Source organism: Lissotriton helveticus, chromosome 3_2 (assembly GCF_964261635.1).
Source record: "Lissotriton helveticus chromosome 3_2, aLisHel1.1, whole genome shotgun sequence".
NCBI lineage: Eukaryota > Metazoa > Chordata > Amphibia > Caudata > Salamandridae > Lissotriton > Lissotriton helveticus.
In genome coordinates this window covers 137,478,024-137,550,112 of record NC_136062.1, presented here as the reverse complement: position 1 = coordinate 137,550,112, position 72,089 = coordinate 137,478,024, and positions in this window count along the sequence as shown.

Sequence of the window (72,089 nt, the reverse complement as noted above, 5' to 3'; positions counted from 1 at the left end):
TTCGCTGGAGGGCGCTCTAGGATAGGGGATAGTTTAATTTACGATCAAACACCTTCCCTACTATCCACGGGGACTGGAGTTGGAATAGTAAATTAAACTATTCACTATCCAGCGCCCCCCAATGCAAGTTGTTGTAACGACTTGCGTTGTTAAACCTGCGTCGTGAAGGTACGCGTTGTAACGGTACGCGTTGTACCGTCATACATTCTCTGAAACTCTCTACCACACCAGCTCCGTCAGTGTCCTAGTGAAACAGGGTTTCTGAAACAGCTTAAGACCTGCCTGTTTTAAAGTTCAGTTTGGGCCTATATTATGAACGTCATCTGTGCCCGGAAGCCCTGATTGGGTAGCCATGCGCAGTACAAATTCTTAATTTAACACAACATAAATTCTTAACATAAGATGCTTCAGAGCGTTACTTTTTCCAAAATACACCCACCTTAGCTGTCTAACGTCCATTCGACCAACCCATGCCCAACAAAGCAACAGATTCACAACCCTCTTCATTGTTTGGACCCAACAAGCTTGTTGTTTGAGAGCCCTGTGCAGACATACAGTACTCACCTCCTTCACCTGTAGCTCCACAGTGTTTCGGATGATGTGTGCACAAGAAGGCTTATCTAGGCAATGAGCAGCAGCGCAGACCCTGTACCTGTTGTGTACTGCAGGTTTGAGCATGATCTGCGACATATAAATGGAGAAAGAGAGGAGACTTGCTCTTTCAGGCATGATTGCACAATAGCTGCCACACTTGAGTCTCCTCCAATGAACCAGATAGCCCTTTCACTGGAGGACTCAAGCACACACGGTGGACACGCAGTTTTCTTCAAACAGGGCCATCATTGGAATCAATTTTGAGCGCTGAATTGGATTGATCGCCCTGCAACCAATCACCAGGGAGGGGTGTTGTCATTAGTAACACCAGTAGTTACATTAATGCACACGAAGTATCATCATGCTTAATTATATGTGAGCCCATGATAGACTGCTGCTGGTGGTGAGGATGGGCCTGGGTTTGGGGGTTGGGCTGAAGAGCAATGAGACAAAGGAGCAAAGGAGACAGCTGCGGTCAGGAGACGGTGCACCTTGAGTGTAACTAGAGACATTAATTGATAGGGGCACTTTCCCATTTATAAAACACACATAGGGCCTAACCCAGCCCCCAAAAAAATTGAAACCCACCAGGTGTGGTTTTTCCCATACAAATGGTAAAAATGTTGTCTGTCTGTGCGGAAATAGCCCAATCTGGCAACACTGGCAGCAGAAGAGGGTCTCGCTAGCACTCTGGCTATTTGCATTTTCACAATCAAAATGCAAAAAGTACTGTTCATTCCCTACTCTGACACACCGTGGAAAAGCTTCTTCTAGAATGATGTGATAGTGTCCTTAGATATACCAAGCCATACAAAAGGGGGTGGTGATGGACGGGACATCACACCCAGTCAACAGATCTGGGTTTAATCCATCACCGTTCTTTGGCCCACTCTGCCACCCCAGTTCAGACATGGCTATATGCAAATCAGTCTGACCCAGTGCCTCATGGGAACAGTCCAGCCCGAACTGCCAAGCCATGCCTTCCCTGGACCGGAAACAAGCTTCCTAGGACCGGTTTCTGGCATTTCAGCTGTCTTCAGCCAGGCTTGCTTGAATCCAGTGGCAAAGTGAGCAAGGGACTCACGTCTGAGCATACCCTGCCAACTTATGGCGAACAAAGCGGTACAAAAGGGGGTGGTGATGGACGTGATAGTATAGTATAGAAGAACGTGTGTGCCAGCCACGTTCTTCTATACTCCTAAATACTGCGTGACAAAAAAACACTTATTTACTGACCATGTAACTGTGTCCCATGTGCTAAAAACATGCAAGCTAAAAGTAGTGTAAATTATAGGCATGCTGCCTATCTACTAATTCCATGACTGTCTCACCTATTACAGAAGCTGGTGTTGTGCGTATGGCTCGTCTGTATAAAAACGCTACTGCTTGAAAAAAAGATGAAACGCCACATTTCATCACAGTGTCTATTAACTCTACAAAACTATGTGTGCAGCTTCGTTCATCACTGTACTCACCTACCGGTGTGTCAGGTAAATCCCTTGTAAACCTTCCTTTTTTTCAATTGCTGAATTATTCAGTGTTCGATTCCGCCAAGTAACCGCAGCTGCGGAAAACAGTTGCAAAAATACTATAAGCCCCATCCTGAAACTAACTAGTAAACATACTAGTAGAATATTAACCCACAAGACTACCTGATGGCTGCCTGGCCGTTAGCTAAACTGCCGATTCCATCAATATACCGCCGTATTCCTCTAGATACCAACACTGCCTCTCGATATGCAAATAATTCTCCCGGTACGCGAAGCGTGTGCCGCGATTGCTCACGCCCCTCCTTAATGCATGCAGCGCGTCACTGCCGTAAAAATAAACAACAAACTCAACTTGCTTGATGTAGAGTCTCCAAAAACTCAAGATGGCGACCTTGCCAATGACCTGAACCCTAATGTCAAAAAACATCAACTTTACGAGCCTGTTCATTAAACAACCCTGCTGGTGTACAAGATTACTTGAGAAAAATGTGATAAAATGTACTAATGAATATAAAAAACAAATGTTAAAAAGAACGAATGTGAAAAACTATCTCCTGTGTCACTACTAATCGGATGTGCTACTTGTGTAAAATAATGTAGTTTATTAAAAAAACAAAAACCCTCAAGCTCCATAGTATGCTGATACCTAATCCCTATGTTGATTCATCTGTGTGAGGTGTATGTAATTGTGCATCTCACATGAGCTTGATGAACACATGAAAACATCTGAACATATATGAAAAACATCAACATTATAACCACAATAAAAAACAAGACATTTCAATTTTATCATTGAGTCGATGGGGTACCATAGATCTCAAAAAACGTATACAATAAGTCTCTCGCTGCGCTAGAAAACAGATGGTATAACCTGTCCGCGTTGTAACTCAGGAGAGGCGGATATAATACATATGTTCGCATTATGCCCACAATTACACACACTGCTACGAAATCTTGAACACTTCATGGAGGCTTCACTTAAGATCAAGTTGGAACTTAAGCCAGTCCACATACTTTTAGGAATAGTACCAGAAGAAGGTGAACATCATGAGTTTGTTTTTGTGGCTATGGCAGTATATAGATTGTGTATTGCTAGGGCCTGGCTAGACCCTAACCCCCCGACTCTACAAGTTTGGTTGGCTAATTTACTGTCCTCATACAATCTGGAAAAGCCAATTTATGCAAGGAAAGGTAGGAGGGGGAGGGAAAGAGGGATGCGGATTTGGAAACCAATAGCAGATTGGCGGTCGGGGATAGGTTAGGATATATCTCAAGAAAATCATACATCATGTTGGACAGTGTTTGAAAAGATGATTAAGACGGAAATGTTTTTTGTTAAACCGAATGTTTTAAGTCACTGAGTGTACATTTATACATGGTGTGTTGTAACCTAATTTTTTTTCTTTCTGAATAAAAAAAAAAAAAAAAAAAAAAAAAAGAAAACAGATGGCATGAACATGTTGGGACTCAACTACCCTCTCCAACACTGTGAACCGTAACTGTGGTATAGTGTGATTCATTTGCTTCCAATGCACAGCTATACATAATTTGACATTAGCTGTGCGTATCATGCTCTTATGCTCTGTCATCCGTACTTTCACTTTTCTAGAAGTACGCCCTACATATACAAGCCCACATGGGCATTTGATGGCATATATTACCATGCTTGAATGGCAATCTGACGTATGCTTCAACTGAACTTGTTTGCCTGTGTGTGGATGAGCCAACTTATTTCCAACGAGTACGTTCCCATAGTGACCACAATTGTGACATTTCATCATTCCTTTCTGACCACCATCACTAACAGTGCGTTTCTCCTGCTTAAGAATCTCTTTTACATTCTTAGATCGTGAAAATGCAAAGATGGGTTTGTCTAGAAACACCTGTTTGAAATCTGCTTCCTGATCTATGATTTCCCATCTCTTCAAGATACATTTCTTAATCCTGATCGAGACTGTGGAATATTTCAATACACACACTTCTCTCTAAGAAGGCAATTTGAAAACTTTCTCTAGCAGCTTAGATCTCTTGGGGGGAATTTGAAAACTTTCTCTAGCAGCTTAGACCGTTGCATGGAACATGCTTTCTGTCTGGCTTGCTCTAGTACAACGCTAGGATACCCTCGTTGCTCATAATCCTGACTCATAATAGTGATTTCCGATATACTCTGCTGGTGATAGACTTTAATATCATGCCCCGCCATGACAGTGACCACAATGCTCTCATATTAGTGGTAACCTCACCTTGTGATAAGAACGCATCTGTAGTACTATTATCATCTGATTATAGGTTAACACTGAGCAACTGTAGGAGGAGAGTACACTGGGGGCGATTTTTGCCAATTCAAAGAAAAGCTGTCTCTATTATACCAAACTACCATTCCCTTTCTTATAACAGTGGAACAACTAACTTTGAATGATGGGGGTCCAAATTCCCTCTCACCAAAACTTAGTAAGCAGTCTGGCTAATATACTTGACCCTAATAAAAGAACAAAGGGGGCTGGAAGTTCATGACAACCATGGGATAATATGAGCTGCCGTAAGGCTAAGACAGATCTCATTGAAAATAAAGATAGTACATTAATCAGAGAGAAAAGGATGCTCCATAGTAAAGCCATTAGGGAAGCAAAGAAAAGTTGGGAAAATAAGAAATGGGACACCCTGAACAAGGCGCATGATATGCAAACTTTTTGGAATATAGTTAACACGGGAACACAGGAAGCTAAAAGGGCTATAGAACATAATATAGCGGAGAACGAATGGAGGGCACATTTTGAATCACTGTATGTGTGGGAGGTGGACAAAGACGAGTCGAGTCAATGGGCACTACATTCACGCCATATGAGATAACTGCCCCACCCATCACCCTAAAAGAGATATCAGAAGCAGTAAATAAGATCCTACCCTCCAAGGATCCAGGGCTTGAAAAGATCCCTGGTGATCTTTTTCGCTCTGAACCCGCTATTTGGACCCCCTACCTATGCTCCTTGTTCAACGCCATTCCCTGCGGAATGGTGATTCCCACCACCTGGGCTGAGGCCGAAATCATACCCATTTTCAAAAAGGGATCGCCACTTCTCCCTCCCGTCCAATTAGTCTCATTGATGTAAGTCAAAAACTATTTGCCTGCGTCCTTTTGGACGGCTACAGAGCTGGATGGATGAGCACAATGCACTTAGCCCCCTCCAAGCTGGCTTTAGAGCCAAGATCTCAACAACCAATCAAATCTTTAGGCTCCAAATGTTATACTGGAAGTCTGTACTCCTAGAGGGTGGCAGCCTCTCCTTGATTTTTGTGGACCCTAAGTCCGCATTTGATCTGGTTCTGAGAGGGAAATTGTGGGCACTCCTGTTGGACATGGGCGTTCCACCATATCTTTGTTACCAGTTGGAACGTCTCCATCGAGGCAATTATGCCCAAATTCGGTACGGAAAAAATGGCGAATTAACCGCTCTATTGCCAGTAGAAAGAGGTTTACGCCAGAGTTGCGTCTTGGCCCAACACTTTTCAGTTGTTTTATTAATGGCCTAGTTGAGTCACTAACAACAGAGATTGGCATTGATGCCCCTAGACTAGCGACTTGCAAAATTCCTGCGATGATGTTTGCGGATGATACCCTCCTTCTATGTAAATCGCCCATGGGAATTCAAAAGGCCCTTACCAACTTTAGTTCTTTTTGTAGGAATCAGGGCTTGGTGATCAACCTACAAAAAACTAAAGACATGGTTTATTAATGCAAGACCTAGTACCCGGCCCAATCCCCGCTTAGGCTAGAGAGGGTGTTCATCTTTAAGTACCTCAGGATTGCGCTAACAGAAAAACTGGATTGGGGTGCGCAAATACAGAATGCAAGCTTAAAGCTGGCACAGTCGAAGGGGGCCTAACAAAGGTATATAGTAGCGGTACCTATAAATCTATAAGCCCGGCAGTTGAAATCTACAAAGCACAAGCCATGGGCGCTGCACTGTATGGTGCTGTAATCTGGGGCCATCGCCCCCTGGGCTCCTTAGCAAACATTGAGAACTCTTTTGCCAGGCAACTCCTTGGTCTCCCCCCTAGCTCCCATCTTACACCTCCTAGAATGGACCTGCGGATTAGGCCAATTTATGATGAAGCCACCCTCAGATGGCGCCGACTGTGGAGCACCCCTGAACTGTCGGCTTATAGGGAAGAGCTGAGTGAAGTGTTGAGGCTTCATGGTGCAGGTAAACTCGCTTGGCTGGTACACATTAGGAACACCTGCGTCGCAATAGGGAGAGGTGATCTCTGGACTAATGCAGACGAAACTTGCCTTGCTACCCCTACGAAAACCCTAGTGGAGAGTTATAGGGAAAAAAACGAACCCAGGCCACAGAGAATCCCTCAGCTGGTTTTGTAACACTCGAGTTTTTACAAATTAAAGACCAATACAGACTAGAATCAGCTCTGGATGATATCCAGCCACTCTTGGCCAAGAAACGATACCTTCAGTTCAGATACAAAGTGCTCCCATTGCGCGCATTCACCAGTAAGTGGGCGGACCAATCTGATCGGGGTTACCCAGCTTGAAGCAATATAGAGGAGACAGATATCCATGTAATTTTCATCTGCCAAGGAAATGCAGAAATCTGAGATTTACACATTGCAGAGAGGCATACAGGCTATTGAAATATGACACACACCCACCCATTGTGTTTTCTGTCTCACGTTTTTTATTCTCAATGTGGTGTGTTCGTAGTGCCATTTTAAAGATAACTCTCTAGCGCAGGACAGCACACAGTATTATATCTTCTACAATGGGCCCTTTTCTTTGTCTCATTTCATTTTTAGGTATTGTTCTTTTTTTTAATTGTAAGTGGTCATCTTAAAATCATTTTAAGAATAACTTTTTAATTATAATGCTTAAATAAGCTATTGTCCATTCTTCCTTGTACGATTGTCTACTGTTGCATGTCTACACTCCGCCTACAAAGTGGCCTTTTTATGTAACCAATTTCCCAGATAATGTAAAAATCATTAAGATTGCCAGTATGATGCAATAGGACTTTATTATTTCATGGATTGCCTGTATGATGCACAAGCACTTTATGACTGCTTTATTTAAACAACAACGCGGGGCTGCAGGGTGAGGTAAAGGGACAATGGAGTCATGATCTACTAGATTGGCTATATGATGCACAAGCACTTTATCATTGTCTCACTTAAACAATAATGTGGGGCTTTGGGGTGAGCCAGAAGGACAATTGATATGATAATGGATTATGATCGTAAAACATGTCTCTATCGTGCTAGTTGGTGTCTCTCCCAGGGCAATGGATACGACAATGTTGTGAATACAATGTTGCTCATTTTAGTTCTGTTTTTAACTACTCTGTGCTTTTATGGCCATTTTTGGCCGAAATAAAGTTTTCTGAAATGATTATGATGATGATGATATTCTGTGTGGATTATAGAATGCTAAACTCAGTGACCAAGAGAGATACTGACCCCGTCCCCCAGGCTGATGAGCTAATTGATAGGTTAGGGGCTTCCCAGCACTTAAGTACCTTTGATATTACATCAGGACACTGGCAGATCGCCCTAACAGAAGGTGCCAAGGAGAGGTCGACCTTTTCCACTCCAGAGGGCCACTACCAATTTTGTATGATCTCCTTTGGACTAAAAAATGCCCCTGCCTCTTTCAGAGGTTGGATATCCAGGTCATTGCTGGGATGGAGGCCTTCTTAGCTGCCTAGGCGGATGACAAACTGTCTTCAGTAGCAGTTGGAAGAACCACCTTTTTCACCTCCAGGAAGTGCCTCAGTTTCTGCAACAGGCAGTCCTGAATATCAAGGCCTGTAAGTGCCAGATTGGGCAAGGATCTGTGGTATACTTGTGACACCTGGTGGGCAAGGGAAGGTGCAGCCCCTCCAGGCCAATATAGAGAGAGTATCATCGCCTTGGAGGCCCAGACTGAGATCATAGAATTTTGGGTTTTACTGGATACTGCAAGACACTTGTGAAGGGTTATGGAACCATTGTTGCCCCTTCAAAGAGATGCAGCCCAGAAATGTGATTTGGACAGCGGCATGCCAACCTGCTTATGACGCCTTGAAGCAGGCCATGTGCAAAGCACCTAAAGGCCCCTGACTTCTCCAAGGAGTTTATAGTCCAGACAGATAGCTCAGAGCATGGCATAGGGACAGTGTTATCACAGCTAAATGAAGAAGGCCATGATCAAACTGTAGCCTTCCTCTCCAGCAGGTTACTCCCCAGGAAACTGACGTGGAGTGCCATAGACAGAGAAGCCTTTTGCCGGGTCAGGGCACTGAAGAAGTTGAGGCCATACTGGTTTGGGGCTCACTTTCTGATTCAGACTGACCACAGGCCCCTCAGGTGGCTCATGCACAGGAGGGGTGAGAATGCAAAATTGTTGAGGTGGTCCGTTTCCCTACAGGGTATGGACTTCAGGGTAGAATACATTCCTGGAGTAGAACATGCCAATGCTGATGGTCTTTCTAGGTTCCTCCGTCTTAATGATGAGAACTCCTTAGAGGTTGGGTTGGTCTCCCCACTTTCAACTGTGGGAACCACGTGTTAGACTAGTCATCCTTAGGGTGGTCTTCCTACAAATGTTTTGCCTGCTTACCTCCACTTTTTGCTGTTATCCTTTTGTTAACCTTAGGATTCTGAGCACTTTGCCACTGCTGACCAGTACTAAAGTGCATATTCTTCTCCCCTTATCATGGTGACATTGGTGTATACATGATTGGCATAATTAATTTACATGTAAGTCCCTTGTAAAGTGGTACCCCAAATACCTTAGGCCTTTAATCTAAATGCTCCTAGTGGGTCTGCAGCACTGTTTGTGCCATCCAATCAAGTAACCTTTCAAACCTGTCTCAGGCCAACAATTCAATGTCTGTTTGTGCAGTTTACTGCCACTATGACTTGGTATTTAAAACCACTTGCCCAGCTTTAAACCCCCCTTTTATTACACATAGGTCACCACCCCTAAGGTAGGACTTAGATAGCCCTAAGGGCAGGGTGCTGTGTTACTAAAAGGTAGGACATGTACTTTTAAGTTTTACATGTCCTGGTAGTGACAAACAGCTACATTCATTTTTCACTACTGCAAGGCCTACTCCTCTCATAGGCTAGCACTAGGAATTCCTTAAAACACTTTTAAGCTGCAATTGCTGATTAGAAACGAGTAGCTTCATCATTTTTCATATCTTTGGAATAGTAATGGCAAATCCTCTTTACTGGGAAAGTTACATGTAACATTACTGTTTTAGAAATGCCACTTTTAGAAAGTGGACATGTCTCTGCTCCTACTGCTGTGTGTGCCTTGAAGCCTGTCTCCACTACACTTCCAGGGTGGGTGACAGCTATACTTTGTGCTTTCCCTCAAGACAGCCACAAACACAGGAAGGGTGTGCGTGGCAGAGAACTCATCTGCATTCATCTACATTCTGATACCAATTTCTGGACAGGAAGATGGAGGGGAGATGACACACCTGAATAGACAGTGTCCTGTGCCCACACAAAGGGCTGATTACCCCCCCCACACACACACACACACACATATAGCCTGGCAGAGAGGGCTGGGATGAAAGGGGACCTGTGCACTTTGAGGACCGGCTTTGAAGTCACTCCCACTTCAAAGGCACATGTGGCTATAAGTACTGGGGCTCTGACCCTACCAAGACAGTTCACTACTGGACCTGTGAAAAACTCTGCCAGAAGTAGACTGCAGAGCAACAAAAATTGAAACCCTGCTTCACTGACTGTTCTGAAGGAACTGCTTCTCTTTTTCTGAGCTGCTCTGCTTCCTGCTGATCTCTGTCCTGCTGAGGAGAAGGACTGGACCCAACTCACTCGAACTCAGAGTGACTCCAAGGTCTTGCTAGCTTTCCCCCTGTTTCTGAAGTCTCAGGGCCATCAACGTTTTCCTGCAACCCTGCTGCTGCTACTGGGCTCTACCTTCTGTGAGTCCTTCCTTGCCTGAGGTGCTAATCCTATCCTCTGTGTCAGAATTGGGTTCTGCAACTCTTTCTTAAAAATCAGCTCAATAACTCTGCGCCGATTAGAACCGACGCAGTGCTGATCCGAGAGCATCCCTGAATGGCTCAACGACAACGCAGGAACCCGACTACAAGGTTCGACAAAGGCGCGTCCATTGGAACCGACGCAGTGCTGATCCAAGTACATCCCTGCATGGCTCAACAACAACTACAAGGTTCGACAATGGCACGTCGCCCCAATCTCGTGAATCAGAACTAATGCATTGAATCTTCAACGTCGGCACTTGCTTCATCCAGGGTATTATTTTAGCAGACACTGCGTGGGTCTTGTAGCTGGCCTGCCCTCAATTGCAGTCGGCCTGCACTTTGGATTTATCCTGGTCCAGCACAACCTCAAGTAACCCCTAATTGCTCTTTGACTCTAAGCACTACTATTTGATTTATGCTTTATAAATTCCTAACTCTGGTTCGACTTATTGGAGTTTTGTCATTTTGGTCTTGTATTATTTATAGAATTATTCTCTATCCTTCTAAACCTGTGTGCACTATTTTTTAATTGTTTTCATTGTGTTATTGTGGGTGTTTCACAAATACTTTACAAATTGTGTCTTTAGGCAAGCCAAACTGCTCTGTGCCAAGCTACCAGAGGGTGAGCACAGGTTATCTTTTAGTGTGTATCTAGCTTACCCTGAGTATGATTGTGGTCCCTACTTGGACAGGGTGCTAACCTCTGACAACTGGAGACCCAATTTCTACCAGTGGTGAGGTTGAGGAGGGGGAAATACCCTGATTAATGAAACCACCAATAACAATGCAAAACATTTTCATTTAAATATTCCACAAATATTATTATTTAATTGCAAATTGTATTTGTGTGTCTTTCTCAAAACCTTTCCTTATCATGCCCCCTAGACCCCACCCATTTAGAGTAGGTGTTCCCCATTTTCCAGCCACATCCTCTGTGATCCTCTCCCATTTCTCACCAAAACATACCCATATGTGTGGAGAGCTCCACAAGCATGGTGGAGATCCCTGCTTAGAAAAAATAGGAGAGGCAGAGGTATCTGTACCTAAATTAATCAATTGTATTTTGTAGTACTTAAGGAGTACTACTGTAGTACCAGTTTAGGTGCTAGAAAATGCAATCTGTGAATCCGGCCTATAATATGCATGATAGTCCATACTTAAGAATCCTTCCTGTTCTGTCATTGGATAAACTCAAGTTTATAGCAAAAATTGTACAGTTTTTAGAAAGTTTTTTTTTTTTTAAACTCTTTATTCGTGACTGTAGCAATCATTACAGTGTACATGTAATCATTTCTCATATTATCAGTCTTTTCCATTTTCTGTAACTTAACTTTGGCATAATATTCCTTGCATCAGTTTGGTCGCCGTATTTCGTAAATTTCCAGATAACATTTCAGGGTAACATTTATTACACGTCAGTAGAATACTGTATCGCCCATTCATATCCCGTCCCTCCCAACTCCCCCCTCTCTCGTCCCGTCTTCTGGCTATTCCCGTGTACATAATCCGGAAGGTGGATATATCAGTTGTATGTCTGCATGAGTGGATACTGCAATGAAAGGCGTGGTTACCAGTGTATCTAGGCTAGTTAGTCGCACATGTAGACATTCCCCATACCAGGTGTGTGTTCAAATAGTATCGTCCAGTGGCGTTTCTGGGCCAGCATCCTCCAGTTCTATTAGCATACGGTCCCAGTCCTGTACAATAGGGTATTTACGGTGGCCCTTCTCCTCCTCCCTACGCAGCTCCGCTGCCTCTGCCTTTCCCCACTTCAACATGTCGGACCGCCATACTTCTACATCAGGGGGCCTAGGTGACTTCCATCTCATGGTGAGGGTTCGGAGTGCTAACAAGAGAGCCAAGTCTATGAATTTCAATTGTGCCTTACAGGCCTTGGATCTCTTCCTGTTACCTATCAGGCAAGGTAAGGCACCCTCAGGGATCTGTAGAACAGTTATAGTGTATAGTGTGTTTCTGATCGTCACCCAGTAATTACGTATTCTCGGGCATGCCCATAACATGTGAATAATATTAGCCTCATCTTAGGGCAGTTGTGGGGGGTGTTGGGAAACATCCTATGTAATCTTTGGGGAGTGAGATATGCCCTGTGCACCACCATGGCCTGTATAAATTTGAATTTAACATTCCTGGACACTCTCCTAGGGTGACCAAGGATGATCTTCCAGTCTCCGTCTGTAATTGCCTCCCCTGTGTCTGTACTCCAAGCCTCCCTAAGTGCGGTGAGGGGCATAGCTGCGTGTTCTCTAATGCCCACATAGAGCAATTTCACTAAGTCCCCATATAGTGGAGGAGATGAACCAGTTCGTGTTGGTCCGGCTTGGAGCCCAAGTGCGCCTTACATAGTGGGACACCGAGGCGTGTAGAAAGTACATTCGTTGCGGGGCTCCTGTGGATTGTGTGAAGGTAGCATGATCTAACAGGTTATCGTCTCCAAATAAGTCTCCCACCCTGTCTACCCTGGCATCCGTCCAGGGTTTTAATCTGCGTCTTGACAGGTTCCCCTGTGGAGTTGGGAGGCCAATTAGGGGGATGTTGTCTGCATAGGGAGGGGTCCCTGCAGTGTACTTTAGTGCTTTCTGCCAACATTTCAGAGCCACGAGTAGTAGGGGGTGGCAGTCCCTGGGAGTCCTGGCCGCAGGCAGCAGGAGGGAATGGAGATCGCCACGCGCCAGCTTGTTTGTCGTAAAAGCAATCTCATGGAGGTTTCTACCCGCCACCCATCTTGTCAGCCACTGGAGCTGGCTAGCGTAATAGTAGCTTCGTAGGTCCGGTACCCCCAGGCCCCCCTGTCTGGTGGATAGCTGTAACTTCTTGAGGCTTACCCGCCGCCTCCCCGAACCCCAAATCAAATTGATTAGTAACGAGTTTAGCGTGGTAAATATGTGTTGTGGGAGGAGGACTGGTAAATTCACAAAATAGTACAATATTCGGGGAAGCAGGACCATCTTTGAAATCGCCACCCGGCCCATTACAGAAAGGGGCAGGGACGCCCAGAAGGTCACGCTACTCCGAAGGCCATTGATCGCTCTCCGCACATTTCCCTCAATCTGGTCTTCAGGGTTCCGGTATACATTAATACCGAGGTATTTAAATGTAGTTGGAGCTACCTGGATCTCATGTACGCCAAATATATGGGTAGGCTGTCGTCCGTCGCGGAAAAAGAAACCCAGTGATTTTCCGGGGTTTACAGCCAGGCCAGATATTCCCTCAAACCGCGTAAAGATAGTCGCTAGGTGTGTGTGGTCATCCTGCAGATTACGAAGGAACAGCATTATGTCGTCGGCGTATATGGAGATCAGGTTATGAGTTCCTCCAACCAGAATGCCCGCCGCCGCTGCCCTAGTCCGGAGTGCAATCGCCAGGGGTTCTAGTGTGAGCACGAACAGCAGCGGTGACAGCGGGCAACCCTGTCAGGTGCCCCTATGGACGTCATAGCTGCCCGAAGTGTGCCTGCCGGTGCTTGCCCTAGCCGTTGGATTCGTGTATAGTAGACGAATCCATTGTATCAGGGCGTCTGGGAATCCGAAGCGACGTAAGGTTTCAAACATGAAGTCCCATGTCAGGGAGTCAAATGCTTGTCGTAAATCAAGGGTTATGCAGCTGGCATGCGGTAATTCCGGGGGGGTAGTTGACATGAGGGCGTGCAGTCGCCTCGTATTCTGAGAAGTGCTTCTCTCCGGGAGAAAGCCACATTGATCAGTGTGGATCAGGCCAGGGAGGTGGGCTTGTATTCGCAAGGCTATAGCCTTGCTTTGGATTTTATACTCTGAGGGGAGCATAGACAAAGGCCTATAGTTACCCATATCAAGGGCGTCTCTGCCTGGCTTCGGGATGGAGATGACCAAGGCCTGCATAGTCGAGGCCGGTAGATGGCCGACCTCATAAGCAGTTTTGTAGATTTTTTCCAGGATAGGCGCCAACGTATCACAGTAAGTTTGATAAAACTCTCCTGGTAGGCCATCCATACCCGGGGTCTTGCCCCGGTTCAGGGTGTGGATGGCAATTTTAATTTCCTGCTGAGAAATGGGCTTGGCCAGGGCCGTCTGGATCTCCCGGGGTAGGGCTGGGATCGTCAGCTCATCCAGGAAGTCCCTCATGGCATCCCTATTATCAGTAGGGGGGGGAGCATACAATCTCTCCAGGTGGGACCTGAACACCTTATTAATCTCTATCTGCGTGTTTACCTGCCTGCCCGTGTCATCCCGGACGCTCGTAATTACTGGGGTCGCAGGGGTATCTCTGATCAAGCGAGCCAACAGTGCCCCTGACCTGTCCGCCTCTGCCTGCTGTCGTCGCAAGTAGTCCCTGTAGTCCATAACCCTCAAGGTTTCTAGGAGTTCTGCATGCTCAATATTACACAGTTGGAGGTCCCCCCTGCGACCTGGGTCCGTTCCCACCGCGGTCTCGAGCTCTTTCAGCCGGCTCTCTACCGTACAAAGTTTATCATGCACTTCCTGTCTGGCGCCCACCAGCCGGCCAATCGCGGCTCCCCGCACCACAGCCTTCATTGCATCCCACACTACCAGGTTCGAGGACGCAGAGTCCCAGTTTTCTCTGAAGTAGCCGGTTAGCGTGTCCTCAAGGTGAGCACGGAACGGGCCGTCTTCAAGTAATGAGGGGTTGAGCCTCCAGGTGGGTACCGGTGAGGGAATCCTACCCCAATGTAAATCAAGCGTTAGCGGCCTATGGTCCGAGAACGTTTTGGCAAGGTAGGTCGAGGACGTACAGTGCGTCATCAAGGAATTGGTGCAAACGAACCTGTCCAGGCGGGTGTGCAGGTTATGTAGTGGGGAGTAGTATGAGTATTCTTTGTGTGTTGGATATAGTGTGCGCCACACATCTACCAACCCCACCCCTGAAGCCATGTGCCAAATGAGTCAGACAGTTTATGAATCCCTGTCGCCTGGAGGGGAGGGTGCGATCTGTCCAGTCCTACATCTAGTATCATATTCCAATCCCCTCCCAGAATCCATGGGATGTCCACCCAGTCTACCAGGGCCCTACCCACAGTTGAAAGGAATCTGTCCTGGTCGTAGTTCGGGGCATAAATACAACCCAGGACTACCATCACACCGTCCAGAGTGCCCTTTACCAGAAGGTATCGCCCTTGGTCGTCTGTTTTCCTTTCCATCTCTACGAAGGGGACCCCGTATCGTACCCAAATCGTGGCTCCTCTGGAAAAGGCAGAGTATGTTGTGGAAAAGACAGTTCCCCTCCATTTTTTGCGTAAAGTGTGCACTTCGGGCTGTGTCAGGTGGGATTCCTGGAGGAATACGATATGTGCCCTTTGGCGAATCAAGAAGGCGTGTACCCTATGCCGCTTCTGTATCACCCCTTACCCTCTCACATTCCACGTAACCAGCCTATACTTCCCTTTCTCTTCAGCCATATCCAGATACAGATGTCCAAGTGCGCAGCATTATACAGTGCAGTATGTACATTGGCCGTGGTAGCCTGAAGACGGTTCCCTCCCAACCCCAAACCCCAACTCTGGAGGCGCAGCCTCGGAACCCAGCTGTGCCGAACATTAAACTGCAAAACGAAATCAAACAATTAACAGTGCATACGCTCTTGGGGGGTCTGCTAGGCTTGAGCCATATCCAATGGACCATGCCACCCTGTGCCGCCTGCTCAACGGCGCCGCCGGGAGGGTTATCTTTTAACCAGTCATTGTTACTGTCCGTCTCTTGGGGGGGGCCCTTACCCCCGCATATTCAGTGTTGTAGACCTGTGATAGGTTAGAGTGTGGGTCTCACATAGCCCGCACGGCAGGGACAGTGCATAGTGGACAAGACTAGGTCACTTCAGGAGCCATCAGGTAGTACAGAAACACATTTGCGCCCCCCTTCTATATGGCCGTCGACCCCCCCCACACTTCGGTCTTGCATTAAGAGTACAATAAAGAAAAAGGATACCAGTTTGACCTGACGATTCAGAGTACATCTGCAGTAGTCATTATTCCAAGGCAGTGTCCAGAAGTTCATCCGCTGCTCTGGGTGTCACAGTCGGGAACAGCACCATACTGTTTTCTGAGTCTGAATGTACAGTGCTGTCTTCGGTGTCCGTATTTACTTGCTCCCGGTCTTCCCTGAAGGAACCCACCATCGCAATAGCGTCAACTTGCCCCTTTTTCTGTTCGTGGACAGGAGGCCTACGCCTCTTCGGTTACGCGCCACGTGCACCTGATCCATCTTTTGCATGGTCCGCTCCATCCTTGGATCCGCTGGCCGTTGAGCCTTGAGTTGGGTCCATGTCCCTCTCAATGTCCATCACCTCCAGCCATTCCTCTGCGTCTGTGGGGCTGTCGAAGAAGTGGGTTTTGTTGTCGTGGATCACTTTGAGGCGTGCCGGAAACAACAGGGCGTAGCGGAGCTTGGCTTTTTGGAGTCTCTTTTTAATCTCGTAGTAGGAAGACCTCTGCTTCTGTACTAGATTGGTGTAATCCGGGTAGAGTGAGATGCGTTTGTTCTCGTATTCTATAACAGATTTCAGCCGGGCCTGTCGAAGTAAAGTGTCCCTGTCCCGGTAATTGAGGATCCTCACAATCAGAGGCCGAGGTGGCCGGCCCGGGCTCGGCTGGCCCGTAGGGATCCTGTGTGCCCTCTCCACACAGAAGTACGGGGATAGTCCCTCTACAGCAACATTATCTCGGAACCAGTGCTCCATAAAGTCCGTTGCGTGGGGCCCCTCACATCGTTCCGGCAGACCAATGACGCGGATGTTGTTGCGTCTATTGCGTCCTTCCGCATCCTCCACCCTGTCTATAAGAGTTTGTACCTGATGCTGGATTTGTTGGATGGAATCTGTATGTTCCGCCACCGTCGGGGCAAGGTCCGTCAGCGCCAGTCCCTGGTCTTTGACTTTGTCTGACAGTTTGGCATGGTCAGCTTTAAGCAGGGAGAGATTAGTAGTAAGGGTGCCCATTTGCGCCTCCATCGCAGCCCTAGAATCTCTAATTTCCTTAAGGATCAGGTCCAGTTTGTCTCCCTGGTGGCCTTCTGAGGGGGTAGAGGTCACTGTCAAAGATGTGGGACCACCCAGGGTCGCATCTGGAATAGATCCCGTAGGTGTTCCATCCTTGTCCTCTGTCGCCCTCGCGCCCTTCCGCCCCATGGTAACTGCTGCAGGGCAGATCCCAATCCTCACTCGAGTCTCAATTATTCGGGCTTCCGTCACCTTCCGTAGGCTCTAGCAGCTCGCAGCAGACAGGTAGTTTCACAGCTGTCGCCGGTGTGGCACCACTAGACGCGGCGACTCAGGAGGCGGCAGGGGCCGGCGCACGGGCAAGACAGGCAGGGTCGACGCTTCACAGTCACCAGGGAGGGCCCTGCCACAGCCCCCACCCGGAGGGACAACGGTGATCTCCTTCGCGCTGGTAGGCGGCTCCCGGGGTCTGCTCCTACTCCCCCCTATTTTCGGCGCCAGCCGGCCGTCCTCTCGGCCCACCAGCTCGGTGCAGGTTCAGGCCGGCAAAACCCCTCTGTCCAATCCCCTCTCCTTACCCAGGGTAATGGCGGTGGTCCTACACCTAGTCCACTGTCTTGGCCCGATGTATCGACTCCGGCAGTGCGCCTCCGAACCGGTCCACCGGCGACTGTGATTGTCGCAGAAGAAGAGGGGGGGAAGAGACCAGAAAGAGGGCAGATGGGGTCAGTGCGGCTCCGTTCCCAGTGTCTCTGCGCTAGCCTCCCTCGGTAGCAGTCTTCTGAGTGTCCACCCGGGCCGTCGGTGCAGCGCCGGTCCGGGGCTCCGCAGGCAGATCACCGCCTCTCGTGTCAGCTCCGCTACTCTAGGCCTCCGAAATCGCACCACAGGGGTTCGCCGATAGGGGGGGGGGAGTTCTCGGAAGATGTGTGCCCGTCTCCTCGGCCTCGCCAGCCGCGAGGCCGCTCCCTAGGCAGTGGTGTCCAGGCAGTCCCTCGACGGGTCGGCAGGCGGCGTCCCCGCGTCTCGGGCTCAGACCGCACTCGAGTCCCCGGCTCACGGCGTGGGTCCAGGCCTCAGCTCTCTCCGTCGGTTTGTCGGGCGCCCGTGACGCCCAGGGTCTCAGAAACTTCGTCGAGGCGAGCAGGGCTCCGTAGGAGCAGGATCCAATCCTCGGTGTCGAAGGGCGGCCCCCCAAGACGGTATTCAGGATCTATTTACTCCCGGCGGCACCGGAGCTCTAGCAGTCTCCGTCCGCCATGTTGGCTGGCTCCAGTCTTTAGAAAGTTCATATTACATTTCAAGCATTGCAAATGTCTATTTCAGTCATTCAACCCGACTTTCAGAAATACTTCTCTGTATTCCCCATGTCCTTCAAACAGGTCCAAAGGGAGCAAATGTTCTTTGCAAAGGAAATCCTGAATCCACGTAGCAAGGTCCTGGCTGTAGCAACACTTTATCACTATCACTTTATCACAGTAGCAGGGTCGACAGATTGTGCTAACATTAAAAATATTTACATATCTGTATTCTCTAACAAAGCTCAACATTTTTAAAGTAGTGATTACGTAGAACTTCTAAGTAATACTACAGACATATTGTATCACAGTAAAAACTATTTGTGACTATAATATACTGTTCCATTCATCCTGCGAGTTTAAACAATTTTGGGCTGAGTCAATTTTGGGCTGAAATCCATTTGCACTCCAACCGATTAAGTAGGTGTTGGATGTTGACACCTTTTGTTTTTGGGGGCATGACATCAATTACGTGCTATGGAAAATCGTTCTTATTTGGACCCTTTTCCATGAAATATTCAACTAGGGGTTCCGTTGTAACCTTGCAGTGAATCTTGCTTTTGTGTTGGAAGATGTGTGACTAAACCTTTTGGGTGATTTGCCCATTGCCCATTGCATTTACAGTGAAGGTAGTACACAACATTAGTGGTTTTGCAGTTGGAAAAGAAATTCAAGGTTTGGTGGACATTGTGATGGTCAAACGTGTTGGTGTTTGATGTCTGATTGCATCCTAGGCAGGTGCCACATTTACAGTGGCCATATATAGGTGGTAGGTCTAGGATAAGATGGATTGTATTATCTTTCAGTATAGCCTTATGAGCTGTTACCAAATGATCCTTGATATTGCGACCTCTTTTGAAGGTGAACAGCGGCCTCTCACTAAAAAAGCCTGTTGTGCTTGCGCTGTTGTACTTGGACCACCCCCTGGTTGGAATTGTCCAAATCTGCGGAGGAGTCTGACAAGGTGATTAACTGTTGGACCCTGTACCACCCCTATGTTCCAGTGTAGTTTCTGGGTGGAACTGGTGTATTAGAAGTGAAGAATCCATCCATTAATTCGGAATATGTCTTCTCCTTGCTATAGTTTTTTAATGAATTTTGACACCTTATTCGATTTTTTATGGTGTTCAAATTTGTGGAAGTCAAGTATGGTTTTCTCTAGTTTATCTAGCGCTTGTTTTGCATCAGTGAAAGTAGTACACTCAAGGATGGCTTTCTCAAGTTCAAGGATTTCTTCTAGTTCTTTTCTTCTATGCTCCAGAGCAGTGTCAATACCTAAAACCATCCATTGTCTCAAGCATGTAGTGGCTATATGGCTAAACCTGTGTCTGAACTTGGGATCAAGATAAAGATAGCTGGTATATGACTTACTTGAAGTCCCAGTGGGATATCAGCTTTTAAGTAGATGTCGCTTGTAAATCCAGTTTTTGTAAGAAGTGCGGGTCATATGATTGATTTAAACAATCCAGGGCACAGCTGAGTATATACAGCTGATAGCGTTAGGGAATGACTTCCATCCTCAATCAGGGCTGCTACCGTGATGGACGATGGAAGTCGTTCCCTAACGCTATCAGCTGTATATAGTAAGCTGTGCTCTGGATTGTTTAAATCAATCATGTGACCCGCGCTTCTATGCTGTTACGAAAACTGAATTTACAAGCGGCATCTACTTCACACAGAGTTGAAAATTGTCATCAACTCGGATAGTGGTTTGGCATTCACTGGACCGTCCCAAATGCCTACAAGATTCATGTTGAGGGTCTACACACCCCTCCCCTTGTCCTGAGGAAGGTCCTCAAGGCTGAGATTTTAAATTCCCTCGGTTGCTGCTAAGTCGGATCAAAACGTCGACGCTATCCCTTCTCGCACATGGACCATCCTCCTTCCCATTTTCCCATGTTCCCAATTCTTTTAAATCTACATAATTTGAATGACTAATTTTTACATATATGGCCAGGTTGCATTGAACTGTTTAGTCATTATCAGTTGTACATTTGTGTAAATATATGCCCCCTATAATCTGTATTAAAATTTTTGAGCACCCCTTCTATACACGTTCCCTTGAAAAATCTCCCCCGCTATTTCTCTTCCATGACCCTCTTAATTTTGTTTACATTATATTGTGTTTAAACCAATTTTGAATCAAAAATTTCTTGTCTTGCATTAAATAAACCTTTGTAAAATTATTCTTGTCTTGCACATCATGTTCTCTTGATAAAGTTGATGATTTATATACGTCTTGTGTGCTGAGTATTTTGAGCGCTTAATGATGTGAAAACTATTATTGCGTCTAAATAGTATTTTCCAGAATAATTGGTCAAGGACCATTGGTTTTTGTAATATATAAATAATGGTTCACAGGAAAATAAATCTCGTTTAGAGTTTCACCAGCTGGGACACAAAAATGCACACGCAAATCTTTTTAAAGACAATTCCTGTAAACAGAGTCAAAAGCAAATATTTTCATAGCAAACTTCTCGAATGTTATACCGTAATTGTTATACCGTAATTAACAAGAACTAGTGCTCATGCTTCTTAGTGAAGGGAAGGTGCAGTGAGGTACGGTAGAAGAAGTAACAAAAAGTGCATCACAAAAAAACTCCTGTTTTATTTGACATAAAAGGATTCCTCTTGAGTCTGGTTGTCAACAGCCTTTCAACCTCCATTATTTTGAAGTCATCATCAGGACTGAGCAAGAACACTATGAACCTAAGGAAATGAATAGAAACAAGGAATATAGAAATCAGAGAGGACCTTGTGTGACGGATACATAATATATAGACCACTAGGTCTGCGAGATAAAGCACGCCACATGGACGCCAAGGGCGGCCCCTCCATTGGAGCAGAGGAGCGTGGCCCCACTTAAAGGTCCCCAAAATGAAAACAAAAAGGTAATTCAGTACCATTTTATTTTTCATCCCCTGTCTTGGAAAGAGCATCAGGATGGGGGCAGGGCTGATGCTGAGTGACAGCAGCAGAGAGAAGGGGGGGCTGTGTATGCCATGTTTAAAGAGCGTATTTCTTTTGGCCAGCTATCTTGCGATGGCCAGCCACACATGCACACTTTAAACATCTCTAACTCAACTGTATTAAACCAACTGGGTTAGAGCAAGTGCCGGCCTCCAGAACGCTGTGGAGTACTGAGTGAGGCTGCTTCCTCCATTCGGGGTGCTGCTCTTGTGCTGGTGAGACCAGCGCCCTGATTGGTCAAGGGAGTTTCCTGGTGGCTGAGCTGCAGTAGCGACGAGGACGTCCGGAGTGATGAGGTCCTGTTGAGTAATGTAAGTGATTAAAAAAAAGAAATTCTATTTTATATGCACGTGACCACCCGTCCCCCCCAACCCCCCCCCCCCCCCACCCCCCTTGTAGATGCCAGTCGCCACTGATGGAGCGTCACTCTTACAATGACAGGAGCAAAAACAATGGGACAAGAGAGAAAATCATGGGAGGATGGAGCAAAACTACGTAAAAAGAAGCACTAGAGTGTGGTGCAGTGAATAGAAGAATAGTGCCAGTAATAGCACAAGAACAGGAACAGATCATAAGATAATTAGAATCCTAGAAGTAGAGGGAACTGAGCCATCACATGACTAGATGAAAAACAATTACGACAAATTGTGCAGATGTTGAACAGTCTTACATACATTATACCAGGAGAGCACAATAGCAGGGTGGACAGATTGCCCTCACATTAACCATATTTACAATCAGTCTTCTTTAACAAAGCTCACATTTTTTTAAGTAGTGATAACCTAGAGCTTCTCAGTAATCCAACGGACATATTGTATCACAGTAAAAAAAATTGTGACTATAATATACTGTTCCATTCCTCCTGCGAGTTTAAGCCATTTTGAACTGAGTCACATTTGACAATCTATTTGCACTCTAACCAATTAAGTAGGGGTTGGATGTTAACACCTCTTGTTTGTGGGGACATGATGTCAATTACTAGCTATGAAAAGTCGTTCTCATTGTGAGCCTTTCCATGAAATGTTCAACTAGGGGCCAGTTTGGCGGCTGACACACCACTCTCTGCCAACTGATGTTGTAAGGGACAAAAAAGGATTTTTTTCTAAGCAGTTCAAAGTCTTTTAAAACCAGTTTTTCAAAAGTAATAGTCTCAGGTGGCTTGAGGTTCATGAGGGGTTGGAATGTGGACTTAGGACAAAATCCTGTGGTGTCACGTATCATGCAGTCATCTTTGTTCAGAAAGAAACATTTCAACCACATTTTTATGAAAAATTGTAGGAGTTCAGCATACAGAATAAATCAGTCCTGTTTTTCTGTTATGACATAGGATAAGCCTTTGCTGAGAAGGGAAACCTCTGTGGGGGATAGTTGGTGTTTGGACAGGTTGAATATGGATATAAGACTCGGGGCATGGGCATACTCTGGGTTAGTTATAGCTAATACTGGCATCACCATTGGTAAAATTTCCATCTCGTTAGACGTTCTCCTGGTGGGAAGCTGATCTTATTCCTGCCTCTGCCTCTCCCCCCGTATCCCTATTTGCCTCTCGCTAAAAAAGCTTTTCCTGCTTGCGCTGATGTACTTGGACCATCCCCTGGTCGGAATTGTCCGAATCTGCGAAGGTGTCTGAAAAGGTGATTAACTGCTGGTTCCTGAACCTCCCTTACATTCCAGTACAGTTTCTGGGTGGACCTTGTGTATTATAAGTGAAGAATTGATCCAATAGGTAGGGAAATGTCTTTTCGTTGCTATCGTGTTTTGTCTTTTGAAACCTTATTAGATTTTTTGTGGTGGAAGTCAAGTATCATTTTCTTCAGCTTATCAAGCGCTACTTTTGCGTCAGTCAAAGTTGTGTCTTTTTTAATCTAATAATGTGATGTCTCAGTTACCTCCCCTTTAGGATTCTAATTTAATTAGGATCTGTTACTGTACTTGTGCTATTACTAGCACTATTCTTCTATTCACTGCACCACACTCTCATGGTTCTTCTTATGGAGCTTCGCTCTCTCCTACCATGATTCTATCTTGTCCCATTGTAAGAGTGACACTCCAGCACGCACGCGTCCATGCGTCTCGCCTTATCTCACAGAAGGTACACGCACCTCAATTAGGCCTTGACACAAGCCGGCTCCCAAGTATTTGGAGACATTTGTGACCATGACACAACATATTTACTAAGATTAGTACCCAGCAACATACTAACTCTAGCATTGATGTGCTGGGCCTGCCACCCCCTACCTTATTTATGTGGCCTTTTTTCAACTTATGGTTGCAGGAGTTTTGATTTGACTACCTCACTGAATGTGGATGCCTTATTGAATTAGCAGGCATTTCCCACACAGCAATAAGTACGTGATTTGTTACCTATCCCCTAAGCGCACCAGTAATTTTGTGACTATAAGTGCCCTATAACTATGACAAACCTTGGATTGGTTTTACATTACAGCACTTATTGATCTCAACATGGTATACCAGCCACATATAGGATTCCCTGAAATGCTCACTGTATGTGGATGCCTTATTGAATTAGCAGGGGTTTTCCTCACTGCAATAAGTAAGTGATTCCTTACCTAACCCCTAAGCGCACCTGTAATTTTGCGACTGTACGTGCCCTTTAAATGTGCCAAACCTTGGACTGGTTTACATTGCAGCACTTCAATTTATCCCAACAGTGTTCCTGATACAAATAGGATTCCCCGGATTGACCACAATATCCTCATAACATATTGCTGAATATTCTGCAAAAACCACTATCAAATAAATACGTTTAATTCTATGCCTCTACTGTTTCTAAGTATCCTTGTAATTACTGTCTAGACCCCATAAGTATTGTGCTAATAATTTTTTTTTTAAATAACTTGGCCTCTTAATTTTAATTTAGCATCATATTTGAACCCCAGCCACAGCAGTAGCCTGTTTAACAGATGCTCCCACCTCAAGCCGACTGGCCTTGAGGTTACAGGATGCCAGACCTGGTCCAGGTCCGATATCACTGGCCACTCGGATCTCCCACTGATGGGCTTATCCAATACTCTCTAAATGATCAATTGATGTTGCCTTTGATCCCTAATATAGAGGCAAGTGACCTAGTGGTCTATGTATAATATAACCGCCATACAGAGTCTTCTCTATTTTCTTATATTCCTTGTTACTTTCATTCTTTAGATTCAAATCGCTCTTGCTCAGTCCTAATGATGACCTCAGAATAATGGAGACTTAAGAGGACTCATTTTATATTAAATAAAGCAGGAGTCCTATGTTTTTTTAAGTAATGCACCTTTTTTGTTACTTCTTGTACCACACCTCACTGCACCTCCCCTTTACTAAGAAGCATGAGCACTAGTTCTTGTTAATTATAGTACATAATTCAAGAATTTTTAGCAATAAAATTGTTTTTTTGGTATGAAAATATTTGCCTCTGACCCTGTGTACATTAATTGTATTTAAAAAGATTTGTGTATGCATTTGTTTTCCCTGCTTGTGAAACTCTAAAAGAGATTTATTTCCCTGCAAACCATTGTTTATATAAACAAATTACATTACATCAGGTTCTCTACATTTATGGAGTCTCCCTTGTTTTTCCTATTCCTGTTCTTCTTAAAGACTGACATTTGGTTGATGGTAGAGGTGAGTGGTGGAACTATAGTTTCGGAAGTTCTAGGTTAGGAAGTTCTGCTGAAAAGAAAAACACGCCAAAATGGTCCGGAAGACTGAGACTGTTGATGAAATGTGTAATAAAGTGTGTCCCGAACCACAGCATATTTTTTCCAGTTCCAAGATCTTTCATTACCAAGCAAGCAAATGCTCTGCTGAGTACTCTGAATGCTCTGTGACCAGGGCTGGTGTCTGCCTGACAGTGGCATGCACCAGCACTGGCACAGGTAGTGGGAATATCTTCTGAAGTCTCCACAATCAACTGGAGATACTGGTCTGATCAGGGCACATACCTGCTTCTGCATCAGCCAACAGCCCACATGGAGCTGCATCCATCTCACCAACTGCAAGGGGCCGCAGCAATCAGAAGGGTCACTAAGAGCTACTTAAACCACGATGTCAGCAGCATCATTACAGCGTCACACAGGGATGACCCAATTGTCAAGCAACATTTCGCGTACAAATGTCTGCATGAAATAAGGTCACCTGCTCAAATTTTACTCGAGAACGACCCTGATAATAGTTAAAAAAGAATTCGGAACGTTTTTCAAAATATGAGTAGCGAATGGATTTTTCTTGCAGCGTCTGCTAGTCCTCTTCACACTGATTTTGTTTCACAAACCACTTTAGAAGGCACGTTTTAGACATAGCAACATGTGAAGGTTTTATTAGCCGGTAAAATACGTCTTTAATTATGTACAGCAACCTGTGTAATATCTACGGCTGTAATGAGTTTTAAAAAAGTGAAATTGACATTTTGCCTCAAGAACACCTTGGAATGCTACAAAACAAGGTGTTTGAAGTTATTTGGAAATGAAGGAGTCAAAAGGGTTCGCCTACAGGGCAGATTCCTATACTTATTTCTTGATAATTGCACTACATTTATTTCTAAGATATGAATGCTTGTCACTCACGCTGCATTTATTTTTATTGTTATGCCTTCAGTTCCAAGGACGAATTTCTGAAAACAGTAATGTCTGCGTCATTACTCGCTTGTGTTATAGAGTGCCAAGAGAAGTGGTAAACTTTCTTACCAAGTACTAGGATATTGGCTCTGGTTAGAAAAGGTCAGCTCTGCACATCCAATGCATGTAATCTGTTGTATCTTGCTTCAAAACGTCACATGGATGTTATTGTATATGACTAGTTGGAAGCTAGCACTTAGGGTAAAGCCTTAGTAACATTCTAGCGTATCAGCACAGACCCACATCTTGAGTATTTAATGTAGGATTAAATGATCTCTGTGCCTCTAAATGTAAACATGTTGAGGGGTTCTGTAGTGAGACCTGGTTGGAAATCTACATGAATACAATGTCCCACGTGGTGAAAAATTGTACAATTATTTCTTGCAGCTTTGGGTCCCAAATCGCTATGCAGACCTCTGGTTCTGAGGTGCATGGATGGGATGAGGGTGATGGTGACAAAGATGTATTCTCGGTGATTAATGTGCCGATGAGCATCTATTCATCATACCACTAGTGGATCTGTCTAATTGTGCCTACTGTCTACAAGATTGGAGGTCATCAGTGTGATGAGAGGCAGAAGCTAAACACTCAATGCTGTGTGTAGTCGTGTTTAGGCTACACTTGCACATCGCTTGTGCTGTGCTTGCAAAATGTCTTGTAGTTAAAAAAAAGCTTAAAAGGAGCTTAGAGCCCACCCATTACTTACCTTTATTTATCATAGGTTGACTTCCACGTCACTCACATCACCTTGCTTCCTATTGGTCAGCACCTCCTCTTGCTTCCGGCTACCTCGTGGCTACGAGTCTTCGTTCTGCTGTGGGTCTTGGACCAAGTACTCCTTTCTGTGGCCAGTGCCCTTCCAGTGGACGCAAGTACTCTTATTTACATCTCACCCATGCCCTCTTAAGAGAGTGCATACCTCTGCAGTCCCACTCCTTCACAACCGCCCTCCACCCACTGTCCATGGTGTTAAGCGTTCTCCTTGGTAGCCGCCTCCCATCGCTCCCGATGTATCACATTTCAAGTGTTTTTTGTTTTAGTTGTAGTAAGCTTTAACATAAATAGTTTGAAAGCATGTACAATTACGATGGCATTTTTAATGAGAATGTATTTTCCTGTTTCAATAGCAAGATGTGCTATTCTTGCGATTTGTCACTAGTTCAACATGGCGTAAGTTTCCTGCATGCACTTGCGCTACCTGTTCTTTCTTCTATTTCTATCTGTGCAGAAAGTAGGCACCCATAGATTAAGGTTGCACAAGCAAGTTGCACATATGCCTTATAGAAGACATAGCAGAATGTCTTCTTTTTTTTTTCAAGAAGAAACTGGAGTTGGAACGGGGGAGGGAGTGGAAAAAATCAGGGGTGGCTCCTCGGTTATGGTGGAAGATAATAAAACGGTTTTATTATTATTTTATTTTTCCCTGGCTGAGTTGTGAGGCCCGAGTATAGGGTGGGGCAGGGCCATCTTCTGTGACGGCAGCAGGTTGAGCAGGGAGGAGAAGAGTTGTGCACTGTAAGAGTGCATGTGGTGCATGTCATTTGTCTGCCGGCTTAGGACGGCTAAACCGACATGCGCACTTACATTTCTCCAACCCAGCTGTATTGTACAAAGGCTCCCTGTCTCTGAGCAAGTGTCTATCCTGCCCTCTCAGACCAATACCTGCGCTGCTCTCATGCATGAGAGCAGCATGTGGATTGGGTGGGGGAGCCTGTGCACCGCGGGATCATGGAAGAAGCTGGACTCCAGTTGTGGCATGTAAGTCCTTTTTATATATATTATTCCTGATCCCCCGCACCCGAGCTGCCCGCCCACTTGGTTTTGGTTGCAGCTACTACTGGAAAAAAAGCACAAGAAAGTAAGTAGGATAGCAGAGTTCCACGTTTCACTTTGCTGCTCTCTACACACTTCATGTTTTTTAAATATCGTTTTTCTACCAAGTAGGGCACGAGTTGCACTATGTAGCAGGCCATATGTGGCACATTCAGGACCTCATAGCCCTAAGAGTTAATGGGAATATAACTATATGTCGGGGGCGCTAGAGGGTGCATGAGCAGAATGGCTGCCATCTGGTGAGGCTCCTGCTACCTGGAATATCAATCCTTTATTTATCCTTCTTAACTGGATTGAAATTGGCTGTAAAGAAACCTGCATACAGCTAGACTTATTCCCCAGCCTCGGTGAAAATTTGGGAACAATCCGAGGCTGCATGTCTGAGCACTGATGCGCGGAAGTTCTTCCCGAGGTCTGCGCTGGAGCGGCACGGGTTACTGAGAGCGGCATCTGGTGGCAGGACAGCCCGGGGATTGCCACGAGGGAAGTAGGCCTCGGTGGTAGGAGGCGGACTTCGGAGAAACTACACCCGGCAACCCCGAACAGTGAGAGTGCCTTGGAGCTGCAGACATAGCGTGGGGGAGATACGCTCGCATACATATGAGCGGTGCACAGTAGAGCGAAAGGGGACCCGGATAGCAGCCTGAATTTGCAGACCCGGCTGATAAGAAGGCGCCGCAAAGGCCTAGGGTATGGCTTAGCGGACGGAACACTGCAACGCCACATTGGGAGGGAGGGCGAGGGGTGGGAGAAAAGTAGACCAAAAATGTTTTGAGTGTGAAAAAGGCCGCTTTATTAGGAAACAGGTGCACATCACAAATATAAAAACCCTGGCAACGCCTTACAAAACTATACCTCACTAAATAAATAATTAACTACAAACTCCGCCCCCCACCCCCTCCCCTAAAACTCTTTGGCCCCTCCCCCACCCAACAATACAGCAAAACATTACAATAACATTATAAACATAACATCATCAATAAAACATTACGTCATTAATCACATCATTACATCATCATTTAACCCCTTAGTCATCAAACCCCAATCACATATTAAAAGCCAGGCCCTCTATAACCAGAAACCCTGCCTGACCCTTCACTCATGCCAATACCCCCCAAAACCTGAACGGTCAAACAATGACCAACTTCCCCTGTACTTGTCAATGAATGAATCAGCCCAATACTCAACAAAATTCTACCATAAACCGCACCGAGACAACAAAAACCCCGCACAGCACCTGTTCCTAGCGACAATACAAAATACAAGAAAAAACCCCTGCACACCTATTAACCAGGAAAACAGCCTTTGCATAAAAAGATTTTTTTTTAAATTGTAAACCTTTCAAGGGATAAAAATTGTTCTATAACTAACCAAAAGTAGAGGGGGAAAAAACCCAGGAAAGAAAAAATATAATTAAAGGGGGGGGGGCAGGTGGGGACAAAAAACGCTAACTGTCCTCCTAGCCACCAGGTCACCAAACCTAAAATGGTGGCTAGGAGGCGGGGACACAGGAATTTATAATTGGGCTGGCCGGTCCTACTAGACCAGCCCAAATCCAGAACATTCTAGCAGCTACTGTCCATAAAAACCCCTCGCAGCCCTCCCAAACCGCCCGGGGGAGGAGACTTCCCTTCGGTCAGCTCCCTCCCCCAAGCCCCCCTTGGGAGGGAGGGCGAGGGGTGGGAGAAAAGTAGACCAAAAATGTTTTGAGTGTGAAAAAGGCCGCTTTATTAGGAAACAGGTGCACATCACAAATATAAAAACCCTGGCAACGCCTTACAAAACTATACCTCACTAAATAAATAATTAACTACAAACTCCGCCCCCCACCCCCTCCCCTAAAACTCTTTGGCCCCTCCCCCACCCAACAATACAGCAAAACATTACAATGACATTATAAACATAACATCATCAATAAAACATTACGTCATTAATCACATCATTACAACATCATTTAACCCCTTAGTCATCAAACCCCAATCACATATTAAAAGCCAGGCCCTCTATAACCAGAAACCCTGCCTGACCCTTCACTCCTGCCAATACCCCCCAAAACCTGAACGGTCAAACAATGACCAACTTCCCCTGTACTTGTCAATGAATGAATCAGCCCAATACTCAACAAAATTCTACCATAAACCGCACCGAGACAACAAAAACCCCGCCACCCAGAAAGGTAGGGGGGGGGGGAGAGAAAACTACACCACCTTCCTTTCTGCCCCCCCAAATAGAAAAATAGAAGCAGAAGTGAACAAATATCAACGTTGCATAGCTAACGAACGTGCCAAAACTTCACGTAACTCCAACAGATATAGGTCCATCCCCACCCTGGACAGGTGAACACCATCACCTCTGAAAAATTCCACAGTCTCAAATTTAATCTCTCTATGGGAAATCCTGCTGAAACCAAGACCACGGCAACAACGCGAAACCTCAGAGTTTACTTTCTTCCTGGCTCTGTCAACAGCCCTGGGGTTGACCGCACCTCTCCAGATCCTACGCGGAATCAACTCAGTCCAGAAGACATGGCACCCGGCCCAAAACTCCTTTATAAGGCTCAAATCCTTCTTAATAGCTCGCAGCAATACCACACCTTTAGTAGCACAAAGATCGTTCTCCCCCAGATGAATGACTAGAATATCAGGACATAGCCCGCCCACCATATTGTTGTTAAGACATGGGATTAACTCTTTCCATAGCATCCCACCCTTTCCCTTCCAAACCACATTGAACATGCTAGCGTTAAAACCCAGAAGTTCTCCAAAGTAACTCTGCGCCGCCTGGACTCGGGCCCATTTCACGAAGGAATGCCCAACTATCCAGACTGTCACCACAGGAGAACGAGGCCCAGCAACAGATCCTATAAAAGAAAACAGAGTTAGAGCTCATGGGAAGGAAGATGACGCATGCGCCTCCTCCGCTTGACTCCTCACGTAGCGCTGAAAGCAGTTTGAAGACCAACGCCCCAGCCTCATGATATCCCTTTGAGTCCAACCTCTGTTAAAAGCTTCATTTGCAGCCCCAATCCGGAATGAATGTGTCCCATATAGGCTCCCATCCAGACCCAAGTGTTCCAAAGCTTTACGCAAAACCATGCGGAATTGGTATGCTGTAACCAGGGTGCCATCAATATGCTGAAAAACGAGTGCATCATCACCACCCCCACACAAAGAACGCCAGCGCCGCGCTAGCAGTAAAGGGCAAGTAAGCCTTGGGGCACGCGCTTGCAACCACACACCCTTCCCCTTCTTAGTCTGATCAGTTTTGGAGCTGGCTAACCATATATGCACCCCTTCATCAGAACAAAAAACATCCCGCCAAAATAGGCCACACTTGCATTTCGAGCCCAACAACTCCGAAACCCTAAAAGCTCCAAAAAACATGAATGCCATTAACATGGAAAATAAGCATGACTCAAAGTCATCTGAACAAACCTCAGGGAGAACAGTTATCAACCGAGCCAGAATCTGCCAAGATAAAGGAGCCCTGAGTCTACTGGTGTGCCCTTGCTCTCTGGCCCAACCCTCAAGCATCCTCCTGCCAATCTCCCCTGCTGACGGGGGATAACCCCATAATAACTTGCCCATAAATGCTAACCCTGCTAATTTACCTGCGATGGTCACCTTGGTCAGCCCTTTGTCCATGAGCTCTAAAATGAAGTTCACGACATCCTCAGAACGACGCCAAACCTCCTCACGCCTACAAGCGCCAGACTCCAGAAATTCCCTCCAGGCTAGAGAATAAGCAGAACGCGTAGACACAGACAAAGAACCTACCACCAGTTGTAAGACCCGACGCTGCCTACGTGCCACAGATGAATCGGCATCGGGGTCGGTGCTTGGTCTGCTTCCCTCGCCAGTCCACGGAATCTCCCCCACTGTGAACGAGACAGAGCATCCGCAATGTCATTGTCCACCCCAGGAATGTGCAAAGCACGAAAGTGAATGTCGTGTTTCAAACAGCCCAGCACAAAAACTCTCATGAGCTTCAAGACCTGTTCATCCCTGGCAGACTGTCGATTAACAATTTCCACCACAGCCATGTTGTCCACACGAAAAAGCACTTTCTTATGTGCCAAGACCTCCCCCCACAGGGTCAAAGCCACCAGCAAAGGAAAAAGCTCCAAAAAGGTAATGCTGCGACCACCATTCAACCACTCATCTGGCCAACGTTCCGCACACCATCTTCCATTCCAATACAGACCAAAACCATCACTGCCAGCTGCATCCGAAAACATTTGCACATCCCACTGAAAGTCAACGTCCCTAAACAAAGGAACACCATTAAAAGAAGAGAGAAAAAATTTCCACATTCTCAAATCCTCCTTGACGCCAGCAGACAACCGAACACGATGATGAGGCAAATGTTGACCTGCAAGAGCCCTGCCTAATCTGCGACAAAAAGTCCTTCCTGCTCTCACGACCCTACAAGCAAAATTGAGATGGCCTAGTAACACCTGAACATCTTTCACCAACACTTTCCGTTTTGCTAACATGGTGTCCAGCAACTCCAGCATTTTCACTTTCTTATCCTCAGGCAAGCGAGCCCGCATTGCTACAGAATCAAGTTCAATTCCCAAAAAGGACAAGGCTGTGTCAGGACCCATAGTTTTCTCGGGAGCCAAAGGAACTCCCAGATCCTCCATGAGCCCTTGGAAAGTGTCCAGAGCAGACTGGCACTCCGTGGAGCCCGGGGACCCGACAAAGAAAAAGTCATCTAGGTAGTGCGTTACCAGTGAGTGACCAGACTGATGAGTAAAGTACCATTGTAGAAAAGTACTGAAACACTCAAAAAGAGCACATGAAATGGAGCAACCCATCGGCAAAGCCTTGTCCACATACCATTTTCCTAAAAAATGGATACCCAGAAGACACCAGTCATCCGGATGGACAGGCAGCAGCCGGAAAGCAGACTTTATATCACACTTGGCCATCTCAGCAGCTGCGCCCGCGGTCACAACAAGTGACATGGCCACGTCAACTGAGGAATAAGAGACTGAAACAGCATCTGGATCAATAAAATCATTAACAGACGACCCCTCCGGCCATGATAAGTGTTGTATAAGCCTGAATTGTCCCGGATCTTTCTTCGGGACCACTCCAATAGGTGATATTATTAAATTAAGGATCGGCCAATCGTGAAAAGGGCCAGCCATCCTCCCTTCATGTACTTCTTTATTCAACTTGTCTTGTACTACTGTGCCATGCTCAGATGCAGATTTTAAATTAGCAGACCATCTTCTTTGTCTAGGACCTGTGTAACCTAACTTGAAACCAAATTCAAAACCATCCAACAATGTTTGTTTCCCAGCTACATTATCATAGTCATGAAGTGCAAGGCGCAGATTCTCCAACTTAACCGGTGTATGAGCCTTTGGGCCCAACACCCTGAGTACCTCTGGATCCCCTACCCCCTGAAAAATGTTGGGATGTCCCTGAACCACCTGCCCCTGACTGCTTCCCCTGTGGACCTCCTGCTGTCTTGTTATCCCAGCATTTAGAGAATGGGTGCCGCCTACCACAACCAGAGCATTCGTGTTTAAACTTACAGTATTTTCTGCCACAGAACCCTTTGTTAAACTCCCAGCATGCACCAGTTCCGGACTGTGTATTTGAGTGACTCCCCACCCCTCCCCTGGTGGGCTTGTCCTGAAAGGGCCGGTAGATTAAAGGAAGGCCGCTGGCTGTAAAAATAGTCTTCCCGCCCGTTGCAGATCCCATAGTATGCTGCCACAGGTCAGTGTCTAGTTCCCCCCACTTGGCCTCTGGATCCCATGTCATCCTGGCCCTGAACTCCTCATCATATTGTGACCAAGCAAACCCCCCCCCAGTAAGCTGTGCCTTGCGTATAACATCCATGTACTTGAAAAGTGACACGCTGCGCTCTGGAAACTTTTCACAATATACACTTGCATAAATAAGGAATGCAGCTGTCCAGTTTTCAATGGTTAATGGAACTCTAGGACGTTTGGCCAGCTCAAATTCCTCTTCTTTTGACCCTTCTTTTGACCGGGCTTCCCGGTGTAGTAGCTTAAGAATTTCGACATACTCTCCCTTCCAAATACGTTCTTTCGTGGCCAGCATCAAATGGGCACCCAAAGGCTTCGTGACGCCCATATAAGGCAACTTTTTAATCTTCAACTCCTTGCTGGCCAATGGCTCCTTTACCACAGTAAGAGCATCAGTGCTAGTACCACTTTCCACTTTACCTGTGACTTCAACAACGTCGTCAGTGCCCACAGCAGTGTCTTTAACATAACGTCCTTTCAACAACCTCCCTTCGCCTAAGACAATCGGTACTTCCCCCCCTGTGCCCACAGACACCATATTAGGTTTGGCCTGTGTAGCTAATTGCTCACCTGGTAATAAAGAGACCACTCTCGAAGGCTCCGCCCGTGGTGCTGGGACCAAAGTATGCTGTCTGCGAGGCGCCCTGACTGACGGACCGTGCTCTCTTCTCACTTGCACTTGACTTTGCACCGCTGGAGCCTGAAAAACACTACCAGAAGCATGAGAGGGTTCCCCCCCTCCACGCCCCGTAATTCTCCTTCCTCGGGACTATCGTCATCATAATCCAGTATCACTGAATCAAAACCAACCGGCAAAACATCACTACGGGTCTTACCTAACCCGGTATCAACAATAGTACATGTTAATGCTTGTGAAGCACCTCCAGGTGGGGAAGCAGACTGTACCCGCCAGTACCTCCCCTTGCGCTGACTCTGTGGCTCCATAGCCGCCGGTATGGTAGGGCACCTATACCTGCTACTCTTTGGGGCCAGCGGGGTCACGCCGGACCCTCTTGTGCTGACCTCGGCGGGTTCCCTCGGTGGAACAGAGAGGGCCGCGCTAGGCATTCTCCTCGCTTCACCTTGGCGAAAGTGGACTGGACCGCGCCCTGCCAAGTCTGGACCGCCGTACCTACTCCTATCCTGAAAAGAAAAAGTTTGGACTGGTGTGCTAGGGTCCCTGAATACAACGCCCGAAACAGACCTTGTCCTCTGCAAATTAGCATCAACAACCGTCCCTTGACACCTATCCAAAGAACGCCCTCTAATACAGCCCCTCAAAGGCACTCCCCTGGCCGGAGAGTCGCCTATCATCTCTTCATCATCACTCTCATCCAAGTTATCCCCCGCCACCGCTGAAGAAGAAGCCTGAATATGAGCCCTTGCACGCCACTCTTGACCCACACCGTCCTTCTGAAAACTCCGCTGTGCAAGACCTGCCGCACCAAAATGCTCCCATCCAGGGGAACCACACATAAAATAGGGGCCTCTTGTATCCCCAAACAAACGTGGAACCGCATCCCTAGGCCCTTGCACAAACTCCCTACTCACCTGCCCAGAACCCCTTCCATGCCCCCACATCGCGCCCTGGGAGCCCACACCCCCTACCCTCAGTACGCCAGGTGGGCAAGTCCCTCCAGTACTATCTACAGCTGAATTACCAAGAACCGTGGACCCCGCACCCAGAGCAGGTCTTGCTATATTGCTATCAGAAAGAAAGGATCCGTGGTCCACCAGTGACACTCTCCTGCCTTCTCTGTGAAGACTGTCATCCACTCCCAGAAAAACAGCAGATCCAAAACCCCCTGAACGTGGAGCCTCACTCTCCAAAACCACACCAGAAAAGGAACCCCCTCGCCCATTTGCGCCCATTCTCCCTCTCCCCTGGAACCCCCCCCCACAGACAGAACATCACCCACTGAAGAACCAGGCGTGGAAAACAATAAAGGGCTACCCACATTACCCCCAACATCCACCATACCAGTATCAGCATCCTGTCCAGAAACTACTTGACCATAAGCAGGTGCCAAGCCCCCTGAGCCCAACTCAACATGAGATACCACCATACTCGAATCCCTCCTCTCCCCAGCCTGTCTCTCATAAACAAAATGCCTGGAAGGGGTTAACAACATTCGAGGTGCCGCCTCAGGCACAAACTGCGACTCATCGACAACCCACTCAGCATCATGGACACCGGGCACAACCCGCTCCTGGCCAGCTCCTTGCACAACAAATGGAACAGAGCCTCTGCGTGCTCCACGCGCAGAGACTACCTCTTTAGGTTGTACGCGCCACTCGACCAGCGGGTCCGAAGCGGAGCGCTTTTTTCTCCCTCCCCGGCCCCCTCTTCCCCGCCTTCCCGTCGATGTGGAAACTGACCCCAACGGTTCAGTTAAAGCCAGGGCTCCCGCCCGCACAACCGAGGGGGAAAGCAGCCTGCCACCCGACACCTGCGCCTGCCCCACCATAGCGCCGGACATGCCCGGAGCTCCCCCCGCCCCCACCACAACTCTTACCTGGGGCGCCGGAGCCAGAAAAGCCTCCCTCCCGCCCTCACCAGAAGCGCCGCATACCGCCGGAGCTTCCACCTCCCCCGCAGCTACACGCGCCAGCCGCTGAGGGGGCGGCTTCCTCGTACGGGACCGGCCCCTATCGCTTACCTGGCTCGGGCGTCTCTTCTTCGGCGACGAGCACGCCATTACCGCAGCGACCACGCCAGCAGAAGCCTGGCGCTGGGGCCGCGCCTGAACACCTCCTGCCAGCAAATCCATGCGACCTGCCTCAGGCAGCAGACGCATCGCCTCGACAACTCGCGAATCCTCCATTGGAAAGAGGCAAAGACAATAAGCCTAAACAAGAAAGCCTAATAAACTGTCTCACAATAAACACACAGTACCCTCTGACAAAAAACGCTAACTGTCCTCCTAGCCACCAGGTCACCAAACCTAAAATGGTGGCTAGGAGGCGGGGACACAGGAATTTATAATTGGGCGGGCCGGTCCTACTAGACCAGCCCAAATCCAGAACATTCTAGCAGCTACTGTCCATAAAAACCCCTCGCAGCCCTCCCAAACCGCCCGGGGGAGGAGACTTCCCTTCGGTCAGCTCCCTCCCCCAAGCCCCCCTGAGCGCGAAGGCACGATTTTGGACTCCCCCACGGCAGCGCATTGTGACAATTGAATATAGCGCATTGAGGTGCCGGGCTAATCAAGTGCAGCTGAGGAGACTATAAGCGGCGCACCCTGTAGGAAGCGTGACTTGACTCAGTGTGGAGATCACTGGCGCCTTCTGAATGCAAGTTCTCGCACTGGATCAGGACTTTGTAACATAGGGAGCTGCGGTCATTGGAATGGTGTGGCGCAGTGGGCTGCTGGGCGACGAACAGGACAGCAGACACCAGTGGAGTGGGAAGGTTATTTACAAGGCCCCATCTCAGCAATGAAACGGCCCACAACTATGAGGTGGTGCAGATAGAAACCCCACTACAATCTGACAATGATGATACCACCGCTAGTCACGCGACGCAATTAGCGAGAATGGATAAGCTATTACGTGTCATTGCCGCGAAGAATGAAGATTTGGAAGGAGGAGGACTATATAGAAAAACTGCTCCTGACCTCCATTGGGTCAGAGGCTTTTTCCACGCAAATCATCGAAGAGTGAGCACATCGATCTCTCGGGCCCAAACCGACTCCCGGGAATCCACCGAGGCCCATTATTGCGCGCTTATTAAATTATCGTGACCGCGACGTGGCCCTGCGTGCAGCGCGCACCAAACAAAATCTGGTGTATAACGGAGTGTCCTTTTAGATTTTCCCAGATTTCACTCCACTGGTACAGGAAGAAAGGCGAAAATTCATAGATGTAAAAAAGAAACTACGTGCAGATTGACTATGCATTGCTGTATCCCGCACGCCTCCGAGTGACACACCAAGGGAAACAACGCTTCTTTACAAACCCGCAGCACGTGGAGGACTATCTACGGACACAGAAGCGGACACAACAAGGAGTAAATGGTCGAGATGCGGCGCAACGAGGCAATGCACAAGAAACAGATGAGGAAGCTTGAACTGTGGAACTAGCCGAACGACCTAACCCACTAGACAGTGCTGATGGTATATATAGGTCCCGGCGGCGTGCTGTGACTGAGGTCGCTTAATAGATGTGTGGCCAAAGAACTTCGCAGTTATTCCAGTGGTAACGTATTCCAGGACCCGCTACCCTCCCTCAGATGGAGCCCAGAGGTCGCACAGGTCCCGGGGCTTGAGGAGGGGAGAGTGGTTGTGTAGCTCTCTAGAAATGTCCCCCTACGGGTATTCCCCTATGTTGGACTGTGTTATTTGGGGGGTGATTGTGTTGATGTTGGGGGGAGCGGGAGGTGGGTGGGTAGACTATTCTGGCAAGTTGGGGTTGCTTCAGTGAGAGGGGGGTAGGGCGGAGGGGCGAAGAATGATATATTGTTGTATGCATGGATGCTTAATGTAGGGGAAGGGGAGGAGATGGGGAGACAGTTTGGGGAGGGATTGGGGGTTGGATTGTTGTAGAATGGTGCACTTAGGAAACACACACTTGAGCTCTGTCTTCTACTGTAATAGAGTAGACTTATATTCGCTGTGGCGAGATATTGCACGTGGCATGCCAATAACTACTAGCTATACACTACGACATGACACAGGTGTTTTTCGGCGCTGCCAGATAGGTAGGCAACAACGCGGCTGTGCAGTGTATTATCCATGGCAGGAAATGTTTTGAACCTTATCACATGGAACGTAAGGTGGCTGGGAGATCCACGGAAGAGGCGGCAGGTGTTGTCATATTTAGACAGGCATGCCATACACATTGCTTTCTTGCAAGAGACACATTTTAGGTTTAAAGTATTTTATTGTATTTTCAGAAACAAAGAAAAACAGGACAAACAAGGAATACAATCGTTGTGATAAAGTACCGCAAAGGCTTCCTCCTGTACCACCATCTGAAAATCACATATTGCTATCCACTCATTTGCAGAGCCATAGTTGTATGCAAGGGGTTTGAGATGACATATTCCAGAGCCAACAACCCCCCCAACTCCCCCCTCCCATACCCTCCTTCCCAACCCCTCCCTCCCCACCCTCACCCTTCGTGCCTGTGCAAATGTCCTACATCTCATGCACTTCTGTGGAGGAGCTACACCTTCCAATGTACTCTCACTCTACGTCGGTTGGATAATCGGGTGCGTGAGTCGCATCAGCCTAAGATATCGTGGGCAGGTAATCTCCTTAAATTCCGACTGCAGCAAAATTAGAAAAGGCTGCCACAGGTCGTCGAATCTATCCACCTCCCCCGCCACTGTGAGGGACAACTTCTCCATCCCCAGTACGTGCCATAGCCGGTGCAGCCAGCCAACAGAGTTAGTAAGGGTGGTGGTTCGCCAATATATGAGTATGTTCTGGATCGCCGAGCCTAAGGCGATCGCTATCTGTCTGCCCTTTCTGGAGCGTAGAGGATACATCAACCTATTGGGCAACCCTAATAAAACATAAGCAGGGAGGCGAGGTAATTCAATGCTAAAGCACTGGTCTATTTCGTCCAAGACCTCTTTCCAGTACAGATCTAGCAACGGACAGTCCCACAAGACGTGTGTAAGCGTGCCTATCTGCCCACAGTCGCGCCAACAAGTGTCCGGGATGTGATGATTCATTTCGTGCAACCTCTGGGGTGTGTAGTACCAGTACGTAGATATCTTAGTGAAGGTCTCTGTGAGCCCAGTGTGGTATGCGGAGTGACGCGCTCGGTAGGAGATATCATCCCATTCCCTATGACTCAATTCCCTCCCCAGCTCTCGTTCCCAGCGAGCCCTCCCGGGGTTATAGATGTGGTAAGGGGGGGGTTGCAAGAGTCGATATATGTCAGAAATGAGCTTGGCGTCCGAGGAGCGCGTTGCCAGCCACATCTCGTACGGAGTAAGTTTCCGATCGGCCAGCTCCCGCACCTGCGGCTGAAGCGCCCAACGGCGTACTTGCAAATATCGCATACGCTCAGTCTCAGGCAGGTGATATTCCCGGCGAAGGTCTTCGAACGGCACGGCCCCCTCAGGGCCATAGATTTGGAATAGTGCGCAGCATCTAGCCGCCCGCCAAAGCGAGAACGCTCCAGGTTCCATCCCAGGTTGAAAGTCAGGATTCCCCACCAGCGGGGTAAGCGGTGACGGGAAGGAGGTAAGGTCGTGTTTAATATTCACCGCATCCCAGACACGGAGCGGGACCTGGGTGACAAAGGACGCATAGAGATTGGGGGGTCGGTGACTTCTGCGAAGGAAGGGTATCTCTTGTAGAGTCCTGCCCGCCACCGCCTGATCCTGGAACAACCAGTGTCTGTCAGACTCCCATTTGCTCCATTCAACCAGGTACCGCAGCTGCGCCGCCTGAAAATATTTGTGGAGGTCCGGAATGCCCAGACCACCGGACTCGGGTGCCAGGGTAGACAGGGCCCTCCTGAGTCTGGGTTTACGGCCCTGCCAGACAAACCGTGCGATATTGGTCTGAGCCTGACGTATCCACCCCTTCGGCGGCTGGAGTGGTAAGGCCCGGAACAGGTACAGTATCTGCGGCAAGAGGGTCATCTTGACCGCGGCGATCCGTCCCAATAAGGACAGCGTACCTTTGCTCCAACGGAGCAGTTCCTCCTTCATTTTCTTGCCCAAGGCCGCGTAGTTAGCAGTAACCATGGCAGGCAGAGAGGGCGCCAGTAATACCCCAAGGTATGGGATCAGATCTCTAGACCATCGCATGGGGAAGTTACTCTGCAGCTCAAGTCGCGTAGCAGAGGCGAGCGAGATGTCAAGGACCGCTGACTTTCGCATGTTCATTTTAAAACCTGCCACCGCGGCGAAGGCGTCCATCTCGGCAATGCAAGCGGGGAGCGACTCCCTCGGGTTAGCAAGCATTAAAATCACATCATCCGCATACAAACTGATAGTGTGGACGTAGCCCCCCATCCGGACGCCGGTCACCTCCGGATTGCGCCGAATCCTCTGAGCAAAAGGCTCCATGTAAAGAGCGAAGAGCAGTGGGGAAAGTGGGCACCCCTGTCTGGTCCCTCTCTCTATCGCGAATCGGTCAGAGTCGCAGCCATTCACTCTCACTATCGCCGTAGGAGATTTGTAACAATTAAATATGAGGGTGCGGAATTTCTCTCCTATACCCAATTTGCAAAGCACTTGCTCCAGGAATGGCCAATGCACCCGGTCGAACGCCTTCTCCGCGTCAACCGAGAGCAGCATGCGCTCTCCGGGGATACGGGAGGCCTTCTCCAGGACGTGGATGACTCTTTTAGTGTTGTCCACAGTCTGTCGGCCTGGAACAAACCCGGCCTGATCTGGGTCCACAAGTCCCGGCAAATGCGGTGCCAGACGCGCCGCTAGAATCCCAGTGTAGAGCTTGAGGTCCACATTGAGTAGCGAGATCGGCCTGTAAGAGGCACATTCGGTCCGGTCCTTCCCAGGCTTAGGGATAACCGTCACCGTGGCCCGTAGGAGATCCGGAGGGATGGCCCCAGGCTCGGCAAAAGAGTTAAAGAGCCGCGTCAACAGCGGCATCAGCTCTAGACAGAACACTTTATAGAAAAGCGGGGTGTAACCGTCGGGACCCGGGGCCTTCCCATGCTTGAGGCGGGAGATAGCGCTAATCACTTCCTCCGGTCGGATATCCCACTCCAAGTATTCCGCCTGCTCTGATGTGAGAACAGGGAGGTCGACCGACTCAAGGTAATCGGTCCCAGCTGAGACCGAGGGGGCATCACCCGCTTATAGGTCGGCATAATAACGGCGGAAGCCGTCTGCGATCCGTTGGTCCTCCGTGGCCACCAGACCGCCAGGGGTGGACAGCTCCGTAACCCGTTGGCGCAGATGCTGCACCCGAAGTTTATTCGCCAGCAGTCGGCCGCAGCGGTCACCACCGGTGTAGTACGCATGTTTCATGCGCAGCACCGCATACTCCGCCCTATCCATATCGAGCGCGGAGAGGAGCTTCCGGGCCGCTTTGAGTTGCCTCCATACTCTGGGGGCCCCCGTCCTCCGATGCATCTGTTCTAGCTCCCGTACGGTGTCGGTGAGTTCGTCCCTCTTCCGTTGGCGGTCCCTATTCTCCGCCGAGGAGATGGCGATAAATTCACCCCGAAGCACCGTTTTCAGGGCTGCCCACTGCGTCGCCCGGGAGGTATCGTCGTTCTCATTGTGTTCCCGGAACTCCGCAATCGCAGCGCGTACCTGTTTCAGTATCGCTGGTCTGTGTAACAGGGTGTCCCGGATGCGCCAGACCCCGCGAGACCGGGGCTCCGGCGGCAGTCGGAAAGATCCCGTCACCGGAGCATGATCAGACAACGAGAGGACCCCTATCTCAGAAGCGGACGCCAATTCCGCCATCGGCCCCGTAACCAGGAGATAATCCAGCCTCGCATATGACCTATGTGCGTGGGAGTAGTAGGAATAGGCCTGTGTAGTGGGGTGTAGGCGTCTCCAAAGATCGTGCATGTCCAGATCCCCTAGGTGGGAGTTACTCAACTGTGAAAATTCCCCGGTATGTGGGAGGCTCTGTATGGACCTGTCCAGGGATGAGTTAAAGACCATATTCAGGTCGCCCCCAATGATTATGTGCCTATCTGGGGTAGTCGCGATATCTGCTAGGGCAGACTGTAAAAACAGGTCCTGACGGTCATTGGTGCTATATACTGAGCCCACAGTGAATTGGAATCTCCCTATCTTAACCCTATAAGCCAGGAGTCTCCCCTTTTGCTCTGCGACCTTGTGCAAAACCTCCCCTTTAAACTGCTTGGACATCAGGATAGCCACTCCCGCCGTTTTAGTAGCCCCAGAGGAAAAGAGCTGCACCGGAAACCTTGGGGACCGCAATCTGGGACAATCTCGGGCCAGCAAGTGAGTCTCCTGCAATAGGCAGATGTCCGCCTGGGTACTCTCGAGTAGGGACAGTATTGCTCTGCGTTTGACCGGATTATTTAACCCCTTGACATTAAGAGTGACAATTCTAAGAGCCATGAAGAAACATCGTAAGAGTGGCGCTAAGTGGGCCTGAAGTAACAGTGGGTCCAGTACAAGCCGGCAAAGTGGGTCGTAACAAAAGCCACCCACAGCGAGCACGACACCTCGCCCACCGGCCCAGCGGAGGAAGGACAATGCAGCAGCAGCAACAAAGAATTAGGGCAGCACCCCAGCGTGAATTCTGGATCTCCCCTCGAGCAGACCACATCCCGCCCCAGGAAAGTGACATGATGACATAGTAAGCGCGGCAGTAAACAAATGCGGCACAGCCCGAACCCCGAACCCCCCCCACTCCAAATCCCCAAACAGTCCCCGAACTCCCCAACTCCCCATATCCCCATCTCCCGTCCAGAGCCCTACCCACCTCCCCCCCCTCGCCCTGCAGCGCCGGCCCCAACTTTGTGGAAAACTCCATTGTCCCAGTCCAGTCCCTAGCGGACAAGTCTGTGGAAAAGTGTTCGAGTGGACGTCCAGCCACCACCTGTGCCCCCCCGGAGCCTCCCCCCCCCCCCAGAACCCTCAAACCTGCAAAGTCGATGATGCCAAGACGATCTCCCCCCGGATGACGCTCAGGCCGTCAAGGCCGTATCACTAGGCGACGTGGTGCCGGATACCTCCCGTATGGCGCTGTCCATTTCCGCCCTGATCGTGGGGGAGTCCGGTCGAGGAGGCGGGCGCGTGGTTCGGCGCCGTCGAACCGTTTGCCATCCCTCCCTGGAATTGCGGCGGCGAGGCGTCGGCACATCATCATCCGCAGCGGTGATACCCAGCACTCCGCACGTGTCCTGAAGGGATCTCATCTGATGCAGCGTTCCGTTCCATCGGAAAATAAGCCTGAAGGGATGGCCCCAGGAGTACTGCGTGTCGTGCTCTCGCAGAAAGTCCGTGGCAATCTTGAAGGATTTGCGTTTCTGCAACGTGATCGTGGATAAGTCGTGAAACAAAGCTAGTTGGTGACCTCGGAAGCTCACCGGATGTTTTTGACGTGCCTCGCGCAGGATCCGCTCCTTCAGAGGAAAATCCGGTAAGAAGGCCAAGATATCTGGGGGCGGCGCTGAGGCTCGGCGCGGGAGTCCAACTCTATGTGCCCTGTCGATTCTCACCGGAAAGTCTCCCGATTCGCCCAGTATGTCACGAAACAGGTCCCTTAGGTAGGCCGCCGTGTCTTCCCCCTCTTCTTTAGACGGAACGCCCCTGACCCTGATGTTGTTGCGCCTGGACCTATTCTCGAGATCTTCGGCGTGGGCCTGGAGGTCGATCTGTTGGTCCCGAAGCCGCAGTACTTCCTGCTGTAGGTGCACGATCTCCTCGTCTCGGGATTGATTAGCGTCCTCCATGGTGGGGACACGTTCTCCAAGCGAGTCGACTTCTCTCCGCACCTCACGGACCTCGCCAGCCACCTCTTGTTTCAGCGTCTGAAAGTCCTCCCTGAGGGTGCTAAACAGCGACTCCAGAAAAGACCTGGTGACCGGGGGCTCACTCCCCTCCGCTCCTCGAGAGCTAGCTGAAGGGCTCGGTGCTGGCTGGGACCTGTCCTGTCTCGGGGCGTTTCTGCCCAGCATCTCGGGCAGGGTGCGCTCTCCTTTCTTGCCCCCTCTATTGCCCGACATCTCAGAGGCGGGGGCGCGTGGCCGGGGGAGGAAGGCCGGCGGTATGTTGATGGAGCTGCGTTCCTCGGGGTACCTCCGCAGTAGGTCAAATCAATTTAGTCCCAGAGCCCTGGGGCAGCGTCCCACGCACGGGCACAATAGCCAATGCACAACTGCAAGGTAGCCGACAAAGGGTAACGACTAATGTCCAACAGTGACACCCTCCGAGTGCACCCCTGCGCCCCAGGAGCAGAACACCACGCTGGCTCCAGGCTGTTGGCCGCGGCGCCACCCCTCCGCAACTGTCCGGGCGTGCACCGCCGCTCTGGGAGACTCAATACAGGGTAGGCCCCTTCCTGGCCAGATCGTGCCACCGTAGCTAGCTGGGCAAGCGTCAGTAGGGCCCTGGGGCGGGTCTCGGGGCCAATAAGTCCTCCTGTGAGCGTGGGTCCGCAGCGCAGGCCCGGGGGGTCAATGGCTCGATGGTAGGCAGGATCGTCAAACTGCGCTGCAGCCCCTCCGTCTAGGCCCAGTGTGGGAGTCTCCCACTCTCAGCTCTCGGACCCTTCCCACTGGACACGGATCGGCTGGGCAGTCAGAGGTGTCCCCCGGGCTCCACACGGCTCACCTCACAGCTGGGGTCCCCGAAGGAAATCCGCCGGCATCTCCGGCCTGCTAGGCCTCGCCAATCCCCGGGGCCGCGTAGCGACTCTGCGCCGGCTCCTCCCCAGTCCGCTGCGGAAGGCGCGGCTACGCCGCGGTCGTTGCCTTCTCCCTCAAGGGTGTTCTGGCGGTCCGGGAGGGGGACACCCCTGGGCCCCCGCCGGTCGGCGGGTTCGGGAGCTCACCACTGCCCCGGGGTACCGCGGGTCGGGCGCACTGCTCTCACTGGTGGCCGCGTCCGAGCTGGAAATCCCGCCTGCTCCAAGGACCAGTGCAGTGAGACGTCGCGCTATGCCCCCGCGGCACCGGAAGCTCCAAAACAGCTCACACCGGGCTCACAGCCGCGTCCGTCCTCCCCTCCGCTCGATCCGGGGGAGATCAGTGGCTTAGGACGGTTCAAGGGCTCCGGGGTCTCAGGAGCTCATGGCAAGAGCGTCTTGTCAGCCCGCCATCTTGGCCACGCCCCCAAGAGACACATTTTTAACCTCAGCCCAGTAACACCTTTGCCTGTAGGTGGGCGGAACATGCAATCTTCTCCTCCTATTCGACATATGCGAGGGACACTGCGATTCTCATCAAAAAAGGTACACCATTCACCTTGGCAGGAGAAAAACGTGACACACATGGGCGGTACTGTGTGGTGTGGGGGCGATTGGGGCATACGTAGGTCACCTTAGTGTGTAGTTACGGTCCTAATATAGACGACCCTCAATTTTTTACTGGGCTATGGGCCAATGTGGTGAGCACCGGACCCGATCTGATAGTGTGGGGCGGGGATTTTAACATATCATACAATCCGGAAGTAGATAGATCACATCCAGCCCCCCATCATTATACTAAAACGCGTGCTGAATTGCATAAAACACTCACGGAATATAATTTGATTGATACTTGGAGACACCTTCACCCTACTACACTTGAAGGCACCCATTTCACGGCACACGTGGCGTCCTGGGCGCAGTTAGATTACATATTTATATCGCTGAAGCTCTGTCCTGCACTTTCAGACGCGAAGCACTTGGCCAGGACCTACTCGGATCATTCGCCAGTGTGGCTTACTTTATGCGCAGAAGACATGGGGCCACCGAGTTCTTTCTGGCGCTTGCAACCTACAATGCTGCTTGACACTGTCTTTCAAGAAGAATTGAGGCGAGAAGTCTTAGATTCCTTTGCGCGCAACAAGGGTTCTGTCGAGAATGTAGAAACTATTTGGTAAGCTTTCAAAGTCACCCTGAGAGGGATCTGCATAGCAAACGGATCTGGGGTGCTTAAGACCATACTGACCACACTGACCAACCTCGAAACGGAGCTCATATCGCTCAAAGAATCACTGGCCATACGCCCAGATGGGACGATTCAGTAAAAAATTCAGGAGAAACCCACAAAGTATACAGAGGAGGCCTGCAGGGAGTCCAAATTTAGGGGTCGGCACTGGACAGCTCGCCGCTATGGCAAGGGTGAGAGACCGGGCAAGGTGCTCGCTGCAACGATCAAGATGATGCGACATACGAATGTGATACTGGAAATTGAGGGACTAGATGGGCTGTTATATAGAGGCACGACGAGTGTACTGAACGCCTTTGTTACACACTACACTACACTGTACGCTACTACGAGAACTGACAAACTCAATTTACATTACTATTTTGCGGATGTGTCCCTGGGCTGGTTGAGCGACACGCAACGGCAGTTCTTGAGCACCCCGTTTGAATTAGACGAATGTAAATGCAGTCCGGTAAAGCCACCGGATTGGACGGAATACCGGTTGAGTTTTATAAAAACTTTTATCGAATTTATGGCCCCCATACTACGGGACGTATATGAAGACGCACTGGAGGTAGGACATCTTCCCCCCTCCATGAGAGTTGCCCTCATCACGTCACTATTAAAGCCGGGGAAACCACCGAGTAGCTGTGACTCGTACAGGCCTCTGTCGCTGCTCAACTGTGACGTTAAAATCCTTGCTAAAATTATTGCTACGCGCCTCAATCTCCTTATGACTAATCTGACTCTGCCCGATCAATCGGGCTTTGTCCCTGGTAGAGCAACATCTCACAACTTACGGATGTTCTTTACAGTTATGAATAACGTCTCTGAAGACTTACGAATGGCGGCCATATTTCTAGATGCCACCAAAGCATTCGAATCACTAGAGTGGGACTACGTGTTCGAAGTGATGAAACGTATGAGATTTCTTCCTATCTTTCTATCCTGGATTAGGCTGCTATATGAATCGCCAATAGCTAAAGTAGTCATTAATGGGAAAGTGTCTCAGGAAATACCCATCACGCGAGGCACGAGGCAAGGTTGCCCATTGTCGCCTCTACTTTTTGCGATTGCAGTGGAGCCATTAGCGGCGAAGCTACGGCAGCATCATCAGGAAAAAGCGTTGCAGTGTAACATGCGGCAAATTTTGATATCGTTGTACGCGGATGATATCACAATGTATATCCGTGATCCCCACCAAAACTTGAACCCCATCCTTAGAGAGTTTATAAGGTTTGGCAGACTTTCTGGTATCCACATAAACTGGGGCAAATCGTGCTTATTTCCCCTTACGGCGACAACAACTAAGTTCCCTATGGACTACCCTATCACCTGGTGTGAGGATGAGTTTAAATACTTAGGGATTCGTATATCAAAAGACAGGGATGAACTAATGCGGATCAACTATGGGACGACTATGGTCCGTATTTCGGGCACCATCACACGTTGGATCACTCTGCCATTGTCTATGGCAGGTAGAGCATCTTTAATAAAAATGGTGATATTACCACAGTTGCTCTACTTATTCCTGAACATTCCTTTTTACCCTGGGAGGTATTTCTTCCAACAGCTGAGATTGGAATTGACCCGATTGGTGTGGGGAAGTAAGAGCCCCCGACTCAAGTGGGAGATTCTCACTAGGCCTTACATACAGGGAGGATTCGGGATTCCCGATTTTGAATTGTATTATTATAGCGCCCAGGCACATTACGCGGTTTTTTGGGTGCACCAGCCACGGTATATGCCTCAGATAGCGGCAGATCATTGGCTAGCTCTACCGGTCCCCATTGAGGGTGCACTGTATGTCCCTTCCCTTGGTAGAGACAAGACAGCAACGACAGTAATGAGCACTGTCAACGCTTGGACCCAGCTAGGCACAATGTTAGATACACTTATGATGTACTCGCCGCTTTTACCGCTAACATACCATCCAGACATGCCCCTTCTACAGGAAACTATATTCCACAAACTAGCTGAACGCACGCATGTTAAAACGTGGGGAGACCTGTATCATGGAGGGACATTACGCACATTGGACCACTTGTTTCTTGGCATACAACCATCACCTCTTGACACCTTCCTGTACATTCGCCTTCGCCAGGGTCTTCGGTCGGTTACGCCTGACTTTCCTAACGAGCACCAAGTCTTCTCGCCACTACAGCGAATTCTGCAAGATGCAACGGGCAGGAGGCTAGTGTCGACAATTTATAGGACAGTACATGCGCTGAGAGAGCTGCCAGTTCCAGCTGCCAGAGCAAAGTTGGATCAGGAATTGGGTATTGACCTAACGGATAGGCAGTGGGATTTCTGCTTGCAACAGACTGAGCGGATTTCATCAAGCAGCAGATTTAGAATAACTCATTATAAATTCATACATAGGCTGTATTATACAACTGTCCTCATGCATAGGTACCCCCTGCGTGAGTCAGATGCCTGTGACAGATGTAATGCTCCAGGAGCCGACTTCTTACATCTGGCGTGGGCCTGTAAGGGAGTACATGCCTACTGGCAACAAGTATTTACTGCCCTGTCTAAGATGATAAATATTGCGGTAGACCCCTCCCCAATACTGGCGCTCTTAGGATATGTAGAACTGATACAAGCGGTACACCGCAAATTTGTCGCAATGACGCTACTTATGGCTAAAAGGAGAGTGGCATGTCGATGGAGCAGAGGTAGGGCTCCCAAATTTAAGGAGTGGATAAGTGACCTTACATATTGTCAGGAACAAATAACGACGTATGCTGAGCTATTACCGGTAGCCTCCAGGCCAACTGATATATGGGCTCCACTGAAGTGCTATTTACTAGAGCGGGTTCGCTCCGACACCACTGAAGGAGCACAGTCCTCGCATATAGATTGACATTCAGTAGTCTGAGGCTACATTCATATGTAAGGATGGAAGGTGATACGGACTGTGGGGGGGAGATTATGAGAGTAGATAATGGCTGGTTCATTGATAATCCGCAGGCAGGAATCACCCAGAATGTGTGAGATGGGGACTACAGAGGCCGCATTGTTGTAGACGAATCTAGGACTCTAGTTAAACATTCCCGATTCATGCCCTTATGTGGTTATATCAAATCATATCCTTATATAGGCATAAGAATCATTCCCATATTAAGACATAGCCAATGCAGCCCAAATACGGCAAGGCTACTCCCATAGACTCCTAGAAAGCACAGCGCGTTCTTAAACAAACCAAGCCTCCAGCAGCCCGGGAATTCCCCCTACTTCTGTATTGATTTGTCCTAGAACTCCCGGAGTCCTGAAAGAACTGTGAGTTCTTAGTGACGTCTTATGTCCAACCTTACGTCAAACTCGGCACCTTCCAGGTATAAATATACCAGCATCTGCCCTAGCAACACACACGGTGGTTTGGAGCGGATTGACTATCTACTTGCCCGACGCCCTGCTGTAGCAAGTGCCGAAGGAAGCCGACCCTCCCGCTGACGCACTGAGAGAGACGCTGTCTTTTCTCCTGCCGAGAAATCCAGCTCCAGTGTTTCCCTGTCACCCTTGTGGGTTACTGGGAGATCGAGTCCTGAGAGAGAGATACAATACCTCCTTCATTCTATAACCAAGGTACGGAGCTGATTAGACCCGTAGAGAATTCTTGATTTAGATTCTTGGCAGAAACTATCTTAACTCAAACTACATCTCACTTACTCCTTCCCATGTACTATGCTTAGGTTAGGTACACCGGGGCAGGCGTATCTTAGAAGCACCAGTTGAGTATGTTTAGTCATGATTTTATCATTGTATGTATTTTATCTATTTTAAACACCGTATGGCTCAGAAACCGTACCATGCTTTTACAGTATTATTTTATAATACTCCTTTTACTGTACGCACTTTACTTTATGACAAGTATTGCAATTATAGCAATTCACTTCTCTTGCATGAGAAAGAAGGCAGTTCAATAAATAACCTCTTTTATTGAAAATGCCCGTCTCTCTGTTTCTCTGCACTTCTGGTGAAACTAAGCATGCACGATTGACTGAGTAAAATAGCTATCTATTGTTTCCGCGACTCTGGAGATATACTCCTTGTTCTTGATGGAGCAAAGTTGTCATGTTTATGCGGTTGTCAGAAACTAATCCCTTCTTGTGAATTCGAGAAAGTTTCTAGTGACCTCTGAGCTAGCTGGCATTCATAATTAAGTCTAACATATTCAATAGAGACCTAGTCGACCCTAGTCCTACGTCTAAACTATCGTTTATGTTATTCCAATGCGCAGAGCCTATTGGGAATATAGGAACTACACTACAGCATTGTTATTGGTTGCTTGTACTGCTGGACAGGGCTTGTACTAGATGTATACCCAGATAAGAAAATATATTTCTACTTCTATATTGTGGATATGTATAGCTTGAATTCCCAAGATTCTGGCGAGCACAATTGGGACTGGATGATCAGACCGCTCTATCTGACTGTACGCTTATGTGTTTAACAATTTGATGCCACATGCTGTAAATTGTATTGATTGATATTTTATTGCCGCAATGTGTGTGGATACATGTGCACCTTCTAAGTTTGTACCAACAACAAAAACATGAAAAATAAAGTTTAAAAAAAAAAAGGAATATAACTATATGTCCCATCATGCAGAGTGGTACTTGTTAAAAAGTAGTCTCTGACGTATTTTGACATCAGGCTGCTTGTCGATTAATGTTAGCCGGACTAGGAGTAAACATTGAAGGTAGTTGCTAACTGTTTAGAAATTCTCATTGAAAGAAAGTCTGTAAGAGAGTAAGATAAACTTGTATCACCAGGAACATAGAAATGCACGAGAAGAGAGAGACTGAGTTTCATGCAGGGGCAGACAGAGCTTTTTCACTTCTGTGTGCCCCAGAGTCTATCTGCTTCCGAAATCTGTCTGTGCTCTGTCCCAGGCACGGAATGCAAATGACTACACTATATCTCTTCTGGTTTTAGCAGAATAGTGCAGGGTTATGTCACTTCAGTCTATATCATTGATGATCTTGTTGCATCAGTGTGGTGTTCTGCAAAATGTATGAGTAAATTACATTACACAAGGTTTTATTCATTTTCGGTTTTCAGGCACGAGGAGATTAGGTGATTTGTCCAGAATCACATGTTGTTGAGCCTGTGCTGAGACTCGAACCCAATTCCCCAGTCGGTAACTCTGGCCATTAAATCACATCTTCTACCCAGAGGAAAGGGTTGCTTGCCACCCAGCAGTCCACCCATGGTGATTTAAGGCATATTACACAGCGACACGGGCTGCTGTGCAACATGTCTTAAAGTAAATGAAAACAAAGCGCAATGAAACGGTCAACGCTAGCCGCGCAATAATGTTGGTATTGGTAGTGGATTCCAGAAGATTGCAACATCGAGGAATCAAGCAGTGGTCTTGAAAGTGATACAAAGAAGCTGCAAATGTGTCACGGGTGAGGTGTACACAACTGCATGGAGCTCTGTCACCAGCAGCGCAAGAGTCTATGCAGCGTCGGCGGCCATATTAGTAGGGCCAGTGTTACCAAGCACCTACGTACTGTATCTCCATCATTGCTCACTCAACATTCCACATTGCATCCGTAGGCTTTTTTGTGTTGGCCCATTGATTTTTTTTTCCAAAAGAAGCAGTGGAACAGGAAGGAGTTGTGTGTCCATTTTTCAACAAGGTGTAAGATGCTGGTTGGATATCCTTTAGCCTAAGAGATAATCCGTCAGTGCATAATTTCTGGGGCACAGGCACAAAGTGTTGTAGCACAACAAGGACTCTCATATTGTTTAGGTTTTTTCTTCTACTAAGGAACAAGACAAACAATGCTGGGCTCCTTGCTGGGACACAGATATCCGTGCCCCAGCAAGGAGCTGGATGCTGTTTGGATTTTTCTAGCCTCAGAAAAATCCAAATATCGCCTGGCTCCTTGCTGGGATCTAGGCACATATGTGCCTTTGCTTTAGCAAAAAGCTCAGACACTGTATGGATTTTTTCTGTGACTCATAAAATCCAAACAGCACCTTGTGGTGACGGTCTAGTGTTTGCGGTGAACAGGCAGACCGGAACCGGCAGGGCGGCCATGACAGTGTGAGGCCGGAGTTCAGGGCGGCTGAGCGTTTCTCCGGCGCTCCGGAATAAAGTACCTAATTTACCCTCCTACTGTTCCCAGCGTGATTATTAAGCAAGAAAGCAACTGCTATAATGGCGACGAGGCGGGATGCCTGATAAACACAGCTCATCCTAGAAAAAAAACTAAGAGGAAACGAGACGAACCACACGTGCGCAGGGAGCAGTGAAGGTCACACCAGTACCGGAGCGCGGCAGCGAGGACGCATAGACACCGCCGGTGAGCGCATACATACCGCAGCCTGAGTTAGGGGCGTAGCAAGCGGTCCACCGCGGGAAGATCCGAAAAGAATAAAATAATAAATAAATAAATAAAAAGCAAACGGAAACGGCCGGCAGGCGAGGCACAGGGGGCAAGTGAAAAAGCAAGGGCAGAGTATCGCAACGGCGAAGCATAAAGATGAAGGGGAAAACAGCGGGCACACAGAGGCAAAGACCCAGGTGGCCCCAGACAGCGAGGAGACGCACAGCTCCAGACACACGCGGAGAAGAAGCTTACAAAGGGCCAGACAAGGTCCAGGAGCAGCGCTTTACCCCAGACCAAGCACAGGGCGAGTGAGCCATTGCAAGGAACCCACTAAGGGAGAGTGCAAAGAAGCGGAAGTCAAGGCCCCACTGAGACAACAGAGAGCACAAGGGAAAGCAGAGTGAAGAACAGGAGGCAATCCTGGAATCCAGAGGGGCGTCCGGAAGTGAGGGAGACAGCTCGAGCCCTAGCAGAACAGGGGTGGAGAGACTAGCACCAGGGAGCCCGCCAGGCAACAGCGGACAAGCCCACGAGCCCTAGAGGGACAGAGAAAAAATGGCGACAACCTCCACCTTGTTGAGCGCGCTTGTGCCATTCTTGCCAAAAAGAGGTGAACCCACAATGCCGTGGGAGGATTGGAAAAGGTACTTCCAAAATTATCTGTTGGCACTAGAGGAGGAAAGTGAAGCGGCATACTCCAGTGAAAGAAAGAAAAAGATTCTACTGCATAATTTAGGGCCGGAAGGCATTCGAGTGTACAACAACATGGTAAAAGCAACCAGACAGGCGACGGATACCGATGTGTTTCAGCACGCCATCGAAGACATAGATGCTCACTATCGGCCAGTGGTGTGCGTGGCCATCGACCGATGCAATTTCTTCCAGAGAAAGCAAGAGAGTAGCGAGACCATCGATGAATATGTAGCGGCGCTCCTGAAACTAGCATTGACATGCAGGTTCGGAATCCTACACGACGAGCTGGTAAGGGATCAAATCATAATGCATACCACAAACACCACAGTGCAAGAGAAGCTGTGGGTTAATGGAGACGCGCCGCTCAAGGAAGTATGGGCATTGGTGAAGAAGGCAGAATTGTCCAAAAGATGTGCGGAAGCGGCCAGAAAGGACACGAGCAGCAAACAAACAGTATGCAGAGTGATGGTGAGCAACAAAGGAGAAAAAACAAAACATATAGGACCACCCAGAAATCAGTTTACGAAAAAAAAACAGCAGAATACTGGAGTGGCACAGAAAGTGAACTGGGAAAGGAAAACAAGCTGCTATCGGTGCGGCAGTTTCTCGCACGTAGGCAACGACAAAACGTGCCCAGCGTTCAAGGCCAAATGCGCATACTGCGGGATGTTTGGACACTACGAGAGAGTCTGTAGGCGGAAGCCCAAGGGGGCGGCAGTAAAGTACATTGACCAGGGCGATGTGGAGGAAGAGGAAGAGCATGGAGAAGACGAGGAAGGTGAAGAAATACCCTACATAGATGCACAAGTACTGGACATAAACTGCAAAGCATCCAGCAAACCAGTGTTGAAGATGAACATCGGAGGAGTAATGATTGACATAGTGGCGGACTCAGGATCTCCCATCACAATCGTCCAGAGAAAGGTATGGGAAGAAGATTTCCTGGGGGCAATACAGAAGGAGCTGCTGCCCATAGACGTGAGGCCCGTCACCTATACAGGATAAAGGATCCCTATGGTCGGATATTGTCCCTTGCTGTTCGAATTCAGAGGTCGTCAAGCAGAATGTAAGCTATACGTGTCTGAGAAAGGGCCTTCGGTGCTAGGATGGAGGGACCAAGGCGATTAAGGCATTAAACTGAATCCAGGAGGAGTAGAAAAAGTGATGTCAACGGACACGTAAGATGTATACGAAGGGGAGGCGTGGAAAAGGGAATACCCTGAGGTGTTCAGCGGGGTGATAGGACGATTGACCAAGTACACGCACATGATACACCTGAAGAAAGGAGCGATTCCGGTGAGCCACAAGGCCAGAAACATCCCGTTTCGGTGCCGCGAAGCGGTACAAGAAGAACTAGAAAGGTTGGAGAGGAACGGAATCATAAAGGCGATTGAAAGCGCAGAATGGTTATACCCCTTGGTCGTAGCACAGAAACCCAATGGGAAGGTGAGATTGTGTGTCAACCTTCGTGAGCTGAACAAAAACATTCTAGTGGACAAGTTTCCCCTCCCAAGTATCAACGAAATGCTCACGAAAACCAAAGGCATTAAGTGGTTTTCCACGGTGGACCTATCTTCGGCATACCATCAGGTAGCGTTGCACCCATCATGCAGCCACCTCACGTCTTTCATTACACCGTTTGGGTGTTACAAATTTGTGAGTATGCTGTTCGGTCTGGCATCAGCCGCCGCGGTCTTCCAAAGGTTAATGCACAAGATGTTCCAGAAGGTGGAAGGCGTACAGTACTTCCAGGATGATATCCTAGTGATGGGGAAGTCAAAAATGGAGCACAACGAGAAATTGCACAAAGTCCTGGAAATACTGAAGAACAACGGACTCACGGCCGAATGGGGGAAGTGCAAATTTGGAGAGCAATCAGTGACCTACCTAGGACATGAGATTAGTGAGAAAGGGATTGAGCCAAAGAGAGCCAACATGGCAGCAATAAGAGAGGCGCCGGCCCCAGCGAAGAAAGAGGATGTCAAGTCATTCTTGGGGATGGCGAATTTTATAGTAAATTCATCCCCCACTTTGCTACAAAGACCCACCACATCAGACAACTCCTGAAAGAGAAAAACGGGTTCAAGTGGGACAAAGAAGAACACGAGGAATTTGTAGCGTTGAAGAAAGAGATGAGCGAGGCGATATCACTCAAAGGATTTGATCAAACTGCTGAGTCAATACTAACTACGGACGCCAGCGACAAAGGCCTTGGGGCAGTGCTGATGAACACGGGAGAGATATCCACTGTCTGCTTCGCTTCAAGATCCCTGGCGCCAAATGAGGAGAAATTTAGTGTGATAGAAAAAGAAATGTTGGCAGTGGTGTGGGCCATGGAACGTTTTAGACAATTCCTGTGGGGAGCCAAGTTCCTGGTAGGCACTGTCCACAAGCCTCTGATTAAGGTGCTTACCTCTAATGGACACGCACACGCAACGCCTAAATAGCGAAAATGACACTAAGGTTGTTGCACTATGTGTACGAGGTGGAGTACATACCTGGCCCAAAGAACAGAGTTGCAGACTTCTTGAGCAGAGCGGCAGCAAAGGAAGGAGTGGAGGAACAAGAACCCCCCCCCCGGATGGGAGGGATACATGGTGGCCACCATGGAGGACATGGAACAGAGCATCAGCGCGCAGGAGTGGGCTGAGGCGTACGAACAGGATGAGACCCTGGAAGCGGTCAAAGGATATGTAATGCACGGGTGGCCGGACAAAAGACACCTGGACAGCCAGATGAGGAAATATTGGGAAGTCAGGGAAGAACTGTCTTTAGGGGAAAATCCTACGTTCCTCTTAAGAGGAGACAAAGTAATTCCTCCCCAGACTTTAGTGGAACACCTGCTAGCAATCCTACACGAAGGCCATCAAGGGATAACAAAGACAAAGTCATTGGCAAAACAAATGTACTGGTGGCCCGCTATAGATGCACAAGTAGAGAGGCATGTGAGGAATTGCGAGTCGTGCTCCCGCGCGGACAGGTCACAGACCTTGATGAGACCCCCGTTAGGAAAATTTCCTACGCCCAGCGGTCCGTGGGAAATGGTGTCCATCGACATCATCGGGCTCATCCTCAACAGGGAAGGGGTGCAAAAGTATGCAATAGTAATGATAGACAGATATTCTAAATGGCCAGAGGTGGAAGTAAAAGAAACAGTGGACACTGAAGCAGTGCTATCCTTCCTGAACACAATATTTGTAAAGGAAGGTATCCCCAAAGTGATAACATGTGATAATGGGCCACAATTCGTGTCAGCCAAATGGGGAGCATTTATGGCCAGGAATGGGATCGAGGTAAAACACACACCCATATACCACCCTGCTGGGAACGGACTGGCAGAACGGTTCAACAGAGTTATCATGGGGACGATCCAAGAAGCGATCAGTGCAGGACTGGACTGGGAGAAGGAGTTGCCCAAAATGCTGTGGGCATACCGCATTACCCCGGGGAGCACCGGGTACAGTCCGTTCAAGGTGTTGAGAGGAAGGGAACAATTCACAAAGGACAATCTAGCATGGAGGCACATGGTGGTGCAGAACAAATGGTCTCCGGCAGTGGTAAAGAGGAACATAGAGGAAGCACAGGCAACATATGCAGAACAGTACAATAAAAGGCGCAGTGTGGAAGGAAAGACATTGGAAAAAGGAGAATGGGTGAGGGTGAAATTGGCGATCATGAAAAGGAAAGGAGAAAGCAAGTTCACACCTCCCCTTAAAGTCATTGAGCCATACGCCCGATCAGCACTTCTCAGCGATGGAAAGGTGTGGTCACAAGAAAGGATGGCAAGATGCAATAAGATCCTTAACTGGGAGGAGACAAGGCATGATGACCCCTTTCAGGAAGGAGGAACAGAAGGACAAGGAGGAGAAGGTGCAGGAGAGGAAGAAGTGAAGGAGTGCACGGCTTCCAACATAGGAGAAGAGAACGACAAAGGAAAGGGAGCAGAGACAACCCGAGGAGGCGTCAGTATGGATGTAGACAAGAGGCGCACTGAACAAGAACGAAAGTGTACCTCCGAGGAGAGTCGGCAGGAGACTTTCCACGGTGTGGGAGATGGACAGTACGTGAAGGGGACGGACAGAACCAGAGCAGGCAGAGTCCTAAGAGTCCCCAAGAAGTTTGAAGACTTTATCATGAGCACCAAGTAAGACTGTTCTGTTGTTGTGTTCATTGTGTTGAAGGGGGGAGATATGTGGTGACGGTCTAGTGTTTGCGGTGAACAGGCAGACCGGAACCGGAAGGGGGGCCATGACAGTGTGAGGCCGGAGTTCAGGGCGGCTGAGCGTTTCTCCGGCGCTCCGGAATAAAGTACCTAATTTACCCTCCTACTGTTCCCAGCGTGATTATTAAGCAAGAAAGCAACTGCTATACACCTGGCTCCTTGCTGGGGTGCAGAGACACACACACACACCTCTGTGCACTATCGAGAAGCCCTGATGCAGTTTGAATTTTTTCTTAGGATGATAAAAAATGTAAACAGCGTCAGCTTCGCCCTACGGCACAAAAACTCCCATCTGTGCCTGAGGTGGTCTGGCACCTAGAAAACCGACCTACCCCAGACCTTTTTAAACACTAGACACCAAGAAGAGTTGTGAATGGTGCCTCCACTTTTTCTTACCGAAAATTTACTGGTCAAACGTTATTTATTTTTTTTAAACCAAATTTCTTTATATTTCTGTATTGGCAAGGTCCAGAACAGGAATGAGATATGTGATGTCATTATAGTGTCAATGTGGTCTTTACACGCTCACAATTTTGGCCTGCCCCTGTCCTGTACAATAGGCCCAGTCAAACATGTAGGAGTACCATTTGTATCTTGAGAAGTGTGAGGACATTGGACAGTAGGACCTTTGCCTTTTACCCCCACGTCCTGGACTGTGTATACACAGAAAGGGGAGGAAATTGTGTGTATTTTTTGAACCCATACAATGAATTCTGGGCAAGATTTCTGGAAACCACATAACAGTGGATTGCTCCATGCCTCTAGTTTTCAGAAATATAAGGGCTTAGTAGGTTACCATGGGTGCCTGCTGACCCTACACCCTAATACAGCAGACATCCCCAGTGGAAAGTCCCACATCAAAGGCATTCCCTGATGTCTAGTGTTTGGATTCCTGCACATATCCATGGAAAACCCTCCAATGTCTAATACTCACACTCAGAAGACCAAGGTGAGTATAGATTTGGGTTGTGCTTTGCGGGGGATATGTCAGCGTAAAACTAAGGGAAACTGCGATGTTTTGGGGGAACATTTTTGAGAGCCTGACAAATGCCATCAAGTTGACACACATAGACAAAGGGTGAGGGTGCTCTGACACCCACAGATTAAAACTTTATGATGTGTAGGTAAGACAGGTACCCTAAACTAGGATTTCACTTGCAACTACTTTCCAAAATTTCCAAAATGTACTGTATCCTGTTTAATAGACGTAGGCATCCTGAACCAATAGGAAACCCCCACACAGAGGAACAAAGTTGGGGGCAGATCTTGGGAGGCATAAGTTGGTGCACGAGGAAGACTGGTGGGAGTTACCATGCTATGGAAATTATTGGCTAAAAAACTGGCAAATATCATGTTCAGTGTTCTACTAGTCATACAGTCAGAGCAAGGGAGGTGTGACATTCATCATTAGATTTATGTAATACAGAATATAAGAAAATGTATAGTTTTTATATTTCCATATCGTCCTGAGTTTGCTATCTGTCATCAAATTAACATACTACACTAAACAGTGATTCTGTCGCCAGCATTTCATGATCTGTGCTAATATTACATATTTGATTGTAGGGACTATATCCTCCAGGAAAATCCACACTTATATGGAACATCTGGCCTCTATATACCCACGGTAACATTTGCTCAGTCAGCATTCTGAGATTTCTGTTTGTCACTTCAGAAATGCAGCAAAATATTGAGCAGATGTGTATAAAAATGTTAAACAATGAAAATATCTTTACGTTTTGCATAGTATTTCCAGGCTGCATGGTTTGCACCAATAGATAATCCTGCATGTGCTTAAAAGAAAATATAGAATTTGGATGGTTGCACAAAGAAACCAAAGAGGTACATAGACCTGGACAGCGATTTCTTTGAAAAAAAAGCTGTGGCACAGAGGTGAGGAAACACATCTTCAGTGAAAGGGCCTGTGGACGTGGTTAAAGTATCCACTGTGAGGAAGCAGCCACTGTAGAAGTAATTTTTGAGTATGCATCTATTATAAAAACATTGGAAAAGAGATTTAATTCTTGAAGCTGCACAGTGTTAGAAAGACGTAAATTTGCACAGTGGGTGGAGAAACCAGGAAAACCAGTGGGTGATTTTTGTAGCAGCATTAAGAACTTTTGCAGCTACATGTAATTACTGAGAACTGAAAGAGGAAATAATAAGAGACCAACCTATAAAAAATACAAATTGAGAAAACATTCTAGAAAAACCATTATCAACAGAAGACCCATTATTAAAGATGCTTTGAATTAACATGAGATATTGAGCAGTCTGAGAGGAACACAGGAGAAATGCTTATTTCTAGGAATGGGGTAGCGCAGAAGGAGGTTCATAACATATGTAAAGTTACGAAAAGGAAGTGCTGTCAAATCTAACACTCTCACTAAGGGGTTGTTCAAAAAATGTAGAGAAAAACAATTAAAGAAAATTATGAGAGTATCTGTTTTAGGTGTGGGAGCAAACACAGTGTCTGTCTTGGTTTTCAAGTTTGCCGCAAATGTTCCAAGAGGGCACATCTCACCCAAGTCTGTAAATTCATAACGGTTGAAAGTGGTGTGGCAGTAGTCAGGTAGAAGAGAAACATGCTGTGCTGCAAGGTCAAAATAAACTTAGAAACAGTAAGAATCATGGAAGATTCAGGATACCCCATACTTTGATAAGAATAAGGAATTTGAACAATGGCCCCAGGTAATTTGGAGAAATCTAATATAAAATGTTTTGCACATGAAGGGATGAATAGAGTAGAAGTGATAGGAGAATTTGATGCTATTCTCAAGTTTGAAGAAGTTGGGCCAAATGAGAAGTGTATGTAGTAAACAATGGATTGAATTTGTTGAGAAGGGATGAACAAAGAGAGTGTTTAATTGAGAACATAGAGAGGTGCTACTTTCAAGGGTGGTGCAGTGCTTTTAGTGTGTGTGAAGTCAGATATAATTTAAAAACGCGTATTTGTATTGTTATTTGCTTTCTCAATTATGTTAGAATAAAAAGTGCGACGTGCCAATTTCAGCTAAGTGTGGTAGGCGCCAAGTGCCACTTTGTACTGGCTTTTGTCGGCTTCATTGCATTGTGTATGGCATGCGTGTTCTAGCTTTTTACAGTGTTTTCTAAATTCCGTTAGTTTCTGTGTAAACCAGGGTACAGATGGCTTAGACCTAAGGGTCCTGTTGCTAGGTACAGGGGCAGCAATAGATGAACTTCTACGAGCCAGTAGTTCACACTGAGCTTGTCTGACACAATGTCACCCCTTTGGCATAGGGTATCCTCAGCAGTGGTATGTCCACCTTATTCCAGGCGCAATTCATTGTATTAGGTTTTGGAAAATGTGTTAAATATTGTAGGACCATGTATTAAATATTCACCACTAACATTTTAGCTGCTGCAATCAAATGTTAATGGGTGGAAAAATATACCTATCATTGTGCATCCTGGACATAATGTAGGACAATCTATAGGAAATGTAAGTTTGAGTGCAGGGGAATGAGACAGGTAGGAAGATTAGGGAAATAATAAAAAGTTACTTGACAGAGTAAATATATAAGAAAAACATACAAAGAAGACAATTAGAAGCGGGAAAGAAGGGAGGAAGAATTAATACTAGGAATAACTGAAAGAAGGAAGGAAAGAAAAGCCAAATTATTGAATAGCACTGGAAAAACTCCATTCCCATGATTGTTTACTGAGTAAAAATGAGTAAACACTGATAAACACTGATCATTACAGTTTTGAAAAGATTGGAATACACTGAACCCCCCCTCCCCCACCAGAGTTCACAACAAATAGAAACTGAACTCAGAAAAGCTTAGTTAAAAGCCCATGTTGATTTATTCAGTACTCAAGGAGGTGGGAGACTTACACCACACATTATCAGATGACAATTCTAGTATCAGCTGAAGTATATTTCTGGGGTAAAACCATTATTGCAGATTGGCTGTCAATATTACCGTTGTCAAACAAAACGGTTGAGGAGGAGAGCTGTAGCAAAGGTTGAAATTGTATGTATGATGAGTCAAATTGCAATGTTCTTAAATGGAGTACTTTGCAAGGAAAACTGGAGAAGATGTTGAGGGAGAAAACAGCCTTGTGATGGGTAAAGCAGACATTGCTAGAGGATGACATCACATTAGAAGTTTGGAATGGGGTTTATCACCATTTGGATAGGTAGCTGATGTTTGACAGCGAGTTAGTGAGACAACTAGTGATTAGTAAACCAAAGGTCAATGCTGATTTTCAAACCAGTGAAACAGTGAATAGTAAGCATGTTCAACAGAGACAGCAAGTTTTGGTTAATCCTGTTATAGGCCAGTAGTATTTATGTTGCTATCAGTGAGATAGGTTTGTTTATAGCACCTAGCACAGTGCCTCGCAAGTAGGATCTCACGTATCAATCAAGTTTGTTTCTACCTTAAAGGGCAAATATATGCTGAAGGAGCCCCAAATGTCCTTTGGTCTAGACTTGACAGGCATCATAGTCCAGCTGTTCCTGGCAATACGAGATATCTTTTAGACCTGCGTTTTACTTTCGGGGAACTCTTCTGCCCCAAGTGCTTCGCCACTCATCTTTTTGGCAGCAGCATCATCATAGCTGTTAGGGAATATTCTAAAGAAATGCATAAAAGGGAGGACAATTCGGACTTGGAGATTTTGTCTTGTAGTGCTATGTTGCAACCTTCTTAAATCTGCCCTAATTAAAGAAAACATTGGAAATAGACATTGCTCCCTAATTTTTGCTGCGACACTTCAAGAAGTTATTTCATCAAGGCCACATAATTCATCTTTGGGAGCATATACGAACCCCCCTGCATGGCGTAAAGAAGGACTAGTTTCTAGACAGTGTATTGAGACATATCTAAATTATCTATGCACTTCTTTGGAAATAAGATTAAGACAAGTGGTTTCGTTGTATTTATGAACCTTTTGGGATTTATTCTGCTAATTGCCATATAAGCGCATTCTGGGAAGAACAGTTATGCCTTTTATAATTTAGAACCTGAATTAATTTTGAAGAAAATATTTTTGGCTCAAGTGACCATACTTTCGCACAGATTATGTTGGATTTTTTTAAATGTATTATTTATCTTCAACTTTGGGTTATTATAGTCATAAAATTGTTCATGTATGTACAAATAGGAAAAATAATCTTAGGGATATTAAGTATAATAACCAATAGTTGTGACGTATTATAGGATGACACATGACATTCTAATCACTACCTAGAGAGAAGATAGCTGCGATGGACAGTAGAGTTCACCAGTTAGTGTATCTATTGTGGTCTTATAAAATTATGAGAGAGAAAGAAAGAATACCGCAAATAACTGGTTTCGTTTCTTTGTGCACAGTTAATTAGGCCTGCAATAGAAGAACAAATCAATAGTTGTGAGGCAAAGAAAGAGCAACTCGTAATTTCTCACTATTCCATTTTGCTTTCACTCAACGTATTCAGGCTGGTGATTTGTGCGCTGTCCTTAAATACTGAGTGGACGAGTAGGAACATTATTCAGAACAGTAGTTGTTGTACTCCCACAGAAAGATTATTGTGAGTAACTTTCGCGCTCATGATAGTTTGGGGGGCCCTAAAGGACGATTCTCTATGAGTGCTATGAATCCTGCAACTTTTTCCTTAGATGACATTAGAAGGGCACTTTTATCATTACAACGTGATATGACTGGAGCCAGAAATGAAAATCAATGGTGTCAGGATTAATTCTCTGAAATGTCTAGTAGAACAAGTTGATTAAATGAAGTACATACCCCCTTATTTACTCTAGCGATGAAATACAATGAGACCCTATTAGTGGTTCTTCCACCAAAGAGTTATTCCAATCAAACACCGTCATCCACACTAGAAATGTATAGGTGTGAGCTGCAGAAAGTAGGTCTTTTTATTATTCAGTGTGGATTGCATTTTCTTTGCAGACGAAATGCTTTCCATTCACAGGAGTTAAATGTATGTGGCATTTATGATATCATATTTGACAGGGGATGTAGTTATGTGTACTTCGCCTTGGTAGAAGAAAATAGACCACTATTGTATGATTCGGAGACATTTAAAGTGCACTTACATTTTTTTTGTTAGAGGCACCTTGACCAAAGGAGATGGAGATGAATTACTGGATTTAAGACAGGGGGCCCAATCCAAAGAACTAACTTAAGACACAATCCTAAACTTACTACTTTTGGTATTCACAGAAGGCATTTAGTAGTAGTAAAGTTAGGATTGTGTCTTAAGTCTGTCTTAAGTCTGTCTTAGGTCTGTCCTAAGTTTGTCTTAAGTTTGTCTTAAGTCTGTCTTAACTCTGTCTTAAGACAAAATCCTAACTTTGCTACTACTAAATGCCTTCTGTGGATTTTGACGCAACCCCAGATTTACAAGACCAAGTAAACCTGGGGATGTGCCAAAACATTACGCCTCCCCAGGGGAGGCGCAACGAGGAGAATTAACTTTATTTCTTCCCATTTTGTCCTCTTTCTATGTGTGCTGCATTTTGGAGCACACATAGAAAGAGGAAAATCCCTCATAGGATTGCTTTTGTGCAAGAAGGTGCATCAACGTGCACAAAAACAATCCTGCATGCAAACCAGGCACCCTTGCACTTATCTGCGATGCTTTATTACAGATCAGTCTTCCTGGGTAGATTATTTATGGCTGGCAAAATTGTGTCAGAATAATTCTATCCATTTGTTTACAGTTTTTTTTACTATGTTTAGTTTTCAAAGTTTCCATCCATGAGGTTTAACTGACATTATCCATCAACAGACTATGGGCCATATGTATCAACAAACTATTTTGCGATTCCTAAATAGCGATTTTTAAGGAATCGCTATTTAGGAATTGCAAAATGGTATGTATGAAGAAAATCACTATTTTTTAGCGATTCCTTAATCTTCCTTATTTGCGAATTCGCATTTTGCGAATTCGCAATTAAGGAATAATTTCCAATGCATTCCTATGGGCCACGAGGCCCATAGGAATGATTGCGAAATAATTCTCAAATTGCGAATTCGCAATTTGCTAATCGCAATTTGAGAATTATTGCAAGGTTGCAGGGGTGTCTCAAAGACACCCTGCTGCACCCCTGAAATGTACATGTGTGTGCATGTGGTGCACATACATGCCCCATGGGCATGTGTGTGCATCACATGCCACATTCAAAAATGCCAAATTGTGCATTTTTTGAAGAATTCGCAAGTTACCATCAACTACAAGTTGGTGGTAATTTACGAATTCTTAACCATAATTCGCAACCCAAAAATGGTACATACATAGCATTTAAGGAATCGCTAAATTGCGATTCCTTAAATGCTATGGCAAAATAAGGTATCACAAATCTTTGCTATTCCTTATTTTGCGAATATTACATACATACCAAAACATGCAAAAAGGCCATTTGCGATTCGCAAAGGCTGAAATTCTGCGAATTTCGGCATTTGCGATTCGCAAACGGCTTGATACATATGGCCCCAAGATTCCATCTGTCGTTAAAAGAATCCTGCAGCTACAAGTAGTTAAGGGAGGATTTACAGAGTCGTCTACCGATCTCTAAAACTAAGTACAAGGAACCGGCTGATAAAAAAATACGAGGAACCCCAAATTATAAGATAGGGCATTCACTCTGGCTGTTCTAATCATATTAAACTCCGTGGAAAACAAACATTTCAACCTAGATATGTTGGCCCATTTGCTGTAAACTAGGTGGTTAATCAAGTGGCTGTCAAGTTAACGCTACCAGAAACTATGAGAATACATTCAGTATTTCATGGGTCTTTGGTTAAGCCAGACAAATTGAGTACCTGAATAAGACAACACCCCCCCCCCCAATTCGAAGATGTGACATTGAATATGAAGTGCAGTCTGTTTTAAATCACGTTTTGTCAAGAAAAGGTACTGTACTTGATTACTTGGAAGAGTTATGATGTTAAGGAAAGTTCTTAGGAACAAGTGGAAAATATAAATGCTCCTCAGTTAATTAAGAAATTCCATTGATTATTCCCTGATAAATATAGGCCTCAAGAAGAACCTTAGGAGGGGGGCACTGTTGTAAATTTCTTCAGTTGTACCTTGTATATATATAAATAGTGTGCTTACATGTGTGCATTCCTTAATGAGTAAGCAGGAGGCGGGGAGAGGAATTCACCTCTGAAAATGGCACCGCGTGTTGCTAACGAAAATGATACACAAAAAAGTATAGTGAAATTTGGAGATCTCATCTTGTAGCACTTTGCTGAGGCCATCTTGAATCTGATCTAATTAAAAAAAATTGTAAGTGGACATTCCTCCCAAATGTTTGCTGTAAGATTTTTTTGTTTAAGTTACATAATTCCTCTTTGGAAGGATTTACGGACCCCCTCCATGGCGGTAGAAGGGTATATTTCTTGACAGTGTCTGGAGACATGTTATCTAAATTATCTATGCACTTCTTTGAACATCTATTTTGAAATTGGATTAAGACAGCGGTTAGAATTAAACAATTTGCATGGGTTTATTAACCTTTTGGGATTTAGTCTGCTTATTGCCAGATATGTGCACTCTGGGAAGAGCAGTTAGACCACTTAAAATTTGGAACCTGGACTTGAATTTGAAGGACACATTTTTAGATGAATTGACTTCAAATTCCATAGCAATTTATGTTGGATTTTTCAGTTTATTACATAATTGCAACTTTGGGATTATTTTGGATTTAAATAGGTTGATTGTACTAAGAAACAGGAGGAAGAGGAACATGGCGGCCGCCAGCTAAACGGCCGCATCTCACCTCGGGTATTTTAAATGGTGGTCTGAGGTCGTTGACGTGCATCCCCCCCGAGGGGTTAACTCATCGTGGGGCATTTTTTCCCTTCCTTCTCTCTGAGTCCTCTGGTGCGGAGTATAGGCGATGCAGGAAGCTTTAGGTAGACTTGGTGCAGGCGAGTTGTTAGCCTCACCCTTGGAGCTTAGTGACTGGAGGTGGGAGGAGGGAGCACGGCTCTGAAGACGCCGGGACGCCGCTTGCTTCTGGTTCTGTGTTGCTGGGGGAAGAGCAGCACTGGCTTTGGTCTGCGGGTTGACTCGGCACCGTGGTCAAGACTGCTGGGAGAGAGCAAGGAGCTGCAGGGCGATAGCTGGAGGAGGCAGGCAGCGTTGGAGGTTGGTGAGTCTGTAGTGGGGCCAATATACTCACCGGTAAGTCAACCAGCTGGTGTTTACTTTTTGGACAAGGATTCTAGCGGAGTAGGCTTTCCTTTATCCGGGTGGGGGGAGCAGGTGTTTTTCTCTCTGCTGCATGGAGGTGGGGGAAGGAGGAGTTGAAGAGGCAAAAGGAGCAAAAGGGGTTTTACCCCAAACTTGGTTGTTATACGCTAAGGGTCAGGGTTGCCCATTCACTACAGAATTCAGACATTACCCAGCCTATATTGACCCCCAAAAAATCCCCCCCATTTTTTAGACTAATACAAAAGCTAAACATAAGAAGCGTAGGGCCACGACTGGAGAAGTAGAATTAAAGGGGAGAGAGGCTTCTAAGAATAGGGAGAGGCAGGGCGAAGAAAAGAACCACTTAAAAAGTGAAAATAACCCCCTCTTTAAAAACCTACTACAGAGTTAAGTCCTCCACGGCGGGTAAAAGCGAGGCAGCTAAGATAAGTATGCAGGAGGGGTTGGAGGAGGGGTTGGGGTTGGGTTGGAGGTTGGGCTCTCTAAGTCTAATACTAAGCTTAAAACTAAGACACCAGAAAGTGACGTGGGGCCACCCTCACTCTTGACTCCATTCCTGCAATGTAAACAGAGGGGACCTAAGCAGCTCACTGCAACTTTGTCGTTGACGTCACCGGATCCTCATTCGGCTGTGTCTCATTCTAATAGATTTAACATCCTCGAAGTTCATTAACCTCAAGTTCTTCATGACTCTAAAGACAGTAGAAAGGAAATATCAATTCCTGGGGAAATAGCTACTGGAAATCAGAAAGGGGAGACTGGGAAAGCCGGAGATAAAGAATTTGTGTCTCGCTCCTTGACTGACATCTTATTCGCTATGAAGGAGGAAATATCAAGTGGATTTAAGGTATCAGAGATGAATCAGGCAGAGTTGGCCAGTAGGCAATCAAGAGCAAGCAGCTCCCCCACGGCCTCTTATTATTTTCACAACGTTAGCTTTCAATTATCTGGGCATGGCCAATCAGTGAACATACATCATTTCTATTTTTTCATTTCTTTTTTTTATTGAAGTCATTCCTTTCTTTTTTATACAATTATAACATCATTATTTTCATACCATCTTTTTCTTTTTTTTAAAAAGCAACTCATTTTTTTACAGAGTTCATTATAGTTAGAAAAACATCACGATTCTAAACAACCTTCTAAATTTTTTTATACACAAGAATTTTTTTTTTAACCAGTAGCCAGGTGGAGAACACAAACACACCCAGTACACATTTACTCACAATCATACACAATCATACCACTCATTTGTCTGGACATGTGAACATTCCTATTCGTTATTTTCTTTATTGTCCTATATTTAGCCACTGAAGTCAGTGGGATGTTAGGAGGACTTAGGTCAATGCGTTTCAGTGGAAAGACAGTGCGTTGAAACCACCTTCATCAGGACCAGCCAGTTTTTACCAGTTTATGTTCTCTCTACCCTGGTTAGAATTTCAAAGACTCTGATCTTTTGCGTCGTACTATTTCTTCCAACGACCTTGCTCGAAGAACATGCAATTGCCAACAGACCTAACAGATGTGACCGGTGGTGTTCTCAGCCAAGCGGGAGGGGCATATACTCTCTCTTTTCTCCTTAACAAGGTTGCGCCAATATCACCGCAGACTCCAGGTATTTCAAATTAAGCTTCTTTCAACGGAGTTCCATTGATTGCTATCGTCACCTGTCTTAATATTTATGATGAATGTGTTTCAATCAGAAACAGATCATGCAGACGCTCATTTTTTTCTGTCTTTAGCCGACAGCGTGCAATGCAGTACGGAGAAGCACAAAAAGATATTAAGTTGTTATTATCCGCCTGATAAAGAAAGAAGAAATGATTGACTCTTACCAAAGGATTTAGTGATAGATGTGCTCTATCAACCGTGATACAACTCATTGAAAGAAGCTTATTTTGAAATACCTGGAGTTTGCGGTGATATTGGCGCAACCTTGTTAAGGAGAAAAGAGAGAAAGGATGTGGCAAAATTGACAGCACAGAACAAGGAGCTAAAAGATGACTTAAAAAGGCTGGAGAACGCCGCTTAGGAAGTTCCTTCCCTCTATCTCGCAAGTGGTCTTTCAGGTGTGGCGGCAGGCCCTACGTAGGATGGGCTGGTGGAATGTCCTCACCCAAGAGACTCCGCTAGATGAGGAGGACTGGGTGGAGGCACTGGTGGGTCCTAGAGGGGCGGCAATCTCTACACGGTTGCAGCTCATCCAATTTCGATACTTACATCGCACCTACTACACCAGACAGCGCTTATGGAGGGCGGGCTTAGTGGTGTCTCCTGACTGTCTTCGGTGCGGGACGGAGGTAGGCACGTTACTGCATACGGTCTGGGCCTGCAGGGCACTGCGGAGATTCTGGGATGGTGTGTTCCAATGCCTCGATGAGGTTCTGGCCTGGGTGCTCCAGAGGGATCCAAGACTGGTCCTGCTACACGTTATGGCTGGGGTAGGGGGCAATAGATACAAGCGTCACCTACTCTTATTGGGGCTCACACTGGCCAAAAGGGACATTGCACAGTCATGGAAGGCCCCCCGGGCTCCCTTGCTTGCGGCCTGGAAAAATTGGCCGGACTTCTGTATGGGGTTAGAACAACCAATATTTATTGCATGGGGCTGTCAAGAGTTGATCCGATGCGCCTACAAAACAGACTTTTCGGACTACATCTCCCAGCATGCTCATGAATGGGAGAGGAGCACAAACGATAAAGGTCAGCAAGAGTGCACAGGAAGTGCGCGTAATTCTGTCCTTTCCTTCGAGTCAAGCAGGCCTGTTTGACTTCTGGTTGTTCTTCTGTTGATTTATTCCTGATCCTATGACGCCCTCCTGTGTTGCTGTTTCCTCGTTCCCGCCCTGTTACTCTGTTGTTTATCCGTGAACCGCGCTGTTGGAAGAAACAGCTTTCCGGATTGTCCCGATGGGTTTGCGCTGTCACTAGCGTTGGGACTTTCAAGAGCCGCGCTGTGGTAGTGCTGTCACCCGGACTCCTCTCCGGTTCCTCCCGCGCTGACGTAAGCGTTGGGGAGTTCGAGCCCGAGAAGAGCAGGCGCTTTGACAAAGCGTCAAGGATATTTTGTTTCTCGCTAGGATCCCTTGTTTGCTCGCGCTGACGTAAGCGCTGAGGATTACTGAACGCTGGGCCGAGTCGCGCTCAGGTAAGCGCTACATCTTTTCTCTACTCGAACTGTTGTAAGCGCTGGGAGTGTTTGACCTTTGAGTTCAAGTTCGCGCTGAGACAAGAACCACTAATACTCTTCTTCGCGCTGAGGTAGCGCTAATCTCTCTTGGAGTCTGTTGACCTTGTGGTTGCTTTTTTGGATATTCTTGTTATACATGGAACTATTTCTGTCCCATCTCTTGTGAGCTGCATCCCCTACCAGATACCATTTTGTTGCTGTCCCTACCTGCCGTGGGGAGGTTTTCCTAGTTGGAGTGGACCATTCCTTGTTACCATTTAGTTTACCTAATTGGGTACGTATGAGTGTCACACAGAGTGTTTTTGGCTGATAGTTATTGTGACAGTGAGAATAATCTCCCATGCCTTTTCTATTGTAGATTCGTCATTTCTTGAAGAGAAGTATCTCTGTTGGTGATCATTAGTTGGTATCTTGGGGTGAAAAGGTTTTCGGCAGATAGGACCACAGGTATTAATTCAGCACTAGTGAGACCTTACGAAAGTAGAATGTTTAGTGCTGTGTATTGACACTGTGTTCTTTTGTTACAGGTATCCCTTTCCCAGCTGTTCCTTCCCTACACCCTTTTTTCCCTCACCTGATTGCCTCATTACTCTGTGTTACGTCCAGAGTTGGGGACGTCAGGAGGTGAACCCCTTTTGTGCATCATACCGAATCCAGGAAGCGGACGTGGATCTGACAGGGGCTGCCCTCGAAAGCACTATAAAATCTGGAAGAGGTGGGCGGACTATCGGGGACTGGAGCTGGACCCACCGCCTGAAGATACGGTCCTCCCGACCCTCTGATATGTGGACAGACGTGATGGTATTGTTGGAGCATTGGTGTACTTGGCATGCTTTATACATGATTTGCATTTTTCAGGTGGAGCAGGCAGCGGCACATGGGGGAATGGGTTGAGGGCGGGTGGGTTGTTCTTTCTTGGTTTCGGCATATTTGCAACCATGCGTCATTCTGGAAAAGGGCTGTTTTTGATGTAGTAGCATTGATAAGTGAACTTGACTCTGGGTTACAGAAGTTTGCGTGATATGTATTTTTTTTTCTTACAGCCAATAAAATCTGTTTTAAAAAAAAAAAAGGCTGGAGAACCACTCAAAATAATTTGAGACTCTTAAATATTCCTGAGACTCTTGAGGGGACGGACATCAAAGGATTTGTTATCTCCCTGTTACAGAGGACGGTTCTAAGAAATTCACCAGATAAAAACTTGGTACAAGAGATCCAAAGGGTCCATCGAGATCCCTTTAGGAGGAATACTAGCTGTCAGAAACCCAGAAAGATCCTGATTAATTTGCTCTCTTATTCCGTTAAGGAGCAAATACTGTCCGCGGGCCTGAAGGAGGGCTCAGTGTCTTTTTCACTCACGGGGCAAGAACCAATCTCCTTCCAGATAAGATCTGACATATCCCACACAACAGCAACAAGGCAATGGGAGTTGGGGAGCAGATTAGAGGAGCTAAAAAGTCTAGGAGTCAAGGCACAGTTGAAGTTTCCAGCTCAGCTACGAGCTATGTTTAATAACCAGATGCATCAGTTCCGCACAACTGAGGAGGTAGACGCTTTTATGGCAAACATTGAAAGAGGGAAGTGAACTTGGAGATGGAGCTAATATGGTGTAGTAACAGTTTAAGTAGTCCGCCGACCTAGGACTCTCAGATCGTCTATTTTCTTTCATTCCTTTAATGTTTTAGTATGTTGCCCGAGGTGGGTGCTACCTAATAGGCATTGCCTATTGGAAGGGCGGGTTCCTCATGGGAGTATGGGGGCACAGGAGGGTGGGGGGCTAGGATGGGGTGCACAGGGTGGGGAGCAATGGGATCAAAATAAAAATAAAAAAACCTTGTCTCATTTGAAGTATTCAACAACTTGGTTAATTGATCTGGGCTAGGGATTTGTGGTCGGATGGCAGGTGAGGTGATAAAACAAATAAGGACGAGTTTTATCTCCTGGAACGTGAATGGGTTGAGATGCCCAAGGAGGCAATGACTGATAATGAAATACCTGGAGCTCTCTGAGGCACAAGTTTGACTCCTACAAAAAACGCACTTAACCGCTGGGGAATCTAAACAATTGTTCTCCGGTATGCCTTGGGTTAAAAGTTATTGCTCATCCGATCAAACAATAAATAGCCTTGGATTTGCAATTTTAATCAAACAGGGGTTAACTTGTCCTATAAAATCGATACAGACAGATCAAACCGGGAGGTGGATTGTTGCGCAATTGGACCTTGGAGGCACAGATTTAATATGTGCTTCTTTCTATGGCCCAAATGTGGACGACCCGTCCTACATTTCTAAACTGTAGTCTAAGTTAATCTTGGAATCCCCTCCTATAATTGTGGGGGGGGGGGGA